The 72089-nt window shown below is 37.6% G+C and overlaps 2 protein-coding genes across 2 annotated transcripts; both read left to right on the forward strand.

Moving 5' to 3' along the window:
* Nucleotides 1-33653: 33653 nt before the first annotated feature.
* On the forward strand, nucleotides 33654-35372 carry LOC145169213 (uncharacterized). The gene is made up of 5 exons (XM_079087784.1): nucleotides 33654-33864; nucleotides 33939-34142; nucleotides 34245-34337; nucleotides 34430-34546; nucleotides 34894-35372. Exons 3-5 carry the CDS (start codon nucleotides 34290-34292, stop codon nucleotides 35257-35259), a joined length of 531 nt encoding a protein of 176 aa, XP_078943910.1. The 5' UTR covers nucleotides 33654-33864; nucleotides 33939-34142; nucleotides 34245-34289; the 3' UTR covers nucleotides 35260-35372.
* Nucleotides 35373-37366: 1994 nt separating this feature from the next.
* LOC145169214 (transcription factor bHLH18-like) lies at nucleotides 37367-39399 on the forward strand. Its single transcript, XM_079087785.1, has 5 exons — nucleotides 37367-37399; nucleotides 37519-37589; nucleotides 37695-38123; nucleotides 38256-38648; nucleotides 39018-39399. The coding sequence occupies exons 2-5, from the start codon at nucleotides 37557-37559 to the stop codon at nucleotides 39078-39080; spliced, it is 918 nt and encodes a 305-aa protein (XP_078943911.1). The 5' UTR covers nucleotides 37367-37399; nucleotides 37519-37556; the 3' UTR covers nucleotides 39081-39399.
* Nucleotides 39400-72089: the final 32690 nt, after the last annotated feature.

Consider the following 72089-nt stretch of genomic DNA (forward strand, 5'->3'; position numbering starts at 1 on the left):
TTGAGGGAATTTTGCTCTACACAAGGATGAGAAAGACCAACTCAATGGAGAGTGTTGAGGTGTTTACGGCCAAGGGAGTTCACTCCTGGCCATAAACTCTCTAAATGGTCACATTTAGGGTCTTAAAGGTAGGGAGTCTCAAGGGTTCAAGTGCTCCAAGGTTTAGCAAGAGCCTAGATGTGTTTAAGGTCCAAAACATGACCATAATTGGAGTTTACGGCCAATGGTGTTTACTCTTGGGCTGTAAACTCTCTAAATGATGAGTTTGGCGATGGTTCAAGGCCTTACAAAGCACATGGGAGTGTTCTAGCCTCAAGTCCAAGCCTTAGGAAGAGTTTAGGGCTCAAATGGCACCTTTAAAGGGGTTTACGGCCATGGGATATGGCTTGGCCGTAAACTCCTTTTGGTCCTTCATTGTTGATATTTTCAAGGTCCTAAGCATGAACCTTAACTAGATATCAAGTATAGGGAAGAGTACTTACGATGTAGAGGCTTGAAATGGTCGATTTTGGCCAAGAACACTAGTGTGTGTTCTTGGTGTTCTTGGTGAAACTTGAAGATCTAAGAAAAGTTGATTTTCATGGATGAAATCAAAGAGTGTAACTAGTAGATGAAGTGTAACAACAAATCAAGGAAGAACACTTACCACTTTTGAAGATCTAGGATGAAAATCAGGATGATAGTTGAGAGAGAATTGGAGTGTTCTTGAGTTGGAAATGAGAGAATGAAGAAAGTTGAAGGATATGAGCCTATATGGGGGGATTTTACGGCCCACCTTGAGTTTACGGCCGTAAACTCAAGTGTTGTGGCCGTGAACTCCTTTTTGATGAGGATTAAGGCTCGAATGTTGCACAGTGTCTCTACCAGGTACTTCCCAACACTTATTCCTTAAGTGTACTAGGCTAAAACTCCTTAGGATGACCTTTAGCCAGGCTAGAACTCATTACCCTTGAGTCTGACACTCAGTTGAGTTGACTGACTGAGCTTTAAAAAGCAAAAAAAAAAATTTCGGGTTGTCACAGATTTTTGAGATGTTACACCTCGCATTCAATTTCTTACGGATTCCACTTACCCATTGGTCACTAAATTTTGCCATGGTATCTACGAACCCATTCATCACCTTAATCTTGATGTCACCACTGAATCCCCAATGAACAAATCTTATTCTATGGACTCACATAGCTAACGAGGTTTGTTTAGGAAGAAGTTTAACAATATTGGCAATGTAGACACATAGAAAGCTTGCCTCGTTGCCAATGGGAAGAGCCAACGTGTAACATCCATAAAATTCAAGCAAATTCAAAACTTTTTCAACCAATTAAAAACCATTATTTATTACAAAGTGTTTTCAAAATAGTTTCATGTCATAGTATCCCAGAAATCAAATTCATAAAATATAAGGAGGTGCACGATCATGCCTTCGCCTTCCCGCGATCATCTGAAGTACCTGAAACAAAATCAACAACTGTAAGCCTGAAGCATAGTGAGTTCCTCCAAAATACCAACGCCATACAAACCATAACAATATCATACAAACAACATGCATGTATAGAGTCTACAATACGACTGGTCCACCCTCACCGGGCCTTCAGTCTACCTGGTCTACTCTCAGAGTCTTCAGTATGACTGGACCGCCCGCATCGGGCCTTCAGTCTATCCGATCCACTCTCAGAACCTTCAGCATGTCTGGTCTGCCCAATCAGGCCTTTATCCTATCTGGACGGTTCTCCAAGCCTTCGGATTGACTAGTACGCCCTACCGGGTCTACAGTCTATCCGGGCCGCCTTGGGTATGTTGGCCTAGAGAACAAAGCAAGACCGCCTCAAGCCATCCCCAATCACACAATCATCACGTAAATATCATACGCTAGCTAGCATGTACAGATAGTCATACATATCTAACAGATCACTATTCATAGCATCATCCTATATACTAGGATACCGATCTAACAGATCACTAACATAGCATCATCCTATAACCATGATACATATGTAACAGATCACTAACATAGCATCATCCTATAACCAGGATACAAATCTAACAGATCACTAACATAGCATCATCCTACAACCAGGATACAGATCTAACAGATCCCTAACATAGCATCATCCTATAACCAGGATACAAACCATAAAGGGTCGGCCTTGGTGCCTTAGACCCTATTGATATAGTGAGAAGAACTCACCTCACAAGTAGCACTGGATGAAAATGTCAAACTCCCAAACACATCTCCAAACTCAAACACTTACAATCATCATAGGACTAATTCTATCAAGACCCAATCTACCAAAATATCCTCAGAAGTCAAACTTGGTTAACCATTGGTCAAATTCAAGGTCAACGGTCAAGGTCAACAGTCCATGTTGACCCAACTCGTCGAGTGAATCTAGCAACTCGTCGAGTTCCTTTAGAACTCAGAGACCGAAAACTCAAGTCAACTCGTCGAGTTACCAAACAAATCGTCGAGTCCATGCAGTGTCGAGAAAGTTCGGGGAAACCCTAATGAACTCGTCGAGTTGGCTACACAACTCGTCGAGTTCTTCCTGTCTTAAAGTGTTTAGCCCTTTCCAGTAGACTCCAAGGCTCCAAATTGCAGATCTAGCCTCTTAAGACAGAGATACCACGTAAACTTGCTAACTTTACGTGCATGCAAGTCTTCAAAGGGATTAAAACACTAAAACTAAGCTTAATAGGATGTTTAGGCCATGGAGGAGGGCCAAGACTAGCTAAAGTCGACCACTTTATGTTCATGGAGGCCTAGAGGTGTCCAGATCTGAAACCACCACCTCTGGACAAGCTCAAATCCGAGAATGGCCTGACTTTGCACTAGAAATGATCCTAATCTTGCATAAGGGAAGATCTAAGAAATGTAAAGCCAAGGTAAAGACTTTTTAGCTCCAAATGATTGCTAATACATAGTAGATGTTGGATCTACTGCTTCTCCCTTTGCTTTATCCTCTTCAATCTTCAAACCTTCCCAAAAGAGCACCAAAAATGACCTTCTAAGCTCACACACACAAAGAAGTGGTAAAGAACTGCTAGGGTTTCCTTCTCTGGGTAATGAGGTTATAAGGGAGGCCAAAGAATGCGGATTAAGTCCTTTAAATAAGGTGCAAAACCTAAAATTTAGGGTTTCCAAGCACAACCTCTACTCGTCGAGTTGTGTCCTACAACTCATCGAGTAGATCCTAAAGTTCACGCGGCCTGATCCGCTTCTACACGACGAGTTGGGGCATTCAACCCGTCGAGTAGGTCTAAAATTATGGATATAAAGCTTTTAAATTTTATACCTGGGAGTCGGGATGTTACAATTCTCCCCCACTTGAACTAGAATTTGACCTCGAAGTCTGCTATGGTGAACAACTCTGGATAGTGCTCCCGCATCTCGGCCTCCGGCTACCAAGTCCACTCGGATCCCCTCCGATGCTCCCATTGTACCTTTACCAAAGGTACCTCCTTGTTCCGTAGAACCTTCACTTTCCTCTCCAGAACGGCCACTAGCCTCTCCAAATAATTCAGGCACTCATCGACATGTATATCATCTAACGACACGACTGCATCCTCGTCCAATATGCACTTCCGCAACTGTGAAACGTGGAAAGTGCTGTGAATTTGACTGAGCTCCTCCGGAAGATCCAGTCTATACGACACCTCGCCAATCCTAGCAATAATCCTAAATGGCCCAATGTATCGGGGACCCAACTTTCCTTTCTTCCTAAAGCTTATCACACCCTTCCAGGGTGAAACCTTTAGTAGTACCATGTCACACCAACCTGAAACTCCAACGCAGATCGGCGCCGGTCTGCGTAACTCTTGTGCCGACTCTGAGCGGTCTGTAACCGCTGCCTAATCTGTTGAATCATCTCGATAGTCTGCAGAACTACATCGGTCCGAACCATCACCCTGTGACCAACCTCGCCCCAACAGACTGGGGTACGACATGTTCGTCCATACAACAGCTCATAAGGTGGAGCACCAATGCTGGAGTGAAATCTGTTGTTGTAGGAGAACTCTGCAAGGGCTAGTTAGGAGTCCCAGCTCCCACTAAAGTCAAGAACGTAGAATTGTAACATATCCTCGAGGGTCTGAATAGTCCGCTCGCTCTAGCCGTCTGTCTGCAGATGATAAGTTCTACTGAAATGCACTCGCATGCCTAGTTCCTCATGGAACTTCTACCAGAAACGGGATGTGAACCGAACATCACGGTTTGAAATGATAGAGTCTGAAACCCTATGGCAAGCAAAGATCTCGGGGATATACACAACGACTAGCTTATCGACCGACGAGCTCTCCCGAATAGGCAGAAAATGGGCACTCTTGGTCAATCGATCCACGATGACCCATATAGCGTCGAAACCCTTTGCCGTTCTTGGAAATTTGGTGATGAAGTCCATCAGGATCTGCTCCCATTTCCACATGGGCATTTCTAGAGGCTGCAGCTTGCCATGCGGCCTCTGGTGCACGGCGTTGACCATCCTGCAGGTCAAGCACCTCTCGACGTACCAAGTGATCTCCCGCTGCATGCACTTACACCAGTAACTCAAACTCAGATCCCAATACATCTTGGTGGCCCCCGGGTGAATAGAGAAGCGTGACTTATGTGCCCGCTCCAGTACAATCTGTCTGACCGCACCAGACATCGGAACCCAGACCCGACCACAACGGGACAACAATCCTCGGCTATCCTGCACGAATCTCATGATCTCGCCCCTAATCCTCTCAGGCTTCCAGTTCTCCTGTTGTACACCTTCAGGCTGAGCTTCCCTAATCCGCTCAGGGCGTCCGCCACCACGTTCGCTTTACCTAGATGTTAAGGATCTTGCAGTCATAATCCTTGACTACGTCCAGTGACCTGTGTTGCCTCATCTTCAGGTTCGGTTGATCCATGATATGTCTCAAGCTCTTGTGGTCTGTGTATATGGTACAACGGACCCCGTAGAGATAATGTCTCCAAATCTTGAGAGTGAATACCACCGCTCCCAACTCCAAATCGTGCATGGGGTATCTCGTCTCATGCGGCTTCAACTGTCTTGACGCGTAAGCTATCACTCGTCCTCTCTGCATGAGGACCGCTCCCAGTCCTATGATGGATGCATCACAGAACACTACAAAATCCTCAACTCCCTCCGAGAGAGTCAAGACTGGAGCCTCTCACAGTCGCTACCTGAGGGTCTGAAATGCCCTCTGCTGCTCAGGGCCCCGTCAGAAATCCACCCGTTCCTCATCATACGAGTAAGAGGTACCGCAATCTTGGAGAAATCTTGTATGAATCTCTGGTAGTACCCTGCCAATCCCCAGAACCTCATGATATCCGAGGGAGATTTCGGAACCTCCCATTTCATAACCGCCTCGATCTTGGCGGAATCGACCAAAATCCCCTCCTGGTTAACGAGGTGTCCAAGAAACTGAACCTCTCGTAACCAGAACCCGCACTTCGAGAACTTGGCATAAAGCCTTTCTCGCCTCAAAATTCCCAATAGCTCCCGAAGATGCTCATCATGCTGCTCTCTGGTCTTAGAATACACCAAGATATCATATATAAACACTATGACTGAGCTATCAAGCATCGGTCTGCATACCCTATTCACCAGGTCCATAAATATAGTTGGTGTGTTGGTGAGCCCAAACGGCATCACCACGAACTTGTAATGTCCATAACGAGTCTGGAATGCGGTCTTCTCCATGTCCTCCTCCCGTACCCTGACCTGATGGTACCCAAACCTCAAATTCATCTTGGAAAACCCAGACTCTCCTTGTAGTTGATCAAAGAGATCACCGATCCGTGGTAGTGGATAACGGTTCTTCACCGTCAACTTGTTCAACTCCCGGTAGTCAATTCACATCCGGCGTGAACCATCCTTCCTCTTCACGAAGAGAATTGGCGCTCCCTACGTAGAACTGCTCGGACGAATGAATTGTTTTCCTAGTAGCTCCTGCAGCTGAGATGTCAGCTCCTGCATCTCAGGTGGTGCCAATCGGTACAACGCCTTGGCGATAGGGGCCACACCTTGTACGAGGTCGATCCTGAACTCGACCTGCCTCGCCGGAGGCACTCCGCATAACTCCTCCAGAAACACATAAGTGAAATCCCTGACGACTAGGACCTCTTAAACCAAGAACTGATCCCTGACCCGCGTATCTACCGCATATGCTAAATAACCCGCACACCTGTGTTGAATATACTGTCGAGCCATGGCGGCTGAACAAAATATTGAACCCAACCTAGTGCCCTGGCCATAGATAACCAGTTCTACCCCACTTGGGGTTCGAACTACGACACGCTGATCCACGGAGTCGATCATGGCACCGAATCGACTCTGTCAGTCCATACCCACTATCACACAAACTTCCCCCATAGGAATCAAAATCTAATAAATCGGGAAGGATACCCCGAAGATCTCCAAAACACTACCCTGATAGACCGAAGAAGCAGAAATCTAGTGTTCGTTGGCGATGGAGACTCGAAACGGACACTCTAGCTCTCCTAAGGGCAAACCGAACTCCATACCAAAGCAGGTAAAGAGTTCACTAAGAACGTACCTAACATAGGTACAACACATATAGGCATAAAATAAATATAATCAATAAGATGAGGGATAGAAACATGTTTGTTTTTGCACACTACAACATCCTATGGTGCACATACAACCCTAAATACCTTGGATCTATGTTTTCACTAATTATACATGAAAATATTCAATATTCCAAGGTTTCATCCTAACTAGCATAATATGAAGTATATACAATACAAGAATCTAGTAGAATGACATACCTCTTTGTTGTAGCTTAATTCCATGGAGCTTAAGAGCCTAGTGCCCCAAGTGTGACACCTCAAATGGTTCACACAACACCACCAACAACTTGGAATAACTTAAGAGAAAAGTTCTTATGCTCAAAATCGGCTAGCCCTCTCATATGAATCCTTAGAACCCATTTCTTGAGCTATGGGGTCTTTATATACTGTGGCTAGTAGGGTTACACCATGTAAATCATGAATCTACATATTCTTCATGCTCCATGGGTTAAAACCTCCATGGAGTATCCATGGGTTACCCCATGGGTTTAGCCCAACATGAAGAACTATGGATCATAAGCCCACATATATAAGAATGAATGATTTACATAATCAATCCCCATATATTTAGTTAGTCTCTTTTGATTATAGAATTAATTCCAAATTAATTCTTGATCAATACTAATTAAATAATATGATTTCATATTAATATATTAGAACTTATAATATATTAATAAATCATAAATATCCTTTTCTCACAAAAGTCTATCCAAGTTGTTCCGATGCCATGCAACCTAAATAGACCATGCCAAAATCGGGTCAAGTACATACCAATTATATTTATGGACTTAGACACTAATCTAACAGTCTCCAACTTGGACAAGTCTAATAAATATTATTGCAACTATGACTCTGCAACCTGACTAGCAATCGTAGTTCTTAAAAGTCGTTGTCGAACTCTGAACAAATCAATGACGCGTCCATTAGATAAGGGATCATATATTACTCCATTCTAGATATCATATGGACTAAGACATGGATTATAATCATTCTCTCTGTCCATCTATTGTTTCCCGATTTCCGATTTATGACGACCGACTAATTAAACAAATCAAATCAGTCCAGGCCTTGCCGAGTACTTATGTTTATCATCACTAAATCATCGAGGGGACCATAGATATCGTTTTTATCCCTCCAAGGGTAAAAGGAATGGATAAACTTCGACCCAAATGTTCGCTTGTACTTACTCATCAATTTACACACAACAATATTTTTTTATAACAGCCAAGTTACTGGTTCTGTTTACATATGTCAATGTGCAACCGACGCGCAACTACAACTCACACGTCTCTGTTTGAAGAATATAAGATATTATCGTCTCATAATAACTCGTGATAAATCCATGAAGTGATTCAAATGAGCGTGGGTTTAATCCAATACTCGAATCTAATTCCAAGAGCACTCACGAATGTTGCAGCAACTTTTGCTATGTCAAAACACTTTAGACATCCACAAGCCCAATTCATGACAGTCTTGATTCATACCTACTTCCAAAGTGTGATTGACTGTGGAGAGTTTGAATAACCTAGTTATTCGGGAAGTCAAAACATGCAAAGTGAAACACAAGAATAATCGAATCCAATATCGTCTCAGAACTTATGAATATAAATAAAACACCTTTTATTTATCACCATATTTATTACACATTATTGATTGTATAATGTTTCGAATAATCAAATTAATACTTGAACTGAAACAATAGTTATGCCATGCTTCAAGCATGCACACTATGTTTGTCCAAACAATAGTTATGCCATACTCAAAGTATGTACACTATGTTTGTGTATGATCCTTACTTTTTGAAATATATCAATTGAACATGATTCCAATGATTCTGATTTCATAATCCCAAATCCTTACCGCAAATGTAAGAATCCAAGGTTCGTTTCCATTTACTGAAATCTGTTAGATTCTAAACTTATATGCATTGATCCTCTTGTAATGACTATGGACAAAAGTCACAAAGACTTGGCAACAGACATTTACAAAGTATTCCAATGGAAAGCAATTACATGGAAACAAATTCTCACATTCAAAGTACATTCCTTTGAACATCCTTATTGCATTAAGTTTCCTACACAAATTTAAAGAATAACTTCCACTTATGGAAACATTTCCATGTTCCCATTTTTGACTATCACTTCTGAACAAGAGTTGCCTCGTTTTGGAATATGTCAGTATGGTCCTTTCCAAAAATTTAGGCCATACTTCCAACTGTCCATGAGCAACCAATATTTGGTAAACCTCAGATTGTCCTCGACAATTGCTTAATCATTTTAGTCATATCCAATTCTATACCTTTTCCCCTCTTAATGCCCTAGGCATTTGGAAAATTTAGAAAGGATAAATATTATAGCACATGTGATCGATCCTATACCCGAAGCATATGGGACACGATTCATGATGTCTCACATAAACACATGATCCTAGACCAGTCTTTTGCTACAATATTTTGTTTTTATTTGCCATGTTTTCATAATTTGAATTATTTAAAGGGATTTCGTAATCATAATCGAATTTTAGAAAGCAAATAATGTAATCACGACCAAATTTGATTAAAATCTTAGTTTTCTTACCACCTGGCAGCACAAAGGCCTAGCATTGCTTTGAATTAGTTATGCAAACAATAGAGAACTCATAGAACTCACATGCATAGTTAGCTTTAACTGGAATGGGCATATAAACAAGAATATGTCAACACAGTGGGCTATAAACCTCAAGTCGTGTGCTAGTGATAAGCAACAGTTTCGTTCTTGATTAGTTCTTGAAACTTTTCAAGATCTTTAAGACTCCCACTGACCTCCTGATATATAAGATTCTCTTGTCAAGAACCATTCCTTCACAAAACAAATATTCAAGAGTTAGCGCGGATTATTATCAAGACAAACACTTCAAACAATTGGCCTTAGTTGGTCTTTGTTTTATCCAAAACATCACAACTTACCAATTTCAAATGTACAAGGGTAAGAAACATTTTATTCTACATTTGACAAGTGTTATAACTTCTTAAGATTATGTCACTCAAGTTACAATGTTAGAGTATTACTCTAAGACTCAATTCTGGAACGAAGTATGATTTATCTTTTGATTTAACCATTCCAACAATTCGCGATTCCTCTTTTGAGTCATACGAATACACTAAGATGTCCTTAGAGTATCAATTGTGGCATGGCTTTTCATAATCATTAATATGTTCATAAAACATGATACTTAAGTACTCTTCCATCTTTTCAGATTTGAGAAACTTTTATCTTTTTGCCTAATTTGATTCTTCTCATTCGTCCTGCCACACATTGAAACTTTTCCAATGTTTCAGAATTACGCTTAAACTTGTAAGTATAACCATATTTACTAAACTTTAGTAAATCATGACGAATAGCCTTATCGTTCTTTGTGGTGGACCTGATCAACGCACAACGACGTGTACCCGATTTCCTAGTCCTTCACTTGACTCACATATACATGTGAACAAGGAATTAGTCTTATTTTTCCAAAGATGAAAAAATCTCATTCATCATACAATGCAATTTGCATGATTCCAAGTTTCTATCCAACTGAAACTTGGGTGATGAGAATCTTTCCTTATTTGGTAAATTATAACACTACCACAAACGAAAGAATCAAATCCATTTTCCAATATTGCTAGCAATGGAATCATATAAACAACATTTTTTTACAAAAGCGATTGTAAGGATATTTAAAAATAAATAAAATTAAAACCTTTTTCTTTTATTATAAAACTTGCGGAAAAACTTATCCTTACAATGCAAATACATGTGAAAACAATGTTGTTATCTATTCCTAAGCAATATATCATAACTCTTAAGTAGCAGCTCAAGATTCTGATCTTCAGATCATGCGATTGAATTCCATCTCTTCACGATCAGAATTAGCTTACTCTTCTTTTAAGCTTCCTTTCTTTGATTCTACAAAACATCAAAATGTGACCAAGTCACATCATGTAATAAGAATCTCCAAATAGGAACTTAATAAAGTTATATAGTGGACTTACCTGAAGTAGAGTCAGACATTCTGACTTTACAATCCTTATGATTCGTCAGGTAAATGGGCAGCATCGCAACCAATGCCCCTTCTTATGGAATATGGACTCTTTAGTAATGGTACATGGGACAATCTCAGACTTAGCCTTTCTCTTTACCATTTGGTAAACCGGGTTGACTATGGCCGATCCCTTTCCATTGGGAAGAGAATAATTTTCTGGACTTCCAATGTTTCCATTATCAGTGTCCACGAAGGTTTGGCAAGTAGATATTCCAATCAAATTTGCTTTATCAGTGCCCTAAATCATTGTTGATTTAGCAGCATCAAGCAAATAGGTAAGATCATTAAGGGTCATGTCATGGTCTGTCATATAGTAGTCCCAAAGGAACTCACTATGTGACTTAGGAAGTGATTGAAGAACCTAGTCAACAACCAACTTCCTCAAGACTTTGACACCCAACTCTCTCGGCCTGTCTATATATGACTTCATCTCCATGATGTGAGCACACACAGACTTTGCTTGCCAATAGGGCTTGAGTGACCTTGAACTTGTGGGTTAGGGAGAATAATTAGAGGAGGTGGAGGAAGAGAAGTATGATTTCCATGATCCAATTATGGGACATCAACTTCAATAGGAAAGCTTGTTCCATGAGATTTGGGAAGATCATAGTTATCTGAACCAGACATCTACAATGGGAGAAATTAAAAGTTAGTTTATTTAAGTCCTTAATATAACACTCAATCTGAAATATTAAGGCTAGGACCCAACAAAATATTTTATAACATGGAAGAGGGATGTTGTAATACAAGCTATAAAATATTTTAAGGTAGGCGAATGACGATTCACCAATTTCCACCATGAAAAACGAAATAGGTATTAGGTTTTAATTGGATTGAAACTCCTAGATCTTTTGAGATTCATTGAACTTTTCAATGGTATGTTTAAATCTCGATTTTTCCCTCTGAAGTTTGTGACTGGGATGCCGAGGATCATAAATAAGGTGTCAATAACCATGCAAATTAACTTGGTACCCTTAATTTTATCACCTAATCGATGTCTCGGTTACCCACACGCGCTCCACCGATCTATGATAAACATTAAGTCACCCTTTGCCACTCTTACTAGTCCATGTCAGTGTGCGGGTTACCCACACACGCTCCACCAACGACTTGGTAAGGTACAAAGTGTAATCTCATGGGTTAGCACCAATTTCACATTTTCCTAAAGTAACTAAGATTGGGAATTTAATAAAGTTTAGTTACTTTGTATTTATCATTATACTTTTAATGAAATTTATAGTCGTTTTCCTACCCGTTCGGCTAACGACCCTCCACCAGTCAAGGAAGCGGTGGGTGAGAGTGGACACCCATTAAACTGTCATTTTATAGGCAGTAACCTTATACCCCCTTATAGACTGGCTTCGTGAATGAGGCATACTCACGATAAGACTGATTTACTCTTATACATATATATAAATATTAAACCTATAATATTATAATAGTATAAGGGTTGAATTTTAAACTATTAAAATACTAAGGGTCTAACTTAGAATTAAAGTATTCATGGGGGGAAACTTTAAAAATTTCAAAACTTGAGGGCAAGTTTTGAACAATTCAAAAAACTTTTGGTTTCCATAGCTTATGATTTTAAAGAAGTTTTAATGGAAAAACTCTTCAAGTTCCATAACTTGAGGACAAGTTATGGAAGACTTTAAAACATTTAAAAATGAGACTCTTCATTTTTCATAATTTATGGAAGTCTTATGAGTTTTAAAAAAACATAAATGAGACTTTTCATATAACATGAGGACAAGTTACAAAAACACATATTATGAACAACTTTTAGATCAATTTGGATCGAAAACAAATTATCACATAAATTTTCTATTAATCTAAACTAACTCATAAGAACAAGATAATTCAAATCATCAATCTTCAAGAAATTAGAATGAACATATAAACTAATACAAATCTTGAAACTATGACAATTATCTTTGAAATTGGATTGGCATGAACATTACCACATCAAAAACATGTTTATAAGTTCAAAAACAGCTTAGGGTAATGTTCCTAGTCCAATTCCAGCCAAAAAACTCGAAGATATGCTGTCAGGGGGTCCAACTCGCCGAGTGCAAAAACAAACTCGACGATTTGGATGAGTTTGTACATGGACTCGTCGAGTACCTTAATGGACTCGTCGAGTCCCCTGTCCAGACAGCAAAAAATATCGATTTTCAGCCATTTGCATCAAGTACTATTGAAAACAAGCCTTGGCTCTGATACCACTGTTGGGTTTTGAGCATTATAACACTCCTATGGTGTGCATGCAACCCTATAAACCTTGGATCTATGTTTTCTCTATTATACATGCAAATATTCAATATTCCAAGGTTTCATCCTAACTAGCATAATATGAAGTATATACAATACAAGAATCTAGTAGAATGACATACCTCTTTGTTGTAGCTTGATTCCATGGAGCTTAAGAGCCTACTGCCCCAAGTGTGACACCTCAAATGGTTCACACAACACCGCCAACAACTTGGAATAACTTGGGAGAAAAGTTCCTATGCTCAAAATCGGCTAGCCCTCTCATATGAATCCATAGGTAATCCCTTAGGGCCGATTTCTTGAGCTATGGGGTCTTTATATACTGTGGCTACTAGGATTACACCAAGTAACTCATGAGTCTCCATATTATTCATGTCCCATGGGTTAAAACCTCCATTAAGTATCCAGGGGTTACCCCATGGGTTTAGCCCAACATGAAGAACAATGGATCATAAGCCCACATATATAAGAATGAATGATTTACATAATCAATCCCCATATATTTAGTTAGTCTCTTTTGATCACAGAATTATTTCCAAATTAATTCTTGATCAATACTAATTAAATAATATGATTTCATATTCATATATTAGAACTTATAATATATTAATAAATCATAAATATCCTTTTCTCACAGAAGTCTGTCCAAATTGTTCCGATGCCATACAACCCAAGTGGATCATGCTAAATCGGGTCAAGTACATACCAATTATAGTTATGGACTTAGACAATAATCCAATAGTCTCCCACTTGGATAATTCTAATAACTATTATTGCAAGTATGAATCTGCAACCTGACTAGCAATCGTAGCTCTTAAAAGCCGATGTCGAACTCTGAACAAATCAATGATGCGTCTATTAGATAAAGGATTATATATTCCTCCATTCTAGATATCATATGGACTGAGACATGGATTATAATCATTCTCTCTGTCCATCTGTTGTTTCCTGATTTCCGATTAATGACGACCGACTAATTGAACAAATCAAATCAGTCCAGGCCCGGCCGAGCACTTACGTTTGTCATCACTAAATCATCGAGGGGCCCACATATATCGCTTTTATCCCTCTAAGAGTAAAAGGAATGGATAAACTTCGACCCAAATGTTCGCTTGTACTTACTCATCAAATTACACACAACAATATGTTTTATAACAACCAAGTTACTGGTCGTGTTTACATATGTCAATGTGCAACCGACGCGCAACTACAACTCACACGTCTCCGTTTGAAGAATATAAGATATTATCGTCTCATGATCACTCGTGATAAAATCCATGAAGTGATTCAAATGAGCGTGGGTTTAATCCAATACTCGAATCTCAATCCAGGAGCACTCATGAATGTTGCAGTAACTTTTGCTATGTCAAAACACTTTAGACATCTACAAGCCCAATTCATGAAAGTCTTGATTCATACCTACTTCCAAAGTATGATTGACTGTGGAGAGTTTGCATAACCTAGTTATTCGGGAAGTCAAAACATGCAAAGTGAAAAACAAGATTAATCGAATCCAATATGGTCTTAGAACTTATGAATATAAATAAAACACCTTTTATTTATCACCATATTGATTACACATTATTCATTGTATAATGTTTCGCATAATCAACTTAATACTTGAACTGAAAAAATAGTCATGCCATTATGTTTGTCCAAACGATAGTTATGCCATACTCCAAGTATGCACACTATGTTTGTCTATGATCCTTACTTTGTGAAATAGATCAATTGAGCATGATTCTTATGATGCATATTTCACAATCCCAAATCCTTACCGCAAGTGTAAGAATACAAGATTCTTTGCCATTTACTAAAATCTATTAGATTCTAAACTTATATGCACCGATCCTCTTGTAATGACTATGCACAAAAGTCATAAAGACTTGGCAACAGACATTTACAAAGTATTCCAATGGAAATCAATTCCATGGAAACGAAGTCTCACATTCAAAGTACATTCCTTTGAACATCCTTCTTGCATTAAGTTTCCTACACATATTTAAAGAATAACTTCCACTTATGGAAACATTTCCATATCCCATTTTTGACTATCACTTCTGAACAAGAGTTGCCTCTTTTTAGAATATGTCAATATCGTTCTTTCCAAAAATTTAGGCCATACTTCCAACTATCCATGAGCAACCAATCTTTGGTAAACCACAGATTGTCCTCGACAATTGCTTAATCATTTTAGTCATATCCAATTCTAGACCTTTTCCCCTCTTAATGCCCTAGGCATTTGGAAAATTTAAAAAGGATAAATATTATAGCACATGTCATGGATCCTATACCTGAAGCATATGGGACATTATTCATGACGTCTCACATAAAGATATGATACTAGACCAGTCTTTTGCTATAATATTTCTATTTCTATTTGCCATGTTCTCATAATATAGATTATGAAAAGGGATTTCGTAATCATAATCGAATTTTAGAACGCAAAAAATGTAATTATGACTAAGTTTGATTAAAATCTCAATCTAAGCTTTTAGAATTGGGATGAAGTATAATTACTCTCCCTTAATTATAGCAAAACAACTTTTCAACCCCTGTAAATTTGCAAATTGAAACTTTTGTTTTCTATAATTAACATTCCTAACTTGCAACACTTAACATAATAATAATCATGCTCCCACTCACATGATAATTATATCCTTATTATCATAACACTTATGCTCCACTAGCTTTGACATGTATCCAGAAATCAGATGGACTTCTAGAAATCAATATTTTATTGGCTTTCTTACCAAAGTTCAGATTTCTGATACGAGATGCTTTGATAAACTTTATCTACGCTTCCCAAAATCATACGCCTTTCCTTAGATACCTCACATGTGTGTCTAAACAATTTTAGAACTATGAAAAGGGATTCCGTAATCATAGTCTCAAATGTTTAGACCTTTTCCATTTCTTACAAGTCCATGTTAGTATGCCGGTTAACCACACCGCTCCACTAACGACTTTGAGAATGCAAATATCACAATTGCTATCTACTTAAAATCTATTTAGCGAAAGCGTTTCCTCACCATCATTTTCATGAATCAGAGAGAAACCTTATGACACTTAGACTATATGGTGTATGTGTTCCTATCCATGTGAATTTGTCATAACCACAAGAGGAAGTTAGTGAAAACTTCAAACTCATATGGAATGAACTTGTTCAATCTTAACTTCTTACCACCTGGCAGCACAAGGGCTTATCATTGCCTCCAAGTAGTTATGCAAACAATTGAGAACTCATAGAACTCACATGCATAGTCAACTTTAACTGGAATGGGCACAGAAACAAGAATATGTCAACACGATGGGCTATAAACCTCAAGTCGTGTACTAGTGCTAAACAAAAAATTTTGTTCTTGATCAGTTCTTGAAACTTTTCAAGATCTTTAAGACTCCTACTGACCTCTTAACATATAAGATTCTCTTGTCCATAACCATTCCTTGACAAAACAAATATTCAAGAGTTAATGCGAATTCTTATCAAGACAAACACTTCACAAAATTGGCCTTAGTTGGTCTTTGTTTTATCCAAAACATCAAAACTTACCAATTTCAAATGTACAAGAGTAAGAAACATTTTACTCTACATTTGACAAGTGCTATAAACCTTCTTAAGATTATGTCACTCAAGTTCCAATCTTGGAGTATTACTCTAAGACTAAATTCTGGAACGAAGTATGATTCATCTTTTGATTTAACCATTCCAACAATTCACGATTCCTCTTCTTAGTCATACGAATGCACTAAGATGTCCTTAGAGGATCAATTGTCATATAGTTTCATAATCACTAAGATAATCACAAAATACGATACTAAAGTACTCTCCCATCTTTTCAGATCGAAGAAACTTTTATCTTTCTGCCTAATTTGATTGTTCTTATTCGTTCTGCCTTACATTGAAACTTTTCCAATGTTTCAGAATTATACTTAAACTTGTAAGCACAACCATATTTACTAAACTTTAGTAAATCATGATGAATAGCCTTATCGTTCTTTGTGGTGGACCCGATCAGCGCACAACCAAGTGTACCCGATCTCCTAGTCCTTCACTTGACTCACATATACATGTGAACAAGGAATTAGTCTTAATTTCCCAAAGATAAAATTCTCATTTATCATACAATACAAGTTGCACGATTCCAAGTTTCTATCCAATTGAAACTTGGGTGATGAGAATCTTTCCTTATTTGGTAAATTATGACACTACCACAAACGAAAGAATCAAATCCATTTTCCAATATTGCTATCAATGGAATCATATAAACAACAATTTTTACAAATGCCATTGTAAGGATACTTAAAATAAATAAAATTAAAACCTTTTCTTTTGTTTTAAAACTTGCGGAAAAACTTATCCTTACAATGCAAATCCGTACGAAAACTATGTTGTTATCTATTCCTAAGCAATATATCATAACTCTTAAGTAGCAGCTGAAGTTTCTGATCTTCAGATCATGCGATTGAAATCCATCTCTTCACGATCAGAATTAGCTTACTCTTCCTTTAAGCTTCCTTTCTTCGATTCTACAAAACATCAAAATGTGACCTAGTCACACCATGTAATAAGAATCTCCAAATAGGAACTTAATAGAGTTAGATAGTGGACTTACCTGAAGTAGAGTCATACATTCTGACTTACAATCCTTATGATTTTTCAGGTAAATGGGCAGATTCGCAACCAATGCCCCTTCTTATGGCATATGGACTCTTTAATAATGGTACATGGGACAATCTCAGACTTAGCCTTTCTCTTTACCATTTGTTCAACCGAGTTGACTATGGCCGATCCCTTTCCATTGGGAAGATAAGACTTTTCTGGACTTCCAATGTTTCCATTGTCAATGTCTATGAAGGTTTGGGAAGTAGATCTTCCAATCAAATTTGCTTTACCAGTGCCCTAAATCATTGCTGATTCAGCAGCATTAAGAAAATAGGTAAGATCATTAAGGGTCATGTCATGGTCTGTGATATAGTAGTCCTAAAGGATCTCATTATGTGACTTAGGAAGTGATTGAAGAACCTAGTCAACAACCAACTTCCTCAAGACTTTGACACCCAACTCTCCCGGCCTATCTATATATGACTTCATCTCCAAGATGTGAGCACACACAGACTTTGCTTGCCAATAGGGCTTAAGTGACCTTGAACTTATGGGTTAGGGAGAATAATTGGAGGAGGTGGAGGAAGAGAAGTATGATTTCCATCATCCAATCGCGGGACATCATCTTCATTAGGAAAGCTTGTTCCAAGAGATTTGGGAAGATCATAGTTGTCTGAACCAGACACCTACAATAGGAGAAATTCAAGTTAGAGTATTTAAGTCCTTAATATAACACCCAATATGAAATATTAAAGCTAGGACCCAACAAAATATTTTATAACTTGGAAGAGGGATGCCGTAATCCAAGCTATAAAATATTTGAAGGTATGTGAATGACGATTCACCAATTTCCACCACGAAAACCTAATAGGGTACTGGGTTTAATTGGATTGAAACTCCTAGATCTTTTGAGATTCATTGAACATTTCAATGACATGTTTAAATCTTGGTTGTGCCCTCTCAAGTTTGTGACTAGGATGCCGAGGATCACAAACAATGTGTGAATAACCTTGCAAATTAACTTGGTACCCTTAATTTTATCACCTAATTGATGTGTCGGTTACCCACACACACTCCACCGATCTATGATAAACATCAAGTCACCATTTTCCACTCTTACTAGTCCATGTTACTGTGTCGGTTACCCACACACGCTCCACCAACGACTTGGTAAGGTACAAAGTGTAATTTCATGGGTTAGCACCATTTTCATATTTTCCTAAAGTAACTAAGATTGAGAATTTATAAAAGGTTTATCTACTTTATATTTATCATTATACTTTTAATGAGAATTATAGTCCTTGTCCTACCCGTTCGGCTAACGACCCTCCACCAGTCAAGGAAGCGGTGGGTGAGAGTGGACACCCATTAAACTGCCATTTTATAGGCAGTAACCTTATACCCCCCTTATAGACCGGCTTCGTGAATGAGGCCTACTAACGTTAAGATTGACTTTTACTCTTATACACACACACATATATATATATATATATATATATATATATATATATATATATATATATATATATATATATTTAACCTATAATATTATAATACTATAAGGGTTGAACTGTAAACTATTTAAAATTCTAGGGTTTGGAACTAAAGTATTCAAAAGTGCAACTTTACAAATTCCAAAACTTGAGGACAAGTTTTGAACAATTCAAAAAAAACTTTTGGAATCCATAACATATGAGTTTAATATGGATTTTAATTACAAGACTCTTGAAAATCCATAACTTGAGGACAAGTTATGGATGTCATAAAACAATTTATGGAAAAAGACTCTTCAAGTTTCTATAACCTATGGCTTTAAAAACTCTTTTAAAGAAAAAGTTTTGGTTTTCCATAACTTAAGGACAAGTTATGTAATCCATTAAAGGCCATTAAGATCATCTAATAAACAAACAAACATGTCAAGAAAAATTATGATCTAGATTAAACTCATATGAATAAGACAATTCAAATCAAACATTTTTCATGTAATTAGCCTAACCATTAAACTAATACAAAACATGAATCTATTGACAATTATCTTTTGAATTGGATTAGAATGATCATTACCACATCAAAAACAGGTTTACAAGATCAAAAACAGTTTAGGGTAATGATTCTAGTCCAATTCCAGCCTTAAAAGTCGAAAATTTGCACTCAGGGCCTCCTACTCGTCGAGTGTATGAACCTACTCAACGAGTAGGATGATTTTACTCTTGCATCAAGTATAAATACCTTGGATCTATGTTTTCACTAATTACCTTGGATCTATGTTTTCACTAATTATACATGAAAATATTCAATATTCCAAGGTTTCATCCTAACTAGCATAATATGAAGTATATACAATATAAGAATCTAGTAGAATGACATACCTCTTTGTTGTAGCTTGATTCCATGGAGCTTAAGAGCCTACTTCCCCAAGTGTGACACCTCAAATGGTTCACACAACACCACCAACAACATGGAATAACTTGATAGAAAAGTTCTTATGCTCAAAATCGGCTAGCCTTCTCATATGAATCCTTAGAGTCGATTTCTTGAGCTATGGGGTCTTTATATATTGTGGCTACTAAGGTTACACCATGTAACTCATGACTCTCCATATTCTTCATGCTCCATGGGTTAAAACCTCCATGGAGTATCCATGGGTTACCCCATGGGTTTAGCCCAACATGAAGAACTATGGATCATAAGCCTACATATATAAGAATAAATGATTTACATAATCAATCCCCATATATTTAGTTAGTCTCTTTTGATCACAGAATTGATTCCAAATTAATTCTTGATCAATACTAATTAAATAATATGATTTCATATTAATATATTAGAACTTATAATATATTAATAAATCATAAATATCCTTTTGTCATAAAAGTCTATCCAAATTGTTCTGATGCCATGCAACCCAACTGGACCTTGCCAAATCGAGTCAAGTACATACCAATTATAGTTATGAACTTAGACACTAATCCAACAAAACATACCAACAACCACATCTGGTGATGCCCTGACCTGCTCGGCTGTGAGTTGGAAGGCGCGTCCCTGAGCCCTCGGGGGCCCTCTTCTACCTTGACTCCTATCAGTAATCCTCAGTGTACTCGACGCTGGAGCCTGCGCCGGCCTGGCAGCGAGCACTAGACAGTTGGTATTCACGTGACCAACCTGATTGCACTGGTAGCAAATCCTCATATCCTGAACCGGGGCTAACTAGCGGAAATCCCTCGCAAAGTGCCCCTCCTTGCCGCACTTGCGGCACCCACTGCCTGATCGACAAGCTCCCGAATGACCCTTCCCGCACTTTCCACAAATGCGGCCACGCTGGCCTCCAGACCTAGAATCGGCGGTCTTAGACCGCTTCGGCGTCGGATGTGACTGCGACGGGGCCTGCCTATGCTCTCGCAACTGTAACTCAATATCAAGCTCACGCCGCCTAGCGGCCTCCTGTAACTCCATTAGTGTATCACAATGCTGGGTAGCAACAAACTGTTGGATGTCAGTCTTGTGCCTGCTCAAATAACGTGTCATCTGAGCCTGCTCGGAAGCAAACTCCAGGCAAAAAATTGCCCTCTCAGTGAACATACGGGTAATCTCCGTCACTGATTCCGCATCCTTCCTCAAATCCAAAAACTCCTGAGCCAGCCGCTCTCGCTCGACCCGTGGTATGTAGCGGGAGCGGAACAGTATATGACCCTGTCATCAATCTCCACCAGTCGTTTTCCTCGGACCACAGCAAGTTCAGAGCACACCTAACCTTATGGTCAGTAGGACATGAGCATGTGAAAAAGCATCCCTCAATGTCAGATAGCCGCCTGATGGCTATGATCGGGTTTTGAGTCCCATCAAAATTCGGTGGCTTCGTGTTATCGAAGTCCCGGTACTAGAAAACCCGACTGGCCCCACTATATGCAGCTGCTACGGCTGCGGAAGCTATAACGACAGCCGTCTCAGCGATGGCTGCATAGCGCTCGTCTAAGTACTCAACCATGGCGGTCTTGATAGACCCAAACATCTCCGTAAACTGAGTCTGTAACAATGTAGCAACCTCATCATGTAGGATCTCCTGAATCCTGGCGTCCAACTCATCTGGCCTCATCTGACCGATATTATCGGGCACTACTGGTGCACTCTGACTGCCATCCCCTGATCCCGATCCAGATCCGGTCACAAATCGCCGCGTAACCACCATTCTGAAAATATACCAAGGAGATATCAGATATTCCATATAATAACGGGGAACCAACTCCCAACAAATACCTAGGGGTTGTGACTTCCTTGCTACGCGTATGTGTCCTGTGCTTTCAGTAGTACGAGCCCATACTACCTTCCACACCTACCCATATTTGTCTCAAGTATCATCACAACTCCTAACAATATACATAAGCATAAGCGAACGCTCAATCCTCACTCCTAGAGGAAAGCTAAATATCTCATAACTGCCCGACTGACCCCGCATAACTCATCCATGAAACTTCCACCAACCATGCAGTACTAGTGTATGCTAGTCATACATAACGTTGGACCCTATAGACTTTCAAATACTTGATACTACCTTAAGCCCTTCATCAAACAAGAACAGGAAATAAGGCCAAACCAAACATTCTCAGGCTATAAGATCTTAGTTATATACTACCGTGATGCATACACTAAGCAACTACTGTAATGATGTCAATTTCATATAAGAAGAACCCTAGGCTATCAGGCATCATATAATCAGGAAATTCTATCATGAAATTCCTGAAGTACCCTAGCCTATCACTAGCATGTTGTTCTAACAAATCACATTATCAAATAACCGTAAGGTATTTTGGGGTCTACTTACTGGCTCCGACTGATCGTACACTTGCATCCTCCTTTAGTATTTTTAAAATCATTTTGAAAATCTTGCCCTTAGTTTGAGACTGGATTCACACGAGTGTTTCTCCAATTCACTCAAACCAAGGCTCTGATACCAACTTGTAACATCCATAGAATTCAAGCCAATTTAAAACTTATTCAACCAATTAAAAACCATTAATTATTACAAAGTGTTTTCAAAATAGTTTCATGTTAGAGAATCCCAAAAATGAAAATCATAAAATATGAGGAGGTGCACGATCACGCCTTCACCTTCCAGCGACGATCTAAAGTACCTAAAACAGAATAAACAATTGTAAGCCTGAAGCTTAGTGAGTTCCCCCAAAATACCAACGTCATACAAATCATAACAATATCATACAAACAACATGCATGTATAGAGTCTACAGTACGATTGCTCCGCCCTCACCGAGCCTTCAGTCTACCTGGTCCACTCAAAGAGTCTTCAGTATGACTGGACCGCCCCCACCGGGCCTTCAGTCTATCTGGTCCACTCTCAGAAACTTCAGCATGTCTGGTCCGCCCTGTCGAGCCTTTAGCCTGTCTGGACCGTTCTCCGGGCTTTCGACCTGACTAGTACGCCCTACCGGGTCTGCAGTCTATCCGGGCCGCCCTAGGTATGTTGGCCCAGAGCACAAAGCAGGACCGCCTCAACCCATCCTGAATCACACAATCATCACATAAATATCATACGCTAGCTAGCATGTACATATAGTCATATAGATCTAACAGATCACTAACATAACATCATCCTATAACCAGGATACAAATCTCACAAATCACTAACATAGCATAATCCTATTTCCAGGATACATATCTAACATATCACTAACATAGCATCATCCTATGACCAGGACACAAACCATAAGGCCTTGGTGCCTTAGACCTTGTTGATATAGTGAGAAGAACTCACCTCACAAGTAGCACTGGATGATAATATCAAACTCCCAAACACAACTCCAAACTCAAACACCTACAATCATCATAGGACTAATTCCATCAAGACCCAAATTACCAAAATACCTCAGAAGTCAAACTTGGTCGACCATTGGTCAAAGTTAAAGTCAACGGTCAAGGTCAACAGTCCATGTTGACCCAACTCGACGAGTGCATCTAGCAACTCGTAAAGTTCCTTTAGAACTCAGAGGCCGAAATCTCGAGTCAACTCGCCGAGTTACCAAACAACTCGTCGAGTCCATGTAGTGTCCATAAATTTCGGGGAAACCCTAATAAACTCGTCGAGTTGGCTACGCAACTCGTCAAGTTCTTCTTGTCTTAACATTTTCAGCCCTCTCCAGTCGATTCCAAGGCTCCAAATTCGAGATCTAGCCTCTTAGGACCGAGATACCACGTAAAGTTGTTAACTTTATGTGCATGCAAGGCTTCAAAGGGATTAAAACACTAGAACTAAGCTTAATAGGAGGTTTAGAGCATGGAAGAGGGCCAAGACTAGCAAAAGTCGACCATTTTATGTTCATGGAGGCCTAGAGGTGTCCAGATCTGAAACCACCACCTCTGGACAAGCTCAAATCTGAGAATGACCTCATTTTGCACTAGAAATGATCCTATTCTTGCATAAGGGAAGATCTAAGAAGTGGAAAGCCAATGTAAAGACTTTTTACCTCCAAATGATTGCTAATATAGAGTAGACGTTGGATCTACTGCTTCTCCCTTTGCTCTATCGTCTTCAACCTTCAAACCTTCCCAAAAGAGCACCAAAACTGACCTTCTAAGCTCTCATACACAAAGAAGTGGTAAAAAACGGCTAGGGTTTCCTTCTCTGTGTAATGAGGTGATAAGGGAGGCCAAAGAATGCAGATTAAGTCCTTTAAGTAGGGTGCAAACCCTAAAATTTAGGGTTTCGAAGCACAGACTCTACTTGTCGAGTAGGTCCTAAAATTTAAGTTGAATTGGGTCCTCCAACTCGTCGAGTAGGTCCTAAAGTTCACGCGGCCTCATCCGCTTCTACACGACGAGTTGGGGCATCCAACTCGTCGAGTAGGTCTAAAAATATGGATAGAAAGCTTTTAAATTTTATACCTGGGAGTCGGGATGTTACACAACGTCCCAACATCGATTGTGATGAGACGTTTAGTTGGGTTGTTAAACCGACAACTACCAGTCAAACGTGAAAAATGTTTTTCTTCACGAACATCTTCACGAGACTTTCTACATGCGTTAACCCCTAGGATTTCGATACTCCACAAATCAAGATTATGTCTTTAACCTTCATAAGTCTCTTTGCGGTCTTGATCAGGGCTCATGAGCTTGGTTTCACTGATTCACAGAGTACATCTCCAGAATCGGCTTTGCTCATAGCAAAATTGATTCATCCCTTTTCATTTTCAAGATAAATGATGGAATTGCTTATTTGTTATTTTATATTGATGATATTATATTGACATTCTCCTCATTAGAACTCCATCAGAGCACCATTTACAAGATGTCTACTGAGTTCGCCATGACAGACCTAAGGCACATTTCATACTTTCTCTCTATTTCAGCCACCCAAAGAGGATCGACTATTTTTCTTTCTCAGCGGAAATATGCATTGGAATTATTAGATCATGCTCACATGGCAACGTCCAACCCTATCGCACCCCAGTTCAGTCTCAAACGAAGTTATCTCATGATGGTCCTCTTGTTGCTGACATGACTCTTTACCGTAACCTTGCGTGCAACCTTCACTACCTCACATTCACTCGCCCGAACATCTCTTTTTTTGTTCAGTAAATCTATCTACACATGCACGACCCACTACTACAAAATGAATCTAATGCAACCTTTTAGATGCAACCTTTCGACAATAGTTGCATTTGATTATAAAGAAGTTCATGTCCAACAAAAAGGTTGCATTAAAAGATTTACTGCAACCTTTTTTATAAAAGTTGCAAGTTATATTAAAAATCCAAACTTTTTTAAAAAAAAGTTGCAAATTATATTTAACATTGTAACTTTTTTCTCAAAGGTTGCAAATTTTATAAAAAATTGCAACTTTTATTACAAAAGTTGCATTGTTAAAACATAAATGCAATTTTTAGTGTAAAGGTCCATGTTTTATAATTTTGCAATTTAAATTATAAAATAAAATAACCAAAATTTAATTAAAACACTTCCATATATAATTTAAATATAATATCCAAGATAATAATTATTATTATCAAATAAACTTCAAATTTTTTTTAAATATATTTTTCGTACATTTATTTTCATAAAATTTCATTTACATATCTTATCTAATTTCATTTCCCTCTCAATAAATAACCTTTTATTTCAATTCCGCTATTTTTTTTATTTCCCTCTAACTAAATCATACTATACTTTCCAATACTTGACTTTTCAACTAAAAGCACGGTATACACAATTACATACGATCTTTCCACCGACATCATATTACTCTCAACCCTAACTCGCGAGTCACGCAATCACTGCCATTGAAGGTAGCAGGCTCACAGTGCCATTCATTGGCACTGTTCATCTCGTTTCCAAAGTTTCGATTAACACCATTGAAGGCTCCAAGGCTTAGTTATCTTCGTACCTGCTCTAAATTCAAGGCAAGCGACAAAAGCTAACTGGAACTTTATTTAACCTAATCGATTCCAAGCTATTTCGTCTCTATGATTTGACTGGCTAAATCTTTTCTCTACTCTCGGTTATTCTTCCACAGGTGCCAAGAGGCGGAATACCCTCATCTAATTGCCAATTTCAACAAAGCTTCTTACTTTAGTCCGTCTACCCAAACCAGGTATGACCCTGTACCTTTTTTCTCAAATTACTCTTCTACTTAATCTAAGTCAATAGATTTTCGCTTCAGAGCGTAGCTAATTGATTCAAAGTTGTTTGTTTAATGTTTTACTGTGCATATACATGTTAATCTAATACGGTTGAAAGTGTGCCATACAACCATCTAATACACCATACAACTATACTTGATCACTTATACAACTGTACATGTATGAGATTCCACCCTATTCACATATGATTCCGTTCCATTTACATGATTTCGTTTCATCCATTCCACCGTGCTCACATGACTGCATTCCAACCCTATCCAACAGCCGATTATAAACCCTGTTGTACTTAAATGCCAATCTTGAATTTCTTATAGGATGATAAAAATTATTCAATTTGGATTCCAGTTGATGTCAGAAATATAACATTAAGAACTCCGGTTGCTGGCATAAATACTCTTGCCACATTCTCAGCATATATTCGAGCTTCAAAGGCTTGCCATACAAATTGCAATAAAGTTATATGAAAACATAGACTCAAAGTAAATGCAAGCATACATACATATTGGGGGCTTGACAAAAAAATGGGAAGGAATTGAATAAAATTCGTTGAAAATAAATTCCATGAATATATGAAGGATTCAAATTTCAAAACACCCATGGAATGGAATCTTAAATTCCATTTCCATCTGATCATGCAAGAATCTATAACAAAATATAAGAAGAAAAATATACTGAAAGCACAAATTGACCTGATTTAGGAATCTGTACTTGACCAAACGGGATTGATTCTCCATTAGCAACACGGATTTGCCATTCTACAAGATCTGGACGAAAATCATCTCAGTCACTAGATGTTCAACCTGAAAAAAAAAATCAAGAGTATCCCTCATTACTCTTTAGCTTTAGCTACTACATGTCATTAATATAAACAGATACAAACTTCCATATGAGTAAAACCATTCAAAATATCTTACTTTTTCTCCTTTTTTTTTGGAGAAAACAAGATTATAGACTCCTTCATTACCTTGGCAGCAGATACAGCAGCTTGACCTAAGTGTGAACTTAATGATATCTGGGTGAAGAACATAACAGAGGTTTGTTAAAATAATTTGGTCAAGAATGATACTAACAGTATGGAAGGAGATATTGGATTCTTTTAACAACAAATGATATTACAGAACATAGAAATTGTTGGAGAAAGCATATCTAAACAAGAAGATAGAAGGAGATATTGTGTAGGAAACAAATAGAATTTTTATTAATCAAATATCAACAACATTTACATAAGATAACTACACATATATATACCCCGTAATGGGTACTTCTTAATGATCACAACGGTTCAGGAGAACCATCATAACTCTTTGTCAGAACCGGTGAAACTCTTGGAGAGATAAGCACATTAACTTCCATCTTGTAACTGTTGTTAACAAGAATCGTTACCAGATAAGTCTAGCTTATATCTTTAACAGAAATAGAGTAATTTAGAAGCACCTTATAGAACACACAAATAAAATAATTTATTTTACATGAATAGGATATAATATTACAAATACACCTCGATGAACATCACCACATCCTCTTTTGATTTTATTCCTTTTTCCCTTGTTATCTGTTGTTCCTAGAAATCCCCTTGGTCAACACTTTGAATACATTACTATTTTGTTTCTAGAATTTTAAAATTAAAAATAGTATTTGCAAAAGATATTTACCAAATGCTTGTACTTTTTAACCGATTTACTAAAAAATTGTATAGTTTAATTTTTAATATAATAATAATAATATAAAAGGAATCATTAATAAATGATTGTAATGTTGTCCAATCGGTATCAAAAACCCAAAAAATTGAATAATATCATAATTACATTATTATTAATTTGAGTATATAAAAAATACAAAAAATGAAAAATATATATATATATATATATATATATATATATTTTAAAATTCCCGGTTTTATTGGTTTGACCGGACCAGTTTTTACCGGAACATACAAACCTTTTATTTTACCGAGTTTACCAAAATACCCCCGAATAAAATCCATGGCTAAACCTGATGCATAGCAGTGTCATTACATTAGGAGTTGTACACTCCCATATTTTTTTTACTTTGCTTGACAATTATCAAAAATTTCAAAACTCTATTAATAAAGATACAATAAATACACCTTTCTATTTATTGAATTAACCCATAATAAATATCTAAAAACTTTCAAAAGCCAAACTTGAAACCGACTAGGTTCTTCTGATGTTTCTTACCCAAAAACAATTTGGCTTCTAACTAGTAGATCTTTATTCTTTACTATAGTTTAATGTTTCTATTAACTTCAGGGTATGAGAGACATAAGGAATGTTAGAGATTGGATGTATTTACCTAGACGGTTACCTAAGTCTGAATATGGTGTCATTGAATTTCTTAATACCTCGTTTGCTAAGGAGGCAAAGGGTGGGCAAATTTGTTGTCCCTACAAACGGTGTAAGAACCGTTATTAGTATCGAAGGGATAAAGTATTCGATCATTTAAAAGGATACGGGTTTGTAGAAAACTACTATGTATGGGTTTTTCATGGAGAAAACTCTTCACAATCAATGTCTAATACTGTCATAGACGATGATGGAGCTGGTATGCATGACAATTTTGATGAATTATTGCATGATAGGTTTAGAGATGTGGCAGAAGAAATAAGTACGGTGCAGGAAGGCTTAAATGAAGAGGCCACAAAGTTCTATAAACTAGTGGAAGAAGGAAAACAAGAGTTATTCCCAGGTTGTAAAAATTTCACAAAGCTATCTTTCATCATCCGACTTTTTCTCTACAAGACGCTTCATGGGCTAAGTAATGTAGCATTTAATGATCTATTACAACTTTTTCAAGAGGTGATTCCAGAGGCAAAACTTCCTACTAGTTTTACACAAGCTAAAAATATCGTGAAGGATTTGGGGCTTGACTACAAAAAGATTCCCACGTGTCCGAATGATTGCATGCTACACTGGAAGGATCATGAACAAGATGATACCTGCCACATCTATCATACCTCTAAGTGTAAACAATTTGATGAGAAACAAGAGAGTAAGCATGTCAATGAGCATTCCAAAAAATCTTCAAATGTTCCTGCTAAGGTTGTGTGGCATTTTCCTTTAAAACCAAGGCTCCAAAGACTTTTCATGTGCTCTGAAACAGCTAAATATATGATGTGGGATGACAAAGGACGTCCTAATGATGGAAACTTACGACATCCTGCAGATGGGAAAGTTGGAAGAAATTTGATTCTTTGTATCCTCAATTTGCAAAAGAAACTAGAAATGTAAGGTTAGGGTTGTCAAGTGATGGATTTAATCCATTTCGAACAATGAGCATTGCCCATATCACTTGGCCTGTGGTATTAGTTAACTATAATTTGCCTCCATGGATGTCACTGAAACCCGAATACTTTATGTTGTCTTTGTTAATTCCTGGACCCGACTCACCAGGTAATAACATTGATGTTTATTTACAACCTTTAATTGAGGAGCTGAAAGAATTATGGGTTGATGGGCTAGAGAAATATGATAAATATAAAGATGAAAGCTTTAGAATGTATGCAGCCTTAACATGGACAATTAGTGATTTTCCAGCTTATTCCATGTTGTCAGGGTGGAAAACTAAAGGAAAATTTGCATGTCCATGTTGTAATCATGAAACGAGTTCACTCCAACTAAAGCATAGTAAGAAGACATGTTATATGGATCATAGGTTTTTAGATGCTCAACATCCATGGCGACGTAATAAGAGTGCTTTCAATGGTAAAACTGAAAAGAGACCTTCTCCAAAACCCCTATCAGGAGATGCAACTTTGAGAGAGTTGTCTACCTTTCAAAAGATCTTTGGGAAGACACAAAAGAAAAAAAAATGATAGCAATTGCCCATGGAAAAAGAGGTTAATATTTTTTGAATTGCCCTATTGGAAATTTATTGAATGCCGACATAATCTTGATCCGATGCATATCGAAAAAAATATAACTGATAATGTGGTAGGGACTGTGTTGGATATTAGTGGAAAGTCGAAGGATCATGTAAAAGCTCGATTTGACCTTTTGGAGTTGGGCGTTAAAGAAGGACTTCAACCAGAACTTTCTAAAGACGGTGAGAATGTTATATTCCACAATGCATGTTTTTCAATGTCATCAAAGGAGAAAGAAATTTTTCGTCGTGTTTTGAAGGAAGCAAAGTTGCCTTATGGATGTGCATCTAATATTTCCCGATGTGTTAATTCTTCAGAAAAGAAATTTTCGGGTTACAAGAGTCATGCTGCTCATATCTTTTTGCATTACTTGCTTCAAGTTGCAGTGAGAAAATCATTACCAAAGCATGTTGCAATCCCATTGATTAGGATGGGTGGTTTTTTTCGTAGTTTGTGTAGCAAGGTAATTAGGCCCGAGGAACTTGATAGATTACAATTAGAAATAACTCAAATATTGTGTGAATTTGAGAAAATATTTGTGCCAACGTTTTTTGACATAATGGTGCACTTACCTATCCACTTAGTAAATGAAGTTAGACTTGGAGGACCTGTTCAATATAGATGATTGTATTTTATGGAAAAATACATGTGCAAGTTGAAGTCATATGTGCGAAACAAGAGTCGTCCAGAGGGTTCCATAGCAGAAGGATATTTGATTGAAGAATGCTTGACTTTTTGCTCACGCTATATGCATGATGGAGTAAAAACAAGACTTAATATGGATTCAAAAGATGTCGATGATATGGATGAAGAACATGAGTCTGGTGGACCAATATTTGTCAATAAGGGTCATCCTATTAGAGGTAAAAAGCGAAGAAAAGGAAGGCTTATAACTTTAGATCTTATTTTAAGGGAACAAGCACATCATTCTGCCTTATTCAATTCTGATTGTGCACAAGTTCATGAATATATCAAGTAAGTAACCAATTTATAGCTAACATTTCTTCAAATTAAATGTATTATATAACTTAATTCACCTTTAATTTTCTTTTGTCTACGTAATGATGCAGTGAGCATAAAGTTTATATTGACACTCAACCACGAAAAAGACGATGGGCACGTGCCCAAAACCATAGTCATGAGTTTGCCGACTGGTTAAAAGAGAAAGTTAAAAGTAATAATGTTCCGGATCATATTTTTTGGCTTGCTAAAGGTCCTAGTCCTACTTCAAAGAGATATCACGGGTATTATGTCAATGGATATAGGTTTCATACAAAATCACGAGATGCTAAATGCCATACTCAGAATAATGGTGTTTCTATTACAGCTTTAACTCCTAGCTTTGCAAGTTCTAGAGACAAAAATCCAGCTGTGGGGGATGTTGACTACTATGGTAGAATTTTGGATATACTTGAACTCGACTATTAGTCGCAGTTCAAAGTTGTTTTGTTTCGTTGTGAGTGGTACCAAGTAGAGAAAGACGATTATGGATTAACATGTGTTAATTTCAACAAGTTTTGCTCTTCAGACGATCCTTTTGTCATGCCTTCCCAAGTAAACCAGGTGTTCTATGTTGCAGACCCTATAGAATATTTTTTGCATTAAGTTCTCAATAGGGTTCCTAGAGATATCTATGACCTCGAAGATGAAAGCAGTGAAACTATTGGTGACTCGTATTGGTCCGAGCCTAATGAAGACAGGTTCAATTCTTTTGCACAAGTTAGTGAACATGAGATTCAGTTGTCAAGAAACGATATGCCTCCTCTTGTAGTTGATGCAAATACAAATTTAGATGAGGCTGATGAAGCTAATAGTGATAGTGGAGGCGATTCTGATTATGACGATACATTATGGGATTGGATGGAAGCAGATGAAGACGAGGCTCATTGAGATACTAACAATAATATTAATATTTACTTTTTTTATATTTTTGTAATAAGTTACTTTAATGCTTAAAACTTTTTGTGTTTACCTAAATTATTTCATGTCATTTTATGCATTGAATAATAAGCAAGTGATGATAAGTCAATACTTTGTGAAAGTTTAGTTTTGAAGGTAACTGAAAAACAAAGATTTTTTCTATATTTGATAGATTTTATTTTATTATGTGATGTTTATCTTGGTGGAATAATTTTCATGTTTTTTATTTTTTATTTTATTTTTAGATTCTGAGCAAGAGGTGCACGTGTGGTTGTTTTGCAGGTTCCTTTCGATTCAGTTTAATCGTAAGTACCGAAGTTGCATTGTGCCTTATTTTTCAGGTTCTTGTTTCTTTTTTTGATTTAATTTTATGATTGTAGGAAAAAATTACATGTAAGTGATACTACAATGCTAGTATTATGTATTTTGAACTTGAATTGATAATTTCACTTTTGAGCAGGCCGGTAATGGGAAAACAAAACAAGCAAGATCAAAGTGCACAAAAAGAAATGAATGATTATGAGAAGATTAGACTTTTGAGGATTCAAGAAAACCAAGCCAGACTAAAAGATTTAGGAGTTAAAAGCATTGCAAATTCTTTGACAAGTTTGGTAGAAAGTCAAAAACCAAAGAAAAAACAAGTGAAACCAACGTCTACCAGTGCTAGAGATTCAGACTATATTCCTGATGTGGGTGATGATAATGATGGAGATTACCAAGAAGTTGCTAGAAGTGTTGAAGTATCCAAAAAGGTAATTAGAATAGCAAATCTTTAATTGTTTTATTTTGATGCTGATCTTCAATAATGAAAAGTAAATTTGTTACAGCAACATCGTCCACAATATATTGCACCAATGTCCATGAATAGACTTGCTAATTTAACAAGCCAACGTCGGGTGATTGCTCCAAATGTCTTGAATAAGTATCCATTAGCTTCGAATGCAACAAAAGAAAAACAATCTAGATCAAAGACTAGTATGGGTGACTTAATCTTGAGGAATAAAGGACCGCAAAGGGGAAGGGATGTATTCAAACAAAATGCGGAAAAGCATAATTGTATCAGAAGCGGACCAAAGAGAGAATTGGCTCTTGTTGATGAGGATGAGGATGATGAGATATCTCAAGGTAGTCTCTTGTCAATCTAAATCTTTATTTAATTAATGAGAAATAACAGAGTCACCTCATAAAACTACATGTTATATTAGTTTACATTTCTATGATTTTTGATGTTATTGCAGCTGATATGGAGCAATTTGGGTTGAAAGATGATGTCAATAAAGGTCGTATTGTGCAATGTGAAGGTACTTTTGTTTAGTTTAATGAATATTTCATTTTTTTGTTACATTTTTTTGTAATTGCTATTTATTATTGGTGTTATATTTACTCATTAATTAGAAGATGATGTTGATCAAAATGATGACTATGAAGACATGGACCATATGACATATGCAAATATTGAAAATGAGATTGAAGTTGATGATAGCGATGAAGATTTGGGAAATGAGGATGATGTACTTTTTGAAGAACAATTAGAAGAGCCCCAATTAGAAAAGGAAACAGGTTCAACTTCATTACTTGATCATGCTTTTGGTTTGTCATAAATTTTATATATATATATATATATATATATATATATATATGTTGGAATGTAGTAATTTCTACACCCAAAAAAAGAGGACCAACAATGTTACATGCTGTTCACAAACGGAAAGTTAATCAACATGAGGTTATTATATGTAATGAATATGGACAACCCGTTGGACCGATAATAGAGGGGAAGGACGTAGTAGGAAAATTCTCTCGGTTTTTGGGTACAATAGCTCGTACCCATAGTTATGCACCATTGACATGTACTTTATGGCACAAAGTTCCACATAAAGATAAGATATGAGAGTATGTCTTGGTAAGTTTTTAAGTAGATTTATTCTTCCATCTACTTTTATTTTCCTTTCATTTTACGAATTACTATTTTTTAAGGGAAAATACGATGTGCCCGATGATGCTAAAACTTGGGTTCTTAGGACAATTGGAAATTTGTATAAGGTATACAAATGTAGGTTCAAGAAAAAACACTTCTATCAATTTAAGGACAATAAAACAAGATGGAAGAATCGACCTGAATGCATTCCTCAAGAAGAGTTCTCAAAACTATTAGTGTTATGGAATAAAAAAGATGTGGCGGTAATTTCAAAAACATTTTCTTTATTACTAGTGTTTGTTAACATTTGATTTCTCTTTAGGTGTATTTGATCAGTTGAGTTTTATATATTAATGTGTTTGTAGAAACGTTGTTTGTGGGCAAAAGAAATACGCAAGTCTCTAAAAAATATGCACACGGCTGGTCCAAAAAGTTTTGCTAGAATTCGTGACGAGATGGTAATTAATGTCTTCTTTTGCTTGTGATTTGTGTTTTTATTTTCACACACTTTGATACTTTCTTGTTGATATCTATATTATCATGAATATAGAAAAATGAAGATCCAAACAAGGAATTCCCAACTCTAAGTCAAATGTTTGAACGTACACGTAAAAGGACAGATGGGCGTGTATATGTCGATACATATGATGACATGGCAAATAAAATTGTAAGTTTGTATTTCAATTTTACAGTAGATTTTTCCTTTTGATAGTAAACTATCTTTTTAGACGTTAAATTGTTGTTTTTAGACGTTAAATTGCAAATTTTTATATGGTAAAATGCAGTTTTTTTGATGTTAAAATGCAGTTTTTTTAGATGTTAAAATGCAGTTTTTTTTACATAAAAACAGTCTTTTGATAACAGATTACAGATTTTTGGACATCAAATAACTGTCTTTTACAAAATAAAAAACTGTTTTTTCTACATTTAAATGCAGTTTTTTTACAATATAAACAACTTTTTAATGGTAGATGCTTTAGTAAAATTATCCTATTCATCTTATTAATCTTGTAGGAACAAATGAAGAAGTACGAACATGTAGAAGGTGAAAGTGATGTCGTAGATCCTTATATGATTGTGATGAAAAAAGAGAATGATGGATACCGGCGACTTTATGGTAGAGGCGTTACTAATAGATTGATAAAAAAAGTGGGTGGTGGTGATGCATCATATATGATTCCGGCGGGACTTATGGAATCATTCAAAGCAAATGAAGTTGAAAGAAATGAGTTGATTGAAATGCGGAAAGAGATTCAAGAGGACCATGAAAAAAAACAGGCCGAATTAGAAGCTATGCGAATAGAAATTAAAAACCAACAACAAAACCTTGAAGCCATGATGCGAAAGTTAGCGGAACAACAACGTCGAGAAGGTCGATAGTTGCTAATAGGATTTATCCTCTATGTTTAATACACATCTAGAATGTTTTTAATACTTTTTTTTGTGACTATAGTTGAGAATTTTGTGTTGACTTTTATTTATGGTTATTTTGAATTTAGACATGTCAAAAGAGACCAAAAAATTATATAATATATTTTTGTTATTATTGTTATGGTCTAATTTTAGTAGTAATGAATATTTGTAGCAATGTAGTAAACATATGTGACGTCTAAATGATTATGATTATGATTAGGGAAAAATGTCGCATTGAAATTAGAAAAATCACAAAAAGAAAGTTGCATTTGACTATAAACAAAGTTGCATTTTTTGCAATTAAAGACATAACAAAAGTTGCATATGTCATATAGAAAGGTTGCAATTCTTTATTAGAAAACATAATTAAGGTTGCATTTGATTATAAAAAAAGTTGGATTTTAGTAACTAAAACAGTTAAAAAAGTTGCATCTAAGTGTAAAAAAGTTGCATATGAGTATTAAAAAGGTTGCTTTTGCCTAACACACGCTGCAATAAAAAAAGTTGCATTTAAAAAAGATTTGCAACTTCTCAAACAAGGTTGCATTTTCGAAGAAAAAAGTTGCTTTAGATCTAATGCAACTTTACCTAATGCAACCTTTGATAAAAGGTTGCTTTAGGCATTATGCAACTTTTTTAAGGCCTAATGCAACCTTTTAGCGGGGTTGCATTAGCCTCATTTTGTTGTAGTGACCCCTGAGAGCCACACTTCCATGCTCTCAAGCGTATCCTCAGATACACATGAGGGACCACTGTCTTCGTCTTACATATGCATGCGTCTTCCACCACGGGTGGCATTGCCTACTCAAACGACGATTAGAGAGATGTCGTGTCTCACGTCGTTCCACTAGGGGTTATTGTGTTTATCTTGGCGACAACATTTTCGCATTGTCCTCGAAACGCCAAGACACAATTTACATATCAACTGCAGAAGCTGAATACCGATTTATTGCAAATGTTGTTGCACAGACCTTTCAGATCCGAATTTAGATCTAGTTTGAGCGTTCTTTCGTCTACTACCCTTCAAAATGCAGGGACGTATTAGTGTATCTTGTATTATGTATATTAGCACATTTTAGTTAGCCCATTGTATTTGTGTAGATAGGCTCATTTGTATTATCTTTTTATGTGTATATGGATTATGTGAATGTAGGGATGTCAACGGGGCAAACAGGACACGGGTTGCATCCCCTCCCCCACCCGCAAAATTTTACTGTTCCCCTGCCCCCGCCCCCGAAATCTCCAGTCTCCCCACCCCCGCCCCCGAAATCTCCAATCTCCCCACCCTTGAATTCCTTGATTACCCATAGGTTCAGGATCCCACAAGACTTTTTGACATCCCTACGTGAATGGAATGGAAGGCATGGGAAATTTTTCACCCTAATTAATCGACAATGCTACGATGTAGAATTTGAGAGTAAAAGACTTAATTCATTAATTGTACCAAAAGGGATATTTAAATACCAAGTCACGAAATAAATAAACACATAATTCAAACTATCTGAGTAGATAAAGACATAGAAAAACGATGAATATAAGGACGTAAGGATTCCTTCAACGTGTTATATAATATGTATTTTAGTTATATGTGAAACTAATTATATAGTAACTATGTTCTAGATTTAGTAAGACCGGAATATATTCATATATTTTCTGTTATGTTGTTCAAAAGTCAATTGACATAATCAATTGCTTGCGCCTCCCTTTATGAAAGATAATCTTCTTCCTGATCTTTCGGAGAGGTTTATAACGACGCAATAAACTTTTGAAGCAAAAGCAAAAGAATACCTACTCACTCCCGTTTTCCATATATGACTCAAATAGGTGATCGCCCATAAGGCCATAGCGTGTTATTGGCTTACTTTGACCATACATCTAAGCATGGGATTAAAATATGTATATATATAAAAAAATAAAAAATAAAAGCACGTTTTCTGGAAGCAAGTGAGAAGAAATACCATTTATCGAGACACGGAGTTTACATTTGCACATGCCTGGGTTGAATAAACAACCTTAAAGAAGTCTTCTAGCTACAATATAAAAACAAAGGAATTTCTTCTCATCCTCAATTGAATTGACAAAAAGCAGACTTCTCCTTCATTGAAAGGTAAAAATATTATCCCATTTCATCACTCTCACTAGAACGAAAATTTTCTTCTATATCATCCGTTTTTAAATTAACTTTTGTGTTAAATTTAAAGAAATTGGATGTATATATTATTGCAGGATACCTAGAGTTGAACATATTAAGATCGCAAGTAGTAATGGATTTGTCACCAGTATGGTTATCAGAAATGGTAAGCAACACATTCAATTTGTTTTGCGTATATTCAAGGCTTATAAGTAAAAAAATTATAGTCTTCGTTAACTTATTTTAATGGAATTTTGGATCTCTACTGCAGGAAACGGAAGAGATAGGATTCATGAATGGTGATGAGATAAGCCAACTTTTTGACACTATTATTGATAACTTCAGTGTTGATTCATTTTCCTCAGAATGCAATACAGAAAACATGACACCTATGGACCAATCTTTTAAGAAAAGATGCAGTATAATTCAGAAACGATCTCCAACCCCAGAACCCCTTATTGCTACTAGTCTTCCCTCATCTAACACTTTCACCATATCTTTTGGAGATCTAAAACCTAAAAACGAGATGCTCCAGATTAATGATTCACTTGGATATGAAGCTGTTGGTGCCACAAAGGTTCCAATAATGCCCAGGAATCCGATTCAGGCACAAGATCATGTTTTGGCAGAGAGGAAGAGAAGAGAAAAGTTAAATCGACACTTTATTTCCTTATCTTCCCTCATCCCTAAGCTTAAGAAGGTGCTTGTTTCTTTTTTACGCTAAAACTCTTAAAATGAGTTCTTATTTGTCTTAAGAACTTGTTAACACACTCAAAACACATAAATCATTAAGAAAATATAGATGAAGTAACTGTTGTTTGAACGTTTGTAGATGGACAAGGCTTCGGTGCTTGAAGATGCATCTACTTACATAAAAGAACTTCAAGATCGGGTGAAGGAACTGGAGGAATTATCAGGAACAAAGAGAAAGAATGTTCAAGAATCTGTTATTTCCATAAGGAGGTCTAGAGTTAGTACTAGTGATGATGAATACTACTCATCTGATGAAACGAACTCTGAAGACAATACTCATCTTTGCAAATTGTCACCTGAGATTGAAGTTCGGATGTCAGGAAGCAGTGTGCTTGTAAAAATTCAGAGCCAGAAAAACTTTTCTACCTTGATGAAAGCTTTAACCCAGATGCAGAAGCTTGGATTGTCGATCATCAGTAGCAGTGCCATGCCTTTTGCTAAGACCACACTTCTAATCAATATTGTTGCTCAGGTACATGAATTCTGAAACCCTAATGATCACGATGAATAATAACAATAGTGAAATTAGTCCCCACATCTAATAATTAATCATTCAAATTAATGTATTGGAGTGTGGTGATTACATGTTGGGGAAGTTTATGTGATCATTTGGGAGGCTAACAAATTAACCATTTGGATGTTATACGACTACAGCATGTAAAGAAATATAATATGATATAAAAATTTTGTTATATCTCCTACAGAATTAAACCCCAAAAATTCTGAAGTTATATATTTGACGTTTAGTATTTTTCTGTGTCATGTTTTTGTACACAATTGATTGGAAAGTAATATTTGTATGCATCTAAATAGGAAATTCCGTTTTCTTTTATTTGTGCAGATTAAGGATGACTTTTGTATGACAGCAGCAGAACTTGTAAAGAACCTACAGCAAGTTATATGAACATTGATGAAACACAATTAGTAGTTCAATATTTCCATGTACTTGATTATCGTTATATAGTCATTTTTCTGTTTCCATATCATAGTTCAGAAGGAGGAAATTTGAGAACATTCTCATCCCCATCTTTGGGTTTTTTTCGAGTACTCCAGAAGTAGTATAGGAGCCCGTAACTCGAACTGTAGGATGTTTTTCGTGGATTATTTCCTCCTCTTTTTGTTAGATGGAATGTTTTCATGAGTGTTCCACAACAGGATTTGTAAGCTTTTTGCGTGGTTGAACACGTTCATCAATATACCTTTGTGATCATATGCAAATGAAATCGCCAGCTCATTCTCCTTGTTTTATTTGAATTTGATGATGTATGTTTCGTGTTAAAGGGTAGTCAATATTTGCACATGATTCCGTGTTGTTTCTTTCGGTTTTATTCACTTAATTAACAAAGTGTATTTACATGACAAAATGCTAATTAAATTAGTGTAATTTTACCTTATGAGATTTAAATAAAATATTTACATGAGAAAGGTGTAAAATGGAAAGAAGAGCCAAAAGTGAGGTTCATCGACAGTTTAACACTTTAAGTGGTGCTGGAAGGATCAAAGTGGAAATGAGAAATCATTAATATTTACTTATCTTATTAATTTTGGACACCATAAGAAAATTATTTAATTGCAAAGGCCAACACCCTCCAAGGGAAAGGAGAACGGTAAAGTTGGGACACTAACCTCAACCCTAATCCCACGGGTAAGTGGAAGACTGACTTTGAGATACTTCTTACAAGTAATCCTAACGAAGCCATTTGCTTCTTGAGGGGACTAAATGGACATTGATAGAGTAGCTATCCTAAATACTTAGAGATATAAAGATGAACAAAGGCAATCAGTATTGCACTTTAGGTATTTACATGATTGACTTCATAATACTTCTTCAAACTCTTGGGTCTTAAATAGAGGTTGTGGCTAAAACGTTGAAGCATGCGGAGTTCAACTTGATTATGGATAACAAACACACAAATGTCGTCAAGAGGATTGGGCAACACCACCTCACGCTTTCTACTGTATTTTCTGCCATGTTATTAGATTGTTGTTATTCGCCATAAATGACTACAAACATTATTTATGTTAATGCATTGTATCTGGATGGTTTTGATTTTTAATTTTAGAATAGTACTATTTCGGTTTACAAGAATAAGTAACATTAGTTTAAAGCAAATCCATGTAATTGTATTTATGAAACTGTTATAGGCATTAGAAGAAATAAAAGCATAATCTTAAACATTGATTGAAATGTATCCAAAGATACTTTAGATAAATCATGTTTTTCGAATTGTCGTCTTGGCCATATAAATAAGAAATTCCAAACCCCAAGCTCCAAGCAAATGGGATTTGAATCATTTGACCAAAACCAAAAGATGATGTACGCAAATCTTTTTTATTAGGGAAGATGGATAAGGCCTCATTCACAGAAAACTATAAAAGAGGGAAGAATATGTTGGACCTTATACATACTAATGTATGTGGACTATCCATATCAGCTACAAGACATGGTGAGAGATACCTCGTTACATTTATTGATGACTTCGGTAAATATGGTTATGTTTATTTGATTAAACATAAGTATGATATGAGGTGTTCACGACATTCTAGAATAAAGTGTTATTACAAAAAATTGTCATTTATTAACATACATTTTTAATGACATATTTTTTATGTGCCACTATATTATGTTTTCTATGTGCCACTATAAAAATTAATGAATTTAATGGCACTTAATATTTTATAACGCTAGTAATCATAATTATTAGTAGGCATAATGTTTTAATATGCCACTAAAAGTTATGTTTTCTAAAAAATATTTTTAATTATTATAATAATAAGAATATATTACAAAATAGTCCATAGTCTTTACCAAAATAACAACTTTGGTTTATTTTTAGCATTAAATGTGGTTGTTTATGAGTTCGATTTCTATTTAAAATATTGATCATAGTAATAATCATAATCAGACAATTTGTAAATGCATTTATGTGATAACTTATAAAAGATTGTGGTGGCAATTTTAAATTAAAAATATAAGGCGGGGGGGGGGGGGGGGGGTTAAGAAGGTAATTAACATTGGAACCATTTCTTGTTTGTTTTAGATAAGAAATAAAAATCTGCATTTCTAGTTATTTCCAAAAAGTGCAATACCATTTCTCCATACACTGAAGAGAAAGAAAGTTGAGAGGGGTGAGCTAGAGAGAGAGAGAGAGAGAGAGAGAGAGAGAACAAGGAACGAAGAGAGAATAGGGATCAAATTCGCTTCTCCTTCCAGTGTCACATCCTTGTTGAACCAGAAGAGCCTTCATCTTCACCTTCCACAAAGTGAAATCATCCGAACCAATGAAATGCTCCAAATCGAATTTGTGAGATGTCATCTTCAATCAACAGAACACCAACCACAACTCTAATACCACCTGTTAGGGAAACAGATGATATTTTCAAGAGTCATAACAAATCTGATGTCACTTGCAATGTTCTGATGACCCTTGTTAGGAAGTAATTTCGATAACACACAAAACCTAAAGCACACAAAGATACAATATTTGCATGGTTCGGTCAAGCTAAACTATGTCCATGGGCAGGAGACGAGTATTCCTTATTCACATATTTCTCAAATAGAGATTACAAGTACAACCAACATAGATTCGTCCTACTCGCTAAGGGGACAAAGAAAAGACACATGAGTTAGCATGCATCTCTATTTATTCTTGAGAGGTTAGACCTAAAACTCTAATGGTTCAAGAATATTGGCCCATGGGCCCATAAAAGGTGTCAACCAATCACAATCCGCCATCCGGCATCTTCTGGAACATTCATCCATGTCATATAACCCATGAGCATCAACAACACACATAATGGAGCATCATGAGCCATAATTACGCATCATGAACACTAGTGGTGTTTCATCCATTATGTTTGTGCATCAATGTGTATTCCTTGAACATCTTCAACTTCATGGCACCCTTGGAAAATCTTGAGCATCATAAAGGACGTCATACCATACAGCTCATCAAGGGATACCTTGTCATATCAAGGAAACAAATGGCACATCCTTGCATCAAGATGGTGCATCAAGCATGTAGATGGCACATCCTCTCCTAGGTTGGCACATCTAGACACCAAGTTGGCGCATCATCTCCATAATTATGCATCCTCCTCATGAATGGTGTATCATATCACTTGGTGGCATATCCTGTCACCCAGTGGCATATCATGTCACTGAGTGGCATATCAAGTCACTTGGTGGCACATCAAGTCACTTGGTGGCATATTATGTCCCTTGGTGGCATATTAAGTCACTTGGTGGCTTATCAAGTCACTTGGTGGCTTATCATGTCACTTAGTGGCATATCAAGTCACTTGATGGCATCTCATGTCACTTCATGGCGTCTGATGTCACTTTGGCATATAATATCCTTTATCATGAGATCCATTCATTTGTGAGGAGATCCATTCTCTTCTCAGATGATCCATTCATTTCTCACATGCTCCATGACTCCCAAGTGCTCCATTAAGTTCCAAGTGCTCCATTGAACTCTTTGGGAGGAAATGTCATTCTCCTACATGCTGGTTGGATCCGGGGAGAAACAGTTTGCGAGCTCGGAAGATTATACTAATTATTGATGATAAATTGAAGATAGTTTGTGATCGCTTGTGTGTGGTATATGAAAGGGAAAAAGAAGTATTTATCTTAAAAGCACTAAAAATGACCTTTGAGGTGGCTGAGAAAGTAATGCCGAAAGTCTCACCACGGAAAGGAATTATTCCCTTCGGCAAGCGAGGCCTATTTAAACCTCATTACATCGGTCCACTTGTTATGTTGTAGTGTGTCTGTGATCAGGCGTACAAGTTGGATTTACCGCTAGAGCTAGAGGGAATCTATATTATTTTCCATATTTGTTACATATAGAAGCGTTTAGCCGAGGAGCGGAGCATACTACCTTTGGATGAGTTGCGGTTTGACGAGTCGAAATGATTAATGGAGGTACCCGAGGCAATCTTGGAACGTGAAACCAATCAACCGCTTAAGGAGAGGGTGAATCTCGTGAAAGTCTTGTGTAATAACAAACCTAAAGGTCACAAGACTTGGGAGCTTAAGGATAACATGGGGGCATGTTATCATCGCCTTTTTGTTCCAATTCTTGATTCCAGGATGGAAACCTCTTAAGGAGGGGAGCATTGTAACGACCCATATTTTTGTTTCCGTCATCTAGGGTAGTTTTTCTTATGCTTGCATGTTAAAACTACCTTTTAGCTTGGTTAAAGTTAACTTCCGGGGGGGGGGGGGCAAAGTTCAAGAAAATGATTCTTGATCATGTATACGGGTCATGGGGTCATTTTCTCACACTTTAGAGGCCTCGAATGAAAGTTATCATGTATTTAAAGAAGTTAAACCCTAAAATCCAGGAATGACTTCACTTTGAAGCCACTAAACCCTAGTTTTCAGCCTCCAAGACCCTTTAAAGTGTATTCTTAAGTGTCTTTTCCGTAATTGCAGATATGTTGATGATCTAAGTAGTGGTGTGGTGATTTTCGGTGCTTCAAAGTATGGATATTTCCTTCTAAAGATGAAGACTTCTTATGTGCTTCATCTCCTAGAAATTCATGATATTTCCATGAGGTATTAATTGCTTTCTTATCATCCATCTCTACTTTGATATATATTGATACATAATGTTATTGGAAAGTTTGACCTTGTTACTGGTGTAAAGTACATCAAAGTTTAAAGAAAACTTGATAGCATTACATTTCCCTGATTAGTATAGAAGTCTAATAACTGGGTTCGGTTTTACATAGATAAGATTAGTATTAACATATATATCCGAAGTCCTAGCTTATATCAAAATTGGAAGTAGTATAAATACTACTTGCGGCGAGTACTACGCCGAACATTGGACTCTGCTCCCTGGTGTTTTGTTTCTATTAAACGCCTTTCCAGGGCAATCTGATGCTCCCTTAGTATTCTTAATTCATCTTGGGCACCATCCACTTGTCCTTGTAGTACTTCGGTGTGAGTTCGGGTTTGGTCATGAACTTCATCTAAACGATCAACAGTGTTAATCTGGGCAGTTGCATTTACTTCAAGGATTCGGTTTATTGAATTTCGCGCCTGATCAATTTGGCGAGCAATGTGATGTACTATGACAGGGAGAGCCCTGTTGACTGAACCTCCTTCATAGAGGTCATAAAAACCTCTTGTAATCCTGTAAGGAGGGCGTTGTCGTTGTTGTCGACTCTACTGGTGCAAGTATGCGGCCCATGCTGGTGTCGGTCCTTGAAAATCTTGTCCTATTGCAGGGTGTTGAACGGCTGCTGGGGGGTTATAAACTTCAGGTTTTGTGTCAGTGCCATCAGAATCTTCTTCTTCTTCCTTCATTGGTTCCTCTTCCTCTTCTAGTATTTCTTATGGATCCTCCTCTGGATCTTCTTCAATCCATCCATAATTCCCTTGACCAGGGAAGTAGGGATCTGCAGGTGGAGGATATCCTGCCATAAAGTCTATACGAGAAATTAAAGGTAAGATGCACAGAAATAATGTAGTTCTTATAATATTACAAAATACTCCTATAGTATTTTAAATTTGTGTTCTGTTCTAGAGTTCTTCTGTATGACTAGAGTTTGGTAAGTTTTAGACTTGTCGCAACACTACCATCACTCCCAAACACATGTTGATCATATCTCAAATAAATATAGTTGATCAGGCTATATTTATCCCAGATATGGTTATATAACTGTCCAGGTTTAACTGCAGTATCCAACATCCAAATACTTTTATGTAGTGATTACTGTGATACTATTTCTATATGTGTGAGTGTTAGTATAATACTTATATTTTAAAAGTATACTTGCAGTCAGAGCACTCCGGTCCCATTGTATTTATAGTTGTATATCTTTTATGAATTGATATACTGAGTTCACTATAAACAATGCTCTGATACCAATCTGTCTGTGACAACCGTCAAATTCAAGTCAAAGTCAACAAGTCAAGGTGAACAAGTCAAACCGGTCAAAACTTAATTAGTACTTGTATGCTAAAAGTTATTCTATAAAAATGTGCATTTGTATGTCAAGAATTCAAGTGTCTTGAAGAATCTAAGTGTTACCAATGTAAAAGCCCTAAAAAGGGAGTTAAACGCATCAAAACACGACTAAGGACCCTCTCAGGGACTTAAAACAATCATAAACGAAGTATAACGGGGTTCACGAGCCATACATTACAAGATTATACGATAATAATGGCTAAGATTAAATCTTAACACCAAAAATCGTTCTTAGGATCATCCAAACTCTCACGTGTTCATCAAGTGGTCTTGACTTGATACTCCTCGTCTTCGACCTTCCACTCTTCAAGTCATCACTCAAGGTGAGTTCATACCCTTACATTTTCTAGTTTTCTTCAGTTTTCAGGTGGGAATACAAGTTAAAACACCAAAACATATTCAAAACTTGACTTGACAGCTTACAACAGAAAAGTTGTGATCTGTTCAGGAACTGTTTTACCCAACTTAAACTTACTATTTTTCAAAACTATATTATATGAAAGTAGTTCAGGTTTATACCTTTAAAATGACTACTTGCACATCTCCATATGATTTTTCTACGATTTATGGAGATTTTTACAAAACTGCCTATAAGTTAGAGACTTCTAAAAATCATAATAAAAAATATGAATAAACTAGACTCATTTTCTAAACTCTCAGAGTTTACGGAGTTAATTTTCTACTTCGTATGATTTTTCTATGATAATTTCAAAACAGTGCGGAAAGGATAAAAACTAGTTGCATAATTTACCATATTAACAACACTTTGTAGTATGTTGAGCAAAGTGCATAACAATAAGTTTCTCAATGTTTGGATGCATTCTTGTTAGTTTATCATCATAAACAGAAATTAGTCATTCACGTTAAGGTTTTCCTCCATTCATTTCGAACACATACAATAAACTACATTAAGTATAGTTTATGAATTTTCGATAAAAGCATACTACGTGGAAAAGGTTTTACTCTCGAAACAAATGGGTTTTTCATGTACTACTTGATAAACTATAATAGTAATAGTTTATGGATTTATATCACAAATGTATTTTCATAAAAGGTGATTTCACTTCCTCCACGGAAGAGGTTTTTATACCCAAAACTATATGTAAACTAGTTAAAGTAAGTTGTGAGACATTCTCCTTCGGGGTACTCTTAAGTACCACATAAAATCCTGAATTAGTTATAACCACAGTCTCTTGTAGGGAGAGCGTGATAATTGTGTATAGATCTATATTGGGATTGACAACCCACACCCATGCTGCTTGCATAAGCCCGATCGGCCGATCGGGGGTGACAAATGTCATTTCGATTCCGACGCCTGAAGAACGTCGCAAGCAGGTTATTTTGTCGTAGTATGGTTATAGCGACTCACATAGGGAGTTAACAATCTTTCAAGTTTATAGGAAATATTCTAAAATGAAAAGGGATTTTACTTCTAAATTAAACGAGTTTATGCCGATTTAAACTTGCATGAATTACTTTAAGTATGGAAAAATACTTGTATATTCTCTGTCTTGACATTTAAGACTACATGACTTTTTATAAGGAAAAATATTGGCTTTTCTTTGGAAACACATTACCATTATGAACATTATAAGTACAAAACACACACATATTCTCTGTCTTGACATTTAAGAGTACATGACTTTTATAAGGAAAATATGGGATTTTCTTTGGAAACATATTTCTATCAAAACTACATTTCATCTAGAATTGTTAGACTTCGGCTATAATTGCTAAGTGTATATGCTAGAGTTATATAAGAATCTAGTCACAATCAACTTAGAATTGGTGGGTCCGCCTTACTTCCTGTTCCTTGTTTAGTTGTGGATCTAGGGCAGACCCATTATATTCGACAGTTCATTTAACTTAAATTTTATATAACTTATATACACTGGGTGATTATAGAAGGAATCTGCAGGTCTTTCTAGGGTACATTGTTGCATAACATAGGAGAGTTCATTTCGCGTTTAATAAAGAAAATATTGAATTTTCTGAAATCATACTCTATCGATTTTTACAAGGAAAACGACTTCTTTCTCCAATAAAACTCTTATGAACTCACCAACTTAATTGTTGACGCTTTTTCAAACTACTTGTATTCTCAGGAATTCAGTGAAACAGGAAATCAACCGCTTTTGAGGATGGGACGTTAAATCGTCAAACATTTCATTTTTGTCATCATAAGTGTAATTGATTGGAAACATGTAAGAACATACTATTGTATAACCTTTTTCAATTATATTTACGATGGTTGTATTTACTTTGGGCACTATTATACTCGTTGTTGTGATACTATACATTAAGTCCTCCACCCCCGGACATTTCCGCCATCCTTGGTTTGGGGGTGTGACATTGTCACACCCCCAAACATGAACGGCGGAAACATTCGGGGGTGGAGGACGTCATGTATAGTATCACAAGAATTGCATAATAGTAATCAATTAACAACAACCATGCAATTATAAAATATAAATGTTTACATATATATATATATATATATATATATTCTAAACATTGTGTTTTAACACCAAAATGTGTAAACAATAGTTAAAAGACATCAGTCTATAGTACTTCATCTTCAAAAGTTCGTGGTTGTACCTATTTTACCGGTTTCCTGAGAATAGAAGTTATTTGAGAAAAAGTGTCAACATTTAAGTTGGTGAGTTCATAAACATTTATATGAAAATACATGCCATAAAATGAGATGAAATCACATTTGTTTCCAGAAAATCTGATATTTTCTATAAAACTGAGTTGTAAGCTGCTTATTTGTAGTAATCGTATCTTTTACCGGAAAATCCTATATTTTCCTTAAGGCTGATTTGTAAACTTGTTTGTGTATACCCCTACTGAAAAGTATAAGTATAACTGTCATACTTAATTCTGTAACATATAGTTTTATTCGAAGATAAAACCATTTGAAGGGCTGAATAATTACATAAAATAAATAAAATATTAATTTCACGTAAAAATAAGGTATTTCCGTTTATCATGTGAGTTTTCATAACCGTGCTAACAAATGATTTGCCTGCCACGACGTTCTTCAAGCGTCATTATGTTTGATATTTCTCACCCATAACCTGTCGGTCGTGCTGTAGCTAACAGCCAGGGTGCGGGGTCATCAATCTCGTATAGATCTATACACAAGTATCACGGTCTCTGGGAGGAGACTCTGGTTATAAAACAGGACTTCCATGTATACCTTGGTAGGTATAACGAAGACGACGTCTCACAAATTTCCAACGATATACGTGTTTTCTTATTGAAAATATTCATACATGAAATTGTTACTCCTTTTGTTATGTTTATAATATAAAAATAATCATATTTTTATATAATCGTTTCTTTTCCCTGAAAGGGTAAAATATAGAGAATGTAACCAAAACTATACCTAAGATGTTCTGTATGCCCGGAAAATCCTATATTTTCCTTAAAGCTGATTTGTAAACTTGTTTGTGTATACCCATACTGAAAAGTATAAGTATAACTGTCATACTTAATTCTGTAACATATAGTTTTATTCGAAGATAAAACCATTTGAAGCGCTGAATAATTACATAAAATAAATAAAATATTAATTTCACGTAAAAATAACGTATTTCCGTTTATCATGTGAGTTTTCATAACCGTGCTAACAAATGATTTGCCTGCCACGACGTTGTTCAAGCGTCATTATGTTTGATATTTCTCACCCATAACCTGTCGGTCGTGCTGTAGCTTACAGCCAGGGTGCGGGGTCATCAATCATGTATAGATCTATACACAAGTATCATGGTCTCTGGGAGGAGACTCTGGTTATAAAACAGGACTTCCATGTATACCTTGGTAGGTATAACGACGACGATGTCTCACAAATTTCCAACGATATACGTGTTTTGTTATTGAAAATATTCATACATGAAATTGTTACTCCTTTTGTTATGTTTATAATATAAAAATAATCGTATTTTTATATAATTGTTTCTTTGCCCTGAAAGGGTAAAATAATGAGAATGTAACCAAATCTATACCTATTATAGTTTACAATGTATGTTTCATTTGAACTAATACTGTTCTGTCATAAGATGTTCTGTATGCACATGTTTTCACGCAATAGTTATATAAACTGAAAGAAAATAATGATTTGTAGTTTAACACAAGTTTCCCTGTGTTACTTGTATCCCCCCCCCCCCTAAAAAGTAGGAAAAGACATGAAAATGTAGGCGTATGAACTCACTTGATAGGTGGTGATTTAGGCAGCGTTTCATTTATAGGAAGGATTTTACATGACGAAACTGAGATTTTTTGATGAAAATCCGGCTTCATACGGGCAGAGTTTCAGCTAAAAGATTGAGGACTTCGGGGCTTCGGAGTTTGCTTCAGGTGGTAGGGAGGTTCCCGTGACTTCGGAGGGTTTAGAGAGGCTTAAATGAGTGCTTAAGAGAAGATATGTTTTGAAATTTGTAAACAAAACCTGGAGGCCTCGCATCCTATTTATAGTAGGGGTCTGGTCCTCAGTACGCTGGGCATAGATCTGATCGGGTTCCAAGCTTCGATCGTGGTGAGGCTACGACACACGCGTCGAGGCTAGTGCTATTTCACTGGGCGTAATCTTTTCGTACACGGGGCGTAGTGGCAACCTGGCTACGGACGTGTTGATTGTACGAGACACGTGTTGCTTGCGAAGAAAGAGGCAACGTGGTCAATCCGAGGCGTAGCTTCCAAGTACGCTGGGCGTACTCTTGTACGCGGGGCGTACTTCTATTTTTCAAACTTCAAAAATTCATATCTTTCGCATACGAGCTCCATTTTTGACGTTCTTTATATCCACGCGTAGGTGAGACTGTTGGACTAGTGTCTAAGTCCGTAACTATTTTGGTATGTGCTTGACCCGATTATGAGCATGGTCCTTTTGGGTTGCCTTCACCATAACAATATGTAGGATGAATTAAGGAGAGAGAAAGGTTTAATTATGATTTATTAATATATTATAAGAATAATATATTATAAGAATAATATATTAAAGGAGAAATCATATTGTTTAATTAATATTAGTCAAGAATTAATTAAGAATTAATTTTGTGACTAAAAGAGATTAAGGGGACTGATATTGTAATTATAATATAGTTACAAGGTTGGGCTTAGGATCCATTAGATGGCAATGGACGAATTCTACATGGAGGACCATAAAGAAATCGTCCAAGGGCCTTCTGGAATGGTCCATTGGACTGCTTAGGGCTTAAGTAGTCAGATTAGGGTTTCCTAGTTGCAAACCCTAATAGCCTACATGTATATATAGGACCCCTATGCCCCAAAAACGTGGCTAAGAGTTCCTCTAGGGTTTCCAGCCGTTTTTGGTGCCTCCTCTCTCCTCCCTCTTCATCCAAGTTGCTTAGTGGTGTTTGTGACTCCATTAGAGGTGCAACACTTGAGGCGCTAAGCTTTCTGAAGCCAATCAAAGCAAGGATTGATTGTTACTGGTATATAACAATCAAAGGTAATTACTAAACCCTTATTTCAGTTCTTATTTGATAGATCTAGGGTTTGTGAGTCTTGGATTCATTGCATGTACAATAGAGAAACCTAGATCCAAGCATTAGGGTTTGTATGAGCGCATAAGATTGTTCTTATGCTTAAAACCCATCAGTGGTATCAGAGCCTTGATTGGTTTCTGTTGTATGTGATGCTATAACTGTTTACATTCTGAAAATCATTTTTTTGCCTTCTGTTCGACTGGACTCGGCGAGTCCCTTCATGGACTCGGCGAGTCGGCCCTACTCGGCGAGTCCATGAGTGACTCGGCGAGTCGGATCGTCTGACAGAGGCAATATCGGGATTTCTTGCTGTTTTTGCTATGGAATAGTTGCCTAATCTGTTTTTACTGATAAAATTCGAATTTTAATGATTTTGTGAGACTATCCCTGCCAAAAACAAAAGATATTTACCAATTGATTAGATAATAGATTCCTTATATGATTAAAATTGATTATTTGTATTAATTGGGTAACTTATCTTGCAAGAAATTGAATTAGGTCAAATATAGATAATCACTAAATTAATTGTTTGATTTATATTATTTTTATTTGATCCCTAGTAAGTTTGAATAGTTTCAAATTACTCCCTTTAGGTTTTATAGTTTAAATTTGAACTTAAAAGTTTTGTTTTTGAAATGTAAATAGTTAAACCCAAATGTTTTGAAAAGTTTCAAAAACTTGCCCTCAAGTTTTGGAATTTAAATTTTTTGATTAAAAGGTTAATGTTGAAATATTTAAATTCTAAACCCTAATGTTTTGAAATGTTTCAAAACTTGCCCTCAAGTTTTGGAATTTAAAATTTTGATTAATAGTTTAATTATGTAATATTTAAATTCTAAAACTCTACTATTTTGAAAAGTTCAACTACACCCTCATGGTTTTGTTAAGTTAATTAAAAGTTTAATTAAAAGAGAAAGTTAATAAAACCACCTAGTATTTTAAAAGTGTAAAATACACCCTATACTATATATATGTAACATTAAAAGTCTAATATATATATATATATATATATATATATATATATATATATATATATATATATATATATATATATGAGTAAAGAGTCAGTCTTACCGTTAGTAGGCCTCATTCACGAAGCTGGTCTATAAGGGGTGTTTAAGGAAAGTGCCTATAAAATGGCGTTTGAATGGGTATCCACTCTTACCCACCGTACTCTTGACTAGTGGAGGGTCGTTAGCCGAACGGGTAGGATAGGACGAAACCTTCCATTATAAGTATAATGAAGTACAAAGTAACTAAATGATTTTATAAATTCCCTAATCATAGTTACTTTAGGAAAAATGTGAAATTGTATGCTAATCCATGGAATTACACTTCACACCCTTGCCAAACGTTAGTGGAGCGTGCATGGTTAACCGGCACACTAATTTGGGGTTGACATTGGTTGTGAAGGGTGGCTCGATGTTTATCATATATCAATGGAGCGTGTATGGTTAACCGGCACATTGATTGGGTGATAGTAGCAATTGGGTGCACCACGTGATTCGTATGATTATTCACACCTTGTTTGTGATCCTCGGCATCCCATTCACAAATAGAAGGGCATAATCGAGATTAAACATGCCATTGAAAAGTTCAATGAATCTCAAAGGATCTAGGAGTTTCAATTCATTTAAAACTTAAATTTACTTTTCGTTTTTCATGGTGGGAATTGGTAAATCGTCATTTACCTACCTTCAAATATTCTACAACTAGATTACGACATCCCTCTTCTAGGTTGTAGAATGTTGTGTTGGATCCTAGCCTTGATGTTTCATTTGGGTGTTACATCAAGGATTCTTATCAACTAACTTGAATTTTCTCCCGTTTTGTAGATGTCTAAATCTTACAATGGTCTTCCCAAGTCCCTTGGAACAAGCTTTCCAAATGAAGATGACGTTCCACGATACGATCAAGGAAATGAGAGTCATGCTTCACTTCCTCCACCTCCTCCAATTATTCTCCCTAACCCACAAGTTCAAAGGCCTGAAAAGTTCATGCTCACTCAAGCCCTTTTGGCAAGTAAACACGAAGATGGGAAACTTGTGTGTGCACACGTCTTAGAGATGAAGTCACATATTGATAGGTTAAGGATGATGGGTGTCGATATCTCAGAAATATTGGCTGTTGACTGGGTTCTTCAGTCACTTCCTGAATCATATAGTGAGTTCGTTAGAGAGTACTATATGATGGACCATGATGTGACCCTCATTGATTTGACCTATTTGCTTATAGGTTCTGAATCAGAAATGATTTGGCGTGCTGATCAAGCAAATTTGTCTGGCAAATCAAACTCCCAAACTTCAATGGACATTGAAAATGGTGACATTGGAAATCCGGAAAAGGTAAATTATGAGAAAGTTCCTTGTGCCATTCCAAAAGAGTCCATCTGCTTCTACTGCCAAGAGAAGGGGAATTGGAGACGAAGCTGCGTTGTTTACCTGAGAGATCTAAGAGATGGGAGAGTCAAGACGCATGGCTCTACTTCAGGTAAAATCTATTAACTAACTCTATAAGTTCCTATTCTTTGATTCTTAATACATGATGTGATAAGATTACATTTTGATGTTTTTGCAGGATCGAAGAAAAGAGAGGAAGCTTAAGGCAGAAGCGTGCTGAATCTGATCATGAAGAAATGGATTTCGATCGCATGGACTCGAGGATCAGATTTTTGAGCTACTACTCTAGAGTTAGGATAGATTGATAAAGAATATGTAATAGCATAGTTTTTCAGTTGAATTACATTGTAAGGACAAGTTTTTCCGCAATAAAATAAATTTTGATTTTGTCTTATTTATTTATCCTTGCAATGGTGTGTATGAAAAATTGATGTTTAATTGTTTCTATAATGGATTTGATTCTTAATTATGTTATTTGTGGAAATGTCGAGAATTTGCCATATAAGGGAAGATTCTCATCGCCCAAGTTTCAGTTGGACAGAAACTTGGAGTCATGGAACTTGGTTGCATGATGAATGAGAAACTTCATATTTGGAAATTAGACTAATTCTTTGACAAAGTGTCAAGAGAAGGACTAGGAGATCGAGTACACTAGGTTGTGCGTTGATCAAGTCCACCTCAAGAGTGATAAAGATATTCGTCATGATTTTCTAAAGTTTAGTAAATATGGTTATACTTATAAGATTAAGTATAATTCTGAGTTGATCGAAAGAGTTTCAATCAATAGCAGAACGAATAAGAAGAATCAAGTAGGCAGAAAGATAAAAGTTTCTCCATTCCAAGAAGAAGGGAGAGTACCTTTTATTGTGTTTTATGATAAGTCTTAATGATTAAGAACCATATCTCAATTGATCCTCTAAGTGAGTCGTAGTGCATTTGTATGTCTAAGAAGAGGAATCGAGAATTGTGGAAATGGTGAAAATCGAGAAGTCAATCATACTTCGTTCCAATATCAAGTCTTAGAGTTATATTCCAAGATTGTGAATTGAGTGACAAGTATTTAGTAGGTTTATAACACTCAACAAATGTGGAATTGGAAAAAGTCTTCTTATTCCTGCACATTTGAGATTGGTAAGTTGTGATGTCTTGGATAAGACAAAGACCAACTAGAACCAATTATGTGAAGTGATAGTCTTGATAAAAACTACACTAACTCTTGAATATTTGTCTTGTCAAGGAATGTTTCTTGACAAGAGAACCCTATATGTCAAGGAGTCAGTGGGAGTCTTAATGGTCTTGAAAAGTTTCAAGAACAAATCAAAAGTAAACCTAGTTAATCATCATTAGCGCATGACTTGAGGTTTACAACCTATCGTGTTGACATTATTTGTTTCTGTGCCATTCCAATTAAGCTAAATATGTATGTGAGTTCTATGAGTTCTCATTTGAATGCATAAAGACAAAGCACCTTGATCAATGGAAAGTACATTGATATGTAAGGGTGATTTGCTAAACCACTTGGAAGACATGGTGGGCACTCGCGTCACCATGTGGCAAGAAATCAAGATTGAACAAGTTCAGTCCATATGGTTTTGGATTTGTCGAAAACTTTCGTTTTGACAAATTCACATGGATAGGAACACATACATCATAAAATCTAAGTGTCATTAGGTTTTCCTCCTTCATGAAAATGATTGTGAGGAAATGCTTTCACTAAGAGAGATTTTAAGAAGATAGCAATTGTGAAAATTGTATTCTCAAATTCGATTATGATTACGACATCCCTTTTCATAGTTCGAATTGTGAGATTTGGCAATTGATCAGAACATTTGGGACTTAGTAACATAAATTCTGATTTGTTTAGACACACATGTGAGCTATCTAAAGGCTTATCAAAGCATTAGGTATTAGAAATATGAACTTAAGGAATTCAATAAGCATTGTTTTCTAGAAGTTCAATTGTTTTCTGAATACATGTCAAAGCTAGTGGGAGCATAAGTTTTATGCTGGTAAGAAAATAATCATCATGTTAGTGGGAGCATGATTATTATGGTAAGTATTGCAAGTTAGCAATATTAATTATAGAAAAAAAAGATTCATTTTGCAAAGTTGCAAGGGTTGAAAAATTGTTTTGCTATAATTAAGGGAGAGAATATTATACTTCGTTTCAAAATTATAAAGCTTAGATCGAGAAAGGTTAGTAAATTTAGTCAAGGATACATAGTGCATTCTCAAAATTCGATTATGATTACGGCATCCCTCTTCATAGTTCGAATTAAGGGAACAGGCACATAAAATATTATGGCAGAAGGATGATGAAGTATCATGTCTTTATGTGAAACATTATGCATCTTATCCAATACGCTTCGGGTATAGGATCGATTGCATATGCTATAATATTTGACCATTCCAAAATTTTCCAAATGCCTAGGGCATTAAGAGGGAAAAGGGACTAGAACTGGTTTTGACTAAAATAATTAAACAACTATCAAAGGACGATCTGAGGTTCACTGAGGATTTGTCGCTTGTGAGTAGTTGGAAGTATAGTACTGGATGGACTATATTGACATTATTATGAATAGATAAGATTCTATTAAGAATGAGTTGTCATATGGCAAATATGGAAATATTTCCATTAATGGGAGTTGGATATTAAGAAATATGTCTAGATTAGAAACTTTTATGCGAGAAGGATGTTCAAAGGAATGTACTTTGGATGTGAGACTTCACGTTTATGGAATTGTCTTGTAACAATTTCTGATAGAATACCTTGTAATTTCATTAGCCGGGTCTTGGTGACTTTTGTGCTATGACATTACGAAAGAATCATTGCATAAAATGTTAGAATCTGACATATTCTAAAAGTGGCAAGAATTTGGTATTCTTATACTAATAATAAGGATTAGGGATTGTGAAATGAGTTTCATTGGAAATGTTTTCAATTGATCTATTTCACAAATTATGGACCATAGGAAACCAAAGTGTGTATGATTGGAGCATGGGACAATTGTGCTTATAATTCGAGTAATAAGTTGATTTTCTGAAACAGTAAGCAATGAATAATGAGTAATCAATATGGTGTTTAAATAAAAGTGTTTTTATTTACGCTCAAAAGTTTTGGGACCACATAGGATTAATATTATTATTGCGTTTCACTTTGCATGTTTTGACTTCCATAATAACTAGGTTATTCGAACCTCCACAGTCGGTCATACGTTGGAAGTAGGTATGAAGGAAGATTGTCATGAATCTGTCTGTAGATTGTCTAAAGTGTTTAGACATAGCACAAGTTTGCTGCAGAGTTCATGAGTGCTTTGATAAGATTAAAGTAATGGATTAAACCCACGCTCACTTGAATCACTTCATGGTTTTATCACGAGTGATTGGTGAGACGATAACATTGTATATTCTTGAAACCGAGACGTGTGAGTTGTTATTTGCTGGTCGGTTGCACATTGATGATAAGTAAACACACCAGTAACTTGGTGTTATAAAACTTATTGATGTGTGTGATTCGATTAGTAGGTACAAGCATGCATTTGAGTCAAAGTTTATCCATTCCTTTTACCCAAGGTGGGATAAAAGCGATATCTGTGGGCCCCTCGATGATTTAGTGATGACAAAGGAAAGTGCTCGGCCGGGCCAGGACTGATTTGATTTGTTCAATTAGTCAGTTGTCATAAATCGGAAATCGGGAAACGACACATAGACTGAGAGAATGATTTCAATCCATGTCCCATGTCTATACGATATCTTGTAGAATGGAGGAATATATAATCCCTTATCTAAAGGACACACGTATCTGATAAGATCAGAGTTGACAACGGCTTTTGGAAGCTACGATTGCTGATCAGGTTCTGATGTCATACGCAGAATAGTTATTAGACTTATCCAAGTGGGAGACTGTTGGATTAGTGTCTAAGTCCATAACTATTTTGGTATGTGCTTGACCCGATTATGAGCATGGTCCTTTTGGGTTGCCTTCACCATAGCAATATGTAGGATGAATTAAGGAGAGAGAAACGTTTAATTATGATTTATTAATATATTATAAGAATAATATATTAAAGGAGAAATCATATTGTTTAATTAATATTAGTCAAGAATTAATTAAGAATTAATTTTGTGACTAAAAGAGATTAAGGGGACTGATATTGTAATTATAAGATAGTTACAAGGTTGGGCTTAGGATCCCTTAGATGGCAATGGACGAATTCTACATGGAGGACCATAAAGAATCGTCCAAGGGCCTTCTGGATTGGTCCATTGGACTGCTTAGGGCTTAAGTAGTCAGATTAGGGTTTCCTAGTTGCAAACCCTAATAGCCTACATGTATATATAGGACCCCTATGCCCCAAAAACGTGGCTAAGAGTTCCTCTAGGGTTTCCAGCCGTTTTTGGTGCCTCCTCTCTCCTCCCTCTTCATCCAAGTTGCTTAGTGGTGTTTGTGACTCCATTAGAGGTGCAACACTTGAGGCGCTAAGCTTTCTGAAGCCAACCAAAGCAAGGATTGATTGTTATTGCTATATAACAATCAAAGGTAATTACTAAACCCTTATTTCAGTTCTTATTTGATAGATCTAGGGTTTGTGAGTCTTGGATTCATTGCATGTACAATAGAGAAACCTAGATCCAAGCATTAGGGTTTGTATGAGCACATAGGATTGTTCTTATGCTTAAAACCCATCAGAGACCATGCTCTACAACTTTCGTTTAGACTCCGTCGGCAAATTTTGACTTTATTTTTAAAGTTATATTTTTAACAGGCCGGGACAGGAAAAGTCCGTTAAAAATTCATAACCTCTTCATCTGACTTTCGTTTTCGTCTGTCTTTTTATCGTTGTACTACTATTGACGAGATCTTCGATTCTCGTTTAGGTTATGTCGGCTAAAAATCGCTCGATCTTTATTTCGAATTTCGGGTTGTGTACTGCTATGTTGAATCTTAGAAAAATCACAACTTCTTCACATGAAGTCAGATTTGGACGATCTTTTTATGTATTTTCACGGTTTAACGTATTTTACGACTTTCATTTAGATATCTAAGGCTAATAGCATTTTGTTGCAAACTCACTTTTTATGCTAGTCAGCGTTTTGCCGGTTTTGTCGCAGAACTTCGATAGGTCATAACTTCTTCGTTATAACCCGGATTTCGGTGTTCTTTATATTTTCAGAATCCCTATAACAATCTCTACCACTTTATTCATCACAATCAAGTTTATTTTTTGACGAACATTTTTATTAAATCTTTAAAAATAATTAAATGCATATAGTATTCAAATAATTTCTCTTTATTAATTTAAAACTAGTTACAATAGTTGACCTAAACTATTACATTACTTGAAATGTCGGGTTGTTACAGGTCGGCCCAACCTTCTCTCGTAAGATAGATGGTGGCCATTTGATGATCGTCCAAATCTATATTGATGATATTATTTTTGGATCAACCAATCCTAGATTGACTGCTGAATTCTAAAAGTTGATGGAGGCTAAATTTGAGATGAGCTCAATGGGTCCTATTAATTTTTTTCCTTGGTTTAAATATTAGACAGAGTTCGGGTGGATTTTTATCAACCAGGAAGCCTACACCAAGTCATTACTCCGAAATTCGGAATGGTAGGAGATTCACGAGTCAAGGTACCGACGGCATTCGGAACGAGGCTAACACCATCCTTGGACAAACGTGCAGCGGATATTACTCTCTATCGGCAAATGATTAGATCATTAATGTATCTAGCACCCAGTCGACCAGATATAATGTTTGTTGTTTGTTATTGTGCTAGGTTTCAAGCGAATCCTCGTGAGCCACATATGACTCCTATGAAGAATATTCTGAGATATTTAAAAAGATCATCTTCTGTCGGAATATGGTATCCGTCAAACTCCAGATTCATTGTGGAAGCATTTTCGTATGCTGATCTAAGAGGATGCGGTCTCGATCGTAAAAGCACTTCTGGGGGATGTTAGTTTGTAGATGGAAAACTAGTAAGTTGGCAATCAAAGAAACAAACTTGTGTGTCCCTATCAACTTCAGAAGCTGAATACATCGCATCTGCATCATGCACTTCACAAGTCTTCTGGATACAAAGCCAACTTCGAGACTATGACATCAACATGAAGAGGATTCCACTCTACTTAGATTCGGAAAGTGCTATTCGGATTTGTCACAACCCAATGCAACATTCCAAGATGAAACATATATAGCACTAAGGTATCATTTTATAAAGGATCATGTAGAAGATGGGAATGTTGAAGTACATTTCGTAAGATCCTCTGATCATCTTGTTGATAACTTCACGAAAGCCTTACCTGAAACAACCTTCAATTGAATTCTACAAGGCTTAGAAATGATAGAAGCATAATCTGTTCCAAAACCATCTTCGTAATCGGAATGCGTCTCTTAAGTTCCGAACCGGTCCGAACCCTCGGAGGTACTCACAACTCACTGTTCACACTCCAAACGGGTACGAACGCTTGGAGCGTTTCGGAGTTTACTGTTCATCTGGGACTCAGAACTTCATGTATCCTTTGTATATTATGAATTTTCGGTATTTTATTTTCTGTTTTTATTTCTTTTTCAAAAAAACTTCAAAATACAAAAATATTTTCCTTTTATGTTTTTGTTTCTTTTTCAAGAAAATCCTAAATCCAAAAATATATTTACTTTCTTGTTTATGTTTTATCTTTTCAGAAAATCGAAAAATCCAAAAATATTTTTTGTTTTGTTTATTTGTGTGTTATTTTTTTTTAATTTTTTTTATCTTAGGTACTCTGTCATCACTACAATACGGAATGATGGGGCAGGTATATAACTTTGATTCTATGTACTAGCTAAGTGTCCCTTGAAGCATGCTGCTGCATTTTGACCAAAGCCTCTAAGACTCTATGTTGAAGAAGCCTTTCACTATTTCTCAACAAATAGATGATTGTAATTCAACGGGAAACCATGAAAGCACTTCCGAGTCTCTCTTGACTCCGAAGGAAGAGATCGTTGCCTGGGATCCATTTGCGTTTGTGTTAATTTTATATTAACATCACAGAATCCCAAATATATTTGTTTTATTTCTTTATCTTTGACACACAATTGCACGAAAATCCTTGTGATTTTCCAACAGTCTAGTTTCACTTATTGCGAATGGTTACTTTCAGATTCGGAGAATAGGTATTAGCAAGAAATTACGAATATGCAGAACTGAAACGGCGGTTTTCAAGCGATAAGATTTTGATTTGGGTGCGTGAAATTTTCAAACGACTCCTGACGTCATGCCTGTTAGTTACGCCACCTGACACACTCTAGCTGTCACGAATTTTCAGACTACTTTTACGGGATTTGGAAGCGCCAAATGTCAGATTTCTCTCACCTGTCACACCGTATAAAAGGGAGATTGGCGCTTCATTATCACTTACCACTTTCAAAGCTTTCCAATTCTCTGGCAAGAAAAACTCTCTCTCTCATTCTCGAACATTGTTCATCTTCTCCGTCTGCATCACCAGCTACTTCATATAAAACTTCATATGTGGCTGACCAAACCACTTCATCGGGATTATTGAACATCAAAGCCAACCAAAATCTCATCTTGGATCTTGACTCATGGAAATGTGTCGTCTCTCTCTAGCCAATGATAAAGTTTCTTCGTCACTCTCCTTTGGATGTGGCTCTCACCATGGCGGAGAATGTCCCCTTGCTTCATCTATCTAGAGCATACTCAACTACAAGTTATCAGGAAGGTGAATTTCTGATTACCTTTGAGATCGATTCCCACAAAACATCAATCTCCAAGTCTCAATTCAACCAATTACTAGGGTTTTCTCAAGTGAGGGATCTGGTTGATCCGGAGTCAATCTCTTATACTGCAATTCTGGAGATGCTTTACCGGATGGGTTACATGGGAAATCTCGCCAACTTATTCAAGTTCAAGAAGCCCAACCTACCTCCGATGTGGAATTGCCTCTTTACCCTTCTCTTCAAAAGTTTTTCAGAGTGGGTAACGGGCTCGGACAGTGCAAGTAAGCTTTTCTGCACTATAATCTACGAACTCTACCATGGAATCAACCTGGATTATGGTTCCATCCTTTGGGTACAACTTGTTCAGAGTACTCTTTCTACGACACGGCACTCGGATATTTCGTGTGCTCGGTTCTGGTCTTTCATCGTCCACAGAGCCATCTCTAAACTCAACATACCGGTGACTAAGGGATGTATCATCTCATTTATTCTGATCTTTCACACTTTGAACTTCATCATGTCTGATCCTACGAAGCTTGCCTTTATTGGATCTCTTCCAGAGGCAATGCTCAACTGTGTTCTAATAGACAATAAGATCATCAACAAGTATCGGAAGACACCTGCATCAAGTCCTCGTCCTTTAACACATGAGATGCAAAAGGCTTTGGAGGAAGCGAACAAGCCTAACAAGGGAGGTAAGTGAAAGACGAAGGTTAGTCCTTTTGAACCAGCTCAAACTCCAAGAAGAAAGTCAAAAAGAGTGCTCATAAGTCGCAATCACCCACTCCAATCGTTGAAGAAGATTCGGATTCTCATACCATTTCTGATGTTCGGAGAACAGAGCAAGTTCAACGTGAAACTGAAGACACAACAGTCAGTTCAGAACCAATGGTCTCGGAGCCCATTCCTACTTAGACTTCGATAAAGGACATCTCCAATTCCTACCTCTGTTGCCTCGCCAAATGAAACTTTTCATGTTCCTTCTCCTCCACCTTATCTTACTATTACATCTGCATCCATCTCTACACCACTAACCATTGCTCCATGTTCGAATCTATCTGTGGGAGTCTCGCAACCACAGATCTTCATTGCTCAAACCACTCCTCTTTACACCGAATCCACCGCCACAACCACCACAACCACGGGTCACCACCAGTAACTGTCAACGTATCTAATACGGCGGGCAGGTGTTTCTGGTGTTACGATCGGTCCTAGTTCTACCCTAATCTCACCTTTACGCAATGATGATCTTGATACGATTTTTGGTGATGATCAAGATGATTTCATAGACTTCCACTACAGCCCATTCAACGTTCAACCATCAAGTGATGCTGAAGATGCACCTATGAAGAAGGGGCAAGTCAAAGCCCTCAATGAAAAATTGGATATTCTACTTCAGTCTTCCAAAACTTCGTCAATCACTGAATAATCCTACAAGTCTGTCAAAGCTTTAATCGAGACCTTCACAAAGGAGCATTCCAAAAGTCTTGATGTCTCTACCAAAGCTGTGGAAAACTCAGAAAAGACTGTTCATGAGGCGACCGACAAAGTCGAAAAACTAGTGAATCATGTTACGGAGTTTATCGTGGATTTTTGACGATCCTCATACAAAAATATTGAAGCTGTGAATAAGGTCATTACGAGAAAGTTGCTCTTTCGAAGGTTCGCACTGAAATTCGGGCTGATAATGCTGAGTTGCAAACTTCTATTTCTTCCCGGCTTGATAAGCTTCAAGAGGACCTTGCTATCGAGAATTTGCTTATGGACAAACTTGTAGTGAAAATCGAGAAGATCAAAGTTCTTTTTGTGCAACTATCGCATGCACAACGGAAGAATGATTCGCTCAAGTCTGAAAAGGCTGTGATAAAAAGTTGTGTTGGAGAAGTTAATCAATACTTGCTAAATCTCATCGAGACTCGTGATTCTTTACTCACGGTCTCCGTTCCCCAACATCTGGCCGATAATCTTAAACCCGTCTTCTCAATGCTCAATCATTTAGAAGGTGTGTCGGAGTCTAGCTCACTTCCGAAACAAGGGGGAGAAGTCAAGAAACCTGTTGCTGATGGTTCTGGTGAACATGAACAGAAACCGACTCTAAATGATTCGAAGGGTAATGAAGCTTCAAGATCGAAGGGCAATGGGAAGTTGATCGATGATGATGAATAAAAAGAAGAGGATGAAGGTGCAAAGCTCAAACGAAAGTCTCATGATAAAGAGCTTGATGAAAATCTGTGAATTGTGAGAGAAATTGATGCTCGTGAAAAAGACCTTCGCAATGCACAGGTAACATTGTAAACTCAAAAGACTCTTTTCCCTCCCAAGACCATGGAGCGGATTATGAATGAAGCTATCGACAATCCGAGTACTTACTGGTTGGATCCAGTTGCTTCGTTTGATCTGGAGAACACTTTGGATTCACAGCTTGATCTACCAATTACTCCGAAGGAATTCCTGTTTTGCTGTTTTGATAAGATTGAAAAAGCTCCCACTACCAACTATGACGTCAACCATTTACTTTTCTCCATTTATCTCAATCATGGAAAGCACCAATATCAAACTTGGAATTCGAAAAAGATTACTGTTGTGAAGGTCTTTAGTCCGATTGAAACGGAGAGCTTTATTAATATTCAGTTCAAAGCATCACGAGGGGCAAGAAATTTAATCTATGAATTCACTCTTCCTGATCTTTCGTGCCATAATCCTTACAATTGGATTTCCTTGTTCCACCTCTTATTAATGGATGAACAAAAATTCGAACCCATCGTGCACATCTTAAAAGGATGTTGATCTCCTACATTCACGAAGTTGCAAAAATGAATGTGGAGATAGCGGATGTTTTGCGAAAGAAACCCACTGTGCTACCAAAAGAAGCTTTGAATGATGTCTTCAAGATGAGGCTGGGAAAAATTGAAAAAGACAACTTGAGTGTGGCGTTTCAGCAAAGTGCTAGAGATGGTACCAATGTTCAGAAATGCTTATTTTCTTTACCGGACAAACATCTCTACTCTTCTTCATGTTTGAACTACATTGTAGGGATAACTGCTCAATGCAAGGCAAATGATGCTACAGATAAAAACTGCTTCGCAGATAATATAAAGTGGTACATGTCAGTTTGCAACACCTTGCTTGGTTTAATGTTGAAACTTTTCAAGGTTCAGAAGCGTATTCAACAGTGAAGAATCTTCTTTCCTTATTGACACAAAGCGAGATACTTTTAGGATATTTATGGTTTTGTGTTAATATTGATTATGCATGTATTTAGTCTTTATTATTATCGGATTGGGTCTGTCCATCCGTCATTATGGTGCTAGGGTTAGAATATAAATATAGTGTAACACCGTATTTTCAAGACAATTTTTCCTTTAAAAAAATCGCATACTTTTCATAACATACTGTATAAAAATCTCGTTTATTCAAATTACAAAACACAACTCCATTAATAATCCAGGATCCTCATAGCTCTTTCTCTGGTGTGTACAATCAAGCCGGTGCCGTCTCGCGATCCTGAGAAACCTGAAACACATAACACACAACACGGTAAGCACAAAGCTTAGTGAGCTTCCCAAAATACCACGTACATATAACTAGCCACTCGAGGCTATACTCTGTAAGTCCCTCCAGTCAACGTGTCTCAGCGGGACTCTCCAGTCCCGTAGCTCGTTGGACCCTCCGGTCCGGTCTAGCTCGTTGGACCCTCCGGTCCGGTCTGGTTGTGATCCTTCCGGCCTCACGGATCGTTGGACCCTCCGGTCCGGTCTATAAACTCCGCATAGAATAAATCACAAAGACATAATCCATAGCATACCACATACAACAGGATAACATAATACTCAATGTAAGCACATAAGACCTTCCGGTCACACATAACTACCACTCAAGGTAAGGTATAGTGAGAAGACTCACCTCGGCTAGCAGGTGAACAAATAACCTCGAGCTCGGATCTCGAACTAGCCTCCTCCTAACATAAAGGATAAATATCTCTTATTAATACTCTTTTCACGAATCAGATAATCGAAGGCGGTTCTTTCTCTTTCTAACTCTTTAAAGTGGGTAAAAGACCATTTTACCCCTCCAAGGTCTCTATTACTCAAAGCCCCAAAGTCAACATAAATCAAACTCAAGTCAACAGCCCACATTTGACCCAACTCGTCGAGTGCACCCTCACGACTCCCCGAGTCCCCTCGCATCATCTGAATTCTTCCTAGGACTCACTCAGCTCTCCGAGTTGACTTCCAACTCGGTGAGCCACCACTAGGTTAAGGCTAATCGGTCAAACCCGTTACGACTCGGCGAGTTGGCTCCAACAAATTTCTCATTCAGCCAACTGAGGTCAGATCTGTAACTCAAACTCATAGATCTAACCTCCTACTACCCAAAAGTCACGTAAAGGTCCGATCTTGATGTCCATGCATGGCACATTTCGCTCAATATGCCATTTAGACTCCATTAAAGCTTCCTACCCTCAAAACCCCATGGTTGCCCAACAATGGCTTTCTACTTTCTGACTTTCTGGACCTTACAAGGTCCAGATCTATGCTACCAGCTCACAAGAGGGGTCTGATGCATTCAAAACCCCACCAAGAAGATAATACAAGCCCTAATCCTCAAAAGAAAGATCTACTCAATTAGGGAAGAAAAGGGGTCTGAATTGATACCTCCAACTGATGCTCCTAGGTTGTAAATCGCGGATCTACAACCTCCTCTGGCCCCTTTAGCTTGAAACCTCCTTCTTCCTTGCAAACCATCCGAATTGATACCTCCAACTGATGCTCCTAGGGTTCTTTCTTCTAAAAGGTAGCCGCAATAGGAGGCCTTAAGTGCCTTTAAATAGGCCCAGGCCAGGGAGAATTAGGGTTTCTGCCAACAGTGCTGACTCAGCGAGTCATCTCTCCGACTCGTCGAGTCCATTCATTATCCACATCACCAAGCCGTGACCCTACTCGACGATTTGAGGCACCAACTCGCCGAGTCTCTCTAAAATCCTTAAATTAAATACTTAAAACAATATACTTGGTAAACCGGATGTTACAATTCTCCCCCACTTGAATTAGATTTCGCCCTCGAAATCGTTCCTTAATCACATATAGATTGAATCCAACAACCCGTAAAGCACTACCGAAAGGATCTCCTACCACACCGATATCTTTTTCCATGGACACCCGAATCCACACAGAAATTCCCAAGTCTAGAACTAAACCAACCCTTCTGCCGCTAAGTTACCCTTTTCTGACATTCCCAAAATCTGGAAACTCTAGTGGCCTGGCCCGCTGCCAGATCGCCCATTCAAGTTATCCCCATGATATATGCTCCTCAAACACCAACCTTGATAACTCACTGCTCCACTGATTCACACAAGACCAAGTCCAAAAATCGGCGACCGATCACTCATACCAAACGATCCGAATCACGCCCCAAGGAACGAAAGGCCTCACATCCCACCAGGGGCTCATCCACTGAACTATAATCTGAACCTATCCGAACAATAAACTCTCATCACCCTGATCTCAGACACAAGATAAATAATCATGCTCGCTCGGAAGTCCTCAACCTCTAAAATCGTAATCCTTCTCTTTCTCATAGATATCTCTTTATCATTTAGCACCTGGTTTACTGTCGACCCTACAGTCGGACCTCCAAAGGTTACCCACTACATGTCTCAAAACGTCTCGCCGCCTTGCCCCTCTCAACAACTATCTCGGTCCATTGTGACACACCAGTCAGGAAATTCTCGCTATCCCAAGAGAATACTAAAATCCCCACCAAATATCGGCTCACCCCTGACCTTTGTCGTCTACGGCTCATTACTTCCATGCATCTCGCGGTGCCTCCCTAGCCAAGCACTGTCCTATACTGGTCTAAGACACCAGATGACAACCAATACCCTTTAACATGGAACTCATCTCTGAATTTGGAATCTCATCTCGCCTACCCAACGTACTACCAGAGCCAAACTCAAACTCTAGAGTTTGGTCTCACCCATAGTTGGAACCACTCGTCCCAATGAACCACTCAACTCATGACTCCTGACCCGCAACCCATGCGTACCCCACTTATCCACTTCCCTTTGGTTGCAACAACCACTACTCAATTCAGAATATAACGACTCCCGACAAATTTGGAGACCCCAGTCTCGCCCCTGCTTCGACCACCAGGCTCCCACAAACTCAAATATAAGGGCTACCCAAGCCTAAAACTCTTCTGCGTCATTCTCTGATCAGAGATCACTTCATCACATCATTCTCTCGCTGACTAGTGTGTACTACGGCTCCCCGCAGTATCACAACGACCTGTCACTGAATAGTGAGTACTACGGCTCCTCATAGCATCACCACAACCTCTTACTGAATAGTGAGTACTACGGCTCCCCGTAGCATCACCACAACCCCTCATTGAATAGTGACTACTACGGCTCCCCGTAGCGTCACCACAACCTCTCTGCACTAACTCATTAAGGCTGCAACTCCCCGTAGTCTTACCGCACTTGCTCTTACCACTTCACAATCTCATCCTCAGGTCGAAGCCACACTGCGATCATTAACTCATGCCCTGCAGACCAACCATAGATAGGTGTACACACTTACCCAAATTATGCATTGCTATTTCTGACGACATCCTCCATAACAAAACACCTTTCCCTGCTACAATCCAGATTCTCGAATAATCTCACTTGATGCAAATTGGCCGAAGGGCCCTCACTGGAACCGTAGATACTTGATACACCACTTTCCATCTCAAATTCAAAACTCAAAATAATCCGAGATTTAGGACATTAAACTCAGATACCCCGGTACACCATCATATCGCCTAAGAAGTGTCTTGACTCTACCACTGATCTCATACTCATGGCATCATACTCAGATACTGCATTGCTTCTTCGGAATCTCGCAACCGATCTTTCTCTCGTGCCACTTGTAACCCTGGAATACTCCATCTCCCAAATTAAAACACGGAGAAATCGCCAACGACTCAGAACACGAAGATGACCCTCCGAAACTCTTTCCTCTATTGCTCAAAACCAAGCGAGATTACGCATGCCGACCTGGAAATTGGATGCCCTATCATCTCATACCCTTTCCAAAGAGCATAGAATAATCTATTCATCGAACCAAAATTTCCCAACTGCCGAAGTATCCCTACGAACCAATCACCTCGAAAATTCTTATCTACCACAAGGCCTCTGACCAACGGCCACCTGCCGTGCAGACACTCATCCTTTCTTTAACGCGTACAACATTCATTAACTCCCTCTGCAACTCACCTCGACCACCAATAACCCTGGTCTCATGAATCCATAGTTCATGTCTCTAACCAGCTCCCTAACCGCTCTTGAACAATTCTCTGATCCTCTCGATAGAATACCCGGTTCTCCCCCACTCAGGGTTCGAACCATCACCAATTGGCGCACCAATAATCTATTCCACAGACTGTTTCCACCAGGAACGTCACACTTACTCTTGGAAGGTACTACGCAATGGTCGGTGGTCTCCCCGATAGAGACCCCGCAACTCCAAATACCCCGAATCTCAGATGAATTCCTCATAAACTTCTCATCATGATTGGCACTAATCATACAGAATCTCATACCATCCCATTACCAGACATCTCAACTGTCCAGTAGTAACTCTAACTCTTAATCTGAAAATAATGAACTATCATACTCCTCATCCTCGACTCCTCAACCAACGTTCCATCACGTGGGTTGTTTTAAGAGCGGAGACCTCATTACCACACTCGATACTCATCATAGACAATAAGAGCCACCGCCCTAATATCCTCTTCTTGATCGTCCTCCGCTGCAGCTAATACATGCCCTACTATGCTCAAATAGGGTGTATCCTTGTCCTTAACCATCTCAGTCCCCACTCACAACCTGCTCATGCTCTAACATTACCTCTCGGCAGACATACTGCCAAAATACTCTGATGGAAGGTCGCCATCAATGCTAACCCGCAGGGTTTTACCCCCAAGCTCAGAAACCGAAATCTCAACACCTCTGATGTTTTCCACAGGAAACGGAAATAATACCACCCAGGTCACAGAAGGTGACATCTCCACTATCGGCTGATTGCTCAACTCATGCCGCAATCCTCCATAAACGCCATCTCTACTCATCCTTGAGCCTTACGACTTCATCTGACATCTCACCAAAAATACCTTGGAATCATCTCGACTTCCCTCACAAGGGATGCTTCGCTGGAACTTGTTCCACATGACCCTATGACCTCATACTCTATCGCATCCGTTCTTGGTCTAACCAATCACAACGGAATAACTGGTAGAACCAGTAACACTAACCGCCACGGGTCATGGTACTCAAACCATGTGGCCACCTCTCGATCTGCTATAAACCATGGTACTCGATCCATGTTATCTCCTCTTAATCTGCTACGGATCATGGTACTCGAACCATGTTCTATCTTCTCAGTCTACTACAAAGCATGGTACTCGACCCACGGCATGACCAATGAATCTGCTACTTAGAATCTCTAGAATACTCCCTGCATCAAGTATGGGTCCTCTGCTTTTAGTCGTACGGGTCCATACTACCTGTTACATCTACCCATACTTTCCACACGGACCATCCCATATTTCCTAAGTAGCTGCACAACGTTCTCGTTCGTCCATCCCGTTACACGTGTTCGCTCCCCAATGAAATGCTCTACCCTGTCAGCACAATCATCTGACTACGGTCACCCCCTAGGCTCTTCCTAGGTGCTCACACTTCTCTTCCATCAGCTGCTGAAAAACTCCTAATGTTGCCAGCCATCTACCTCCTGGATATCGTCATATTCACTTAGTAGCTGGCTCCCATCATCGAGAGTTCCACAAAGCACAAAGCAAGCAGCATTCGGGCATCGAATAATCTCCACCAATAAGTAAACCACTCTAGTTTACAACTCCACTTGCTCTATTCACACACAACAGGTGTCACCGAACTCAAGCACTCTACCTCACACGACATATAACTACTCCCTCAGTAGGCATCCTTCGATGCTTATCTAGGTATCTCTCCTAGACTACTCCTCTACTCGAAGCTCTATCTCTGAAATATTCCTGCTGGATACTCTTACTCAGCACATAGTCAAAAGCACATCACAGATAACAGCAACTCCTAGGCTAAGGCATCACAAATCAGGCCACTCTAGTCCTAAAATATGGAATACCTAGCCTAGTTCTAGCATGCATGATATCTCATAAACATCTTATAACATAAAAGAAATGGTATTTTGGGAAATCACCGTTCGGGCTCTGGTTGATTGTATACACTACTCCTTCTTGTTTTCTCTTAGAAACTCTTGTTCGCTTTAGAAAAATCATTTCTTTGAAAATTTTTCTCAAATCCTCAGTTTGAGTCCAGATTTACCCGAAGGCGCATCCGAATCCCTCAAACCAAGGCTCTGATACCAACTTGTAACACCGTAATTTTCAAGACAAATTTTTCATTTAAAAAAATCGCATACTTTTCATAACATATTGTATAAAAATCTCGTTTATTCAAATTATAAAACACAACTCCATTAATAATCCAGGATCCTCATAGCTCTCTCTGGTGTATACAATCAAGCCAGTGCCATCCCGCGATCCTGAGAAACTTGAAATACATAACACACAACATAGTAAGCACAAAGCTTAGTGAGCTCCCCAAAATACCACATACATATAACTAGCCACTCGAGGCTATACTCTGTAAGTCCCTCCAGTCAACGTGTCTCAGCTGGACTCTCCAGTCTCGTAGCTCGTTGGTCCCTCCGGTCCGGTCTAGCTCGTTGGACCCTCCGGTCCGGTCTAGTTGTGAGCCTTCCGGCCTCATGGATCGTTGGACCCTTCGTTCCGGTCTATAAACTCTGCATAGCATAAATCACAAAGACATAATGCATAGCATACCACATACAACAGGATAACATAATACTCAATGTAAGCACATAAGACCTTCCGATCACACATAACTACCACTCAAGGTAAAGTATAGTGAGAAGACTCACCTCGGCTAGCAGGTGAGCAAATAACCTCGTGCTCGGATCTCGAACTAGCCTCCTAACACAAAGGATGAATATCTCTTATTAATACTATTTTCACGACTCAGATAATCGAAGGCGGTTCTTTCTCTTTCTAACTCTTTAAAGTGGGTAAAAGACCATTTTACCCCTCCAAGGTCTCTATTACTCAAAGCCCCAAAGTCAACAGAAGTCAAACTCAAGTCAACAGTCCACATTTGACCCAACTCGTCAAGTCAACAGTCCACATTTGACCTAACTCTTCCTAGGACTCACTCAGCTCTCCGAGTTAACTCCCAACTCGGTGAGCCACCACTGGGTTAAGGCTACTCGGTCAAACCCGCTACGACTCGTCGAGTCATCCCATGGACTCGGCGAGTTGGCTCCAACAAATTTCTCATTCAGCCACCTGAGGTCAGATCTGTAACTCAAACTCATAGATCTAACCTCCTACTACCCAAAAATCACATAAAGGTCCGATCTTGATGTCCATGCATGGCATATTTCGCTCAATAGGCCATTTAGACTCCATTAAAGCTTCCTAACCTCAAAACCCCATGGTTTCCCAACAATGGCTTTCTACTTTCTGACTTTCTGGACCTTACAAGGTCCAGATCGATGCTACCAACTCACAAGAGAGGTTTGATGCATTCAAAACCCCACTAAGAAGATAATACAAGCCCTAATCCTCAAAAGAAAGATCTACTCAATTAGGGAAGAAAAGGGGTCTGAATTGATACCTCTAACTGATGCTCCTAGGTTATAAATCGCAGATGTACAACCTCCTCTGGCCCCTTTAGCTTGAAACCTCATTCTTCCTTGCAAACCATCCACCAAGAAGCTCAAAATGGCTCTCTCTCTTGCCCAAAGCTGTCACACCCCAAAACCGGAACGGCGGAAACGTTCAGGGGTGGAGGACGTCATGTACAGTATCACAACAATGCATAGTAGTAAACAAGAAACAAAATCATCCATTGCATTAATAATATAATTTAAGACAAGTGTGTTCTATAAAGTTTAATAGACACTAAAAATGTAAATCAAAATATGAGATGAGTCTTGAATGTGCTCCATCTTCTTAAAAGCCTGGCATCGGTACTTGTCTACTGATGACCTGAGAATACAAGTTATTTTGAAAGAGTTTATCAGCTTTAAAGCCGATGAGTTCATAAGTATTTTAGTGTCATTGTTTGTATGAAAGTGTTTGTATGTACTTGATGTATAAGTTTGTAAATGTTTGTGAATGTTTGTAAATGTTTGTAAATGTTTGTAAATGTTTGTAAATGTTTGTAAATGT

The sequence above is a fragment of the Lactuca virosa genome, chromosome 4, assembly GCF_052849685.1.
Source record: "Lactuca virosa cultivar CGN04683 chromosome 4, Lactuca_virosa_CGN04683_v6, whole genome shotgun sequence".
NCBI lineage: Eukaryota > Viridiplantae > Streptophyta > Magnoliopsida > Asterales > Asteraceae > Lactuca > Lactuca virosa.

Excerpts from the sequence above, each read along its gene's own strand:
- LOC145169213 (XM_079087784.1), top strand. The coding sequence starts at position 34,290 with ATGCACACGGCTGGTCCAAAAAGTTTTGCTAGAATTCGTGACGAGATG. Across the intron at positions 34,338-34,429 it reads CTAGAATTCGTGACGAGATG|AAAAATGAAGATCCAAACAA; the intron begins GTAATTAATGTC and ends TCATGAATATAG. Across the intron at positions 34,547-34,893 it reads ATGACATGGCAAATAAAATT|GAACAAATGAAGAAGTACGA; the intron begins GTAAGTTTGTAT and ends TTAATCTTGTAG.
- LOC145169214 (XM_079087785.1), top strand. The coding sequence starts at position 37,557 with ATGGATTTGTCACCAGTATGGTTATCAGAAATG. Across the intron at positions 37,590-37,694 it reads CAGTATGGTTATCAGAAATG|GAAACGGAAGAGATAGGATT; the intron begins GTAAGCAACACA and ends TCTCTACTGCAG. Across the intron at positions 38,649-39,017 it reads TAATCAATATTGTTGCTCAG|ATTAAGGATGACTTTTGTAT; the intron begins GTACATGAATTC and ends TTATTTGTGCAG.